Below are 72,089 nucleotides of genomic sequence, written 5' to 3'. Positions count from 1 at the left end.
TTTAACATGGAAACTGTGAAAAGACCAATTCATTAGTCAATTCATAAACGCAAACATTATAAGAGGCAGGAAGATATCGCTCATGTCTGTGGATAACCTCCCTATTCACAAATCAATTTACACACCTCTGTATGAGATATCTGAAATAACTAGACTTTTACAGCGCTGCATTTATCATTTCATACTGTCTACCAGAGTTATACAGTATATTGTGAAACCAAGGTCAGTCAATCAGTCCTGGCATCTAAGCAATGTACTTTTGAAAAATTGTTTTATTCACAAATAATAACGGCAGATCATTTATACTTGAATGAAAAGTCAAAGAAAAAATAAGAACTAAAGCCTGGTGTCCACTGCATCATCTTTTCATCTTATAAGATTGTTGAATGTCACACTACACAGCATGAGGAATTTAAATACGTACAGCACACATGCACACAATATGATGGTGCGCACGATCAGTGGACTACGATGAAAGTTTATTGGAGCAAATATCAGACTCCAAATTCCTTGTGTTCACATCTCTGGAACGTGTACAGGTTTGCAGAGGATAGCGTTATATACTAGTGGTGTTTCCTTCACACATGTGCAGTGGACACCCGGCTTAAGGCAACCTACAAATAAGCCTATGTCGTTTGCTTTACAGGTCAATAAGATTCCTTCACTATATTTCTCATCTAATGTTTGTTTCACCAGCAGATATTGGATTTCATGGACCCCCTCGGGTACAAAGTTTTTCTTACAGATTTCCTACAGAGATTACATTGCTGTAGACTCTTTAATTGGGGCCATATAGTAGGGTCATTGAAATAAACAGGTCCAGATGGCATAAACAAGAGTATTCATTTTATAAGCAATTCTAAAAAGTTTAGGAAAAATATCAGTTAAATAACCCAATTATTTCATGACAAGCTAGAGTTTTATGTTGCAGGCCTTATTTAAATTCTTATATAAGCATTAAAGTGTATGACAGGTTAACACATAATTATATTTAAAGATCCTATATTCCACAAAATTGACTCTTTTGAGCTTTAACCAATGTTTTAATGCTGTTACCTCCTCAAAATCATACCTGGAATTGCATTTTGTTTCATTCACACATGTTTGAGTAATCCTTTATTATTCGTTTGTCCACATCTCCAAAGCTCAAACTGCTCTGTTCCAGCTTGTGATGTCATGAAGTGCTAGTTTTCAAGTTAACAGCTACCGTTTATTTTTAGTTCAGTAGAGATAGGCAATTCCAGATCTGAAATTATCCAAACGATTCTAGTGAAGGTGCATGGAGTTCAAAAACACAGTGGAGCACTTCCTGTATTACCACATGACATCACAAAGTGGATCAGAGTGTTTTCTGTTTGAGAGAAGAACTCAGGCTAAATATGCAGGGTTTGTGTGAATGAAACGCATGTTTTTGGTGAGGAAACAGCTTTAGAACATAGCAATGAGGTGATCCCAGGTGGGCAGATAAACTAACTTCCTTCTTTCCTTACTTGCTTACTTACCTGCTTTCTTACTACTTACTTACTTACGTACTTACTTAGCTACTTCCTTACTACTTACTTACTTACCTACTTACTTACTACTTACTTACATACTTACTTAGCTACTTCCTTACTACTTACTTACTTACTTACTTACTTAGCTACTTCCTTACTACTCACTTACTTACTTACTTACCTACTTACTTACTACTTACTTACCTACTTACTTACTATTTACTTACTTTTTTTGTTAAGGTTACTTTTTTGCGAAGATTTTATTATTTGACATAATAATATATATATATTTCTTTGTAAATTTTGTGGACGTATATAATTTTACCTCCTAGATGGACATGGGCCACTGACAGGACATATGTGATTCTAAAACTGTTACCTAGCGAGCATACAGTAAACATTTATTTTATGATAAGACTATACAAATAGATTATTATTTTGTAAAATGAAGGTTTAAACTGTCAGAAAAATACTCTACCTCCTTTGTGTGTACACTCACCTGAAGGATTATTAGGAACACCATACTAATACGGTGTTTGACCCCCTTTCGCCTTCAGAACGGCCTTAATTATACATGGCATTGATTCAACAAGGTGCTGAAAGCATTCTTTAGAAATGTTGGCCCATATTGATAGAATAGCATCGTGTTGAGATCTGGTGACTGTGGGGGCCATTGTAGTACAGTGAACTCATTGTCACGTTCAAGAAACCAATTTGAAATGACTGGAGCTTTATGACATGGTGCATTATCCTGCTGAAAGTAGTCATCAGAGGATGGGTACATGGTGGTCATGAAGGGATGGACATGGTCAGACACAATGTTCAGGTGGCCCATGGTATTTAAACGATGCCCAATTGGCACTAAGGGACCTAAAGTGTGCCAAGAAAACATCCCCTACACCATTACACTACCACCACCAGCCTGCACAGTGGTAACAAGGCATGATGGATCCATGTTCTCATTCTGTTTACACCAAATTCTTACTCTACCATTTGAATGTCTCAACAGAAATCAAGACTCATCAGACCAGGCAACATTTTTCCAGTCTTCAACTGTCCAATTTTGGTGAGCTCGTGCAAATTGTAGGCTCTTTTTCCTATTTGTAGTGGAGATGAGTGGTGCCCGGTGGGGTCTTCTTCTGTTGTAGCCCATCCGCCTCAAGGTTGTGCGTGTTGTGGCTTCACAAATGCTTTGCTGCATTCCTCGGTTGGATCACTCGGCTCATTCTCCTCTGACCTCTAGCATCAACAAGGCATTTTCGCCCACAGGATTGCTGCATACTGGATGTTTTTCCCTTTTCACACCATTCTTTGTAGACCCTAGAAATGGTTGTGCGTGAAAATCCCAGTAACTGAGCAGATTGTGAAATACTCAGACTGGCCCGTCTGGCACCAACAACCATGCCATGCTCAAAATAGCTTAAATCACCTTTCTTTCCCATTCTGACATTCAGTTTGGAGTTCAGGAGATTGTCTTGACCAGGACCACACCCTTAAATGCACTGAAGCAACTGCCATGTGATTGGTTGATTAGATAATTGCATTAAGGAGAAATTGAACAGGTGTTCCTAATAATCCTTTAGGTGTGTCGTGTATATATCGTATCTGCATTTTGTATGGAATATAAAAGGACATGGTATCAGTTTTATATAGCGCTTTTCCACTTTCAAGTCACTCAAAGCACTTTATATTAAGGAACCTCTCACCCGTTCACACACACATTCATACACCAGTGTACACAGACACTGGGGGCAGGGGGTGAAGTGTCTTGCCCAAGGACACCATGACAACATTGATAACAGTGAATAACAATAACATTTTTTAGACTTGGATCTTCCCTTCAGAGCTCCATATATTTTTCTCGTCAAACAGACAGGCAGTGTATTCAAACCACTACAACTGCGCTCTGGCCCCTGCCCTTGGATTTGACAAGGGCTCTATAAATCTTGTCAGAACTGGGTCAAGTACACTATACCTCTGAGAAACCCAAGTGGCTAACATTTTTCATGAATGCTGATACAAAGAGAGGAGTTTGAGAAGAGGAAGTTAGTTTTTATTACTATTATTATTTGTTTTTATTACTCTTTAGGCATGAAAAAAAAAATATTCATCTTATTTTTTTTTCAAACATGCATTCTTCAAGGAGTTGATGACATGTCCACTAGGGTGGACAACGCGCATTTGAACAATGAATGAAATATGTGTTTGAGAAAACAATTATTAAAAAAGAAATACTGAAAACACTATAAAACATGTTTTGTATGCTCCCTAACATTGTGTTCATATATTTGAGCCTGAATAAGTGGAATGGTGCAAAAGAAATTGTCAAAAAACACCTTGTGATTCTTTTGCTGTATGTCATCACAAAGGCGCATGATAACATCTGCAGCCATTCCCAACCCTCAGGCCACACCACGCCCAGCCAAAGCCTGATACACTTCAAATCTGTGCATGTATCCAGAGCTCCCTGCTCTAACCCACACTTTCACACCCCAGGGTTTGGGTTTCTTTGGGATGTACTGCTTCAGAGATAAACGTCCCTTGAATGGAATGATCTGTTCATCAATTGGTGAACAGAATTCTTTGGGATCCACAGCTGAACGGAAAGTTATTTTTAGTATATCCAACACCGGCCTGATTTTGAATAGCTTATCACTATTTCCCTGCTCCTGTGAGAAGTTATCAACAAAGTGAATGTATCTCAGAATCTGCTCAAATCGGTTCAGTGGCATGGCATTTGCAATCAAATCAAGACGCAACCCTTCCTCTGATGACCAGTACATTCTTGATCTTGGGTGTCTGAGGTATGACATGACCAAACTGACCCCTTAGAAACCGTTTCATTTCACCATTTGTAATGACCAGATTTTCTTTGCCTTTTTGCAATGCATAGGTTTGATCTGAGCACTATTTCATCTATCAGCTCCTCAGAAAATAGATGCATGAAGAAATCTATTGGTTCTGTTCCCTCAATATTCACCTTCCACTCTCCCAAAAAAAGAGGCAAGTCTCCCTCAAATTCATTATCTTTGGTTTTCTAGACATGTCTGCTTTTTTGTGTTCTTGAGCTCTGTCAGGTAGGACATCCTGAGCACCCTCAGCTTCTTCCTCAGCCTGAACTTCCTCAGTGTCCTCTGCTTCTTCCACATCCTCAACTTCACTCTCACCACTGCTGCCATTTGCCAATTCTCTTTTCTCTGGTAGCCATTCATCATCACTGCCACTAACATCATCTTCACTTGAGTCAGATGGCATTTGCTGGACTATCCTGTAGGTTTTGGACAAAGATAATTACTTATTAGAACTAATATCCACAAATTATTGCTATAATATAAATTAAATAGATTTTCAGCCAAAACATTACTGCAAAATGTGAATTAAAAAAAAGAAAAACAACAGTCACAGCAATACTATGAACTGTAGTCTAAAAATAGCTAGCGATGCATGATGTCCAGTTGAGTGGACACATGATTAATCACAATTTCCTCAAATCACAAAATCAAAACTTGGATATTTTAACAATTATACTGTTCCTTAGTTGTTGCTTGATGTCCTCATATTTTTTTCAAGTGCAAGGGTCTCCTAGAATAGAAGGAATTGACAGAAATTCCTCCCCTGCAAGGCACATCTGATCTTCTGTCGGCCATCTTGTTTTAGACATTTTTTTTTTTTTACTCTTGCAAAAGTTCACCAGTGGGTGGCAGTGTACTTTGTGACACATAAGCGTCCACTGTAGTGACTGATGTGCAACTGTGATATTCAGACTCACTTACAGTATATAGGAGAAAACAACAATTGAATAGCTGTCCACTGTAGTGACCACTATGCATGAAAGGGCTAGACTACACTCCGTACTGCCTTATGTAATCAAATCATAGCTTCAGAGCACATTAGGGTCGTGTATGTTTATTGTTAATGTGATCCGTGAGGCAGTGTCTGTCTCCTCAAGACCACAGTGCACTGACCTCATTAGAATCTTTACATTAGGCTAACAGCTTTATTGCTTTCCTCAGGTGGCAATTAAATATAAACAGCATTTTCATAAACAGCTATAGTTGAGTGGTAACTGCATTTGATAAAGATTTGTGTGACTTGTATGATTAAATAGCTTAAGATGCACGAAATTAGTCTTGCGTCAATACAGATAAATTGTATAAGCAGCTCTAAGGGTCAAAATAAGTGTACTGTCTGCATCAAATTAGAAATCATTCTATTGTACAGTAATCAGGAAGTGCTTGTTAGCTTTATCTTCACAGAAAACTCTGCTATGGCCTCTGAGAGTTGTGAAAAGCGCTTATAATAACTACAATGTTTGGAATGTTTAAGGTAAGTGAGGAGTAACTTTGGACCACTGCAAACTAGCTGTGTTTATCATGATTTTAAGACAGTAAAATCAGGTAAGTACTTTTAAATAGATTACATTTTTAAAGCAGACCTATTATGCAAAACTAATTTTTCAGAGCTTTCAATCATGTTATAGTTGTTTCCCTCTGCCATTTACACTCTCAAAGTTGTTTTTGGGCTGATTTGTGCAAATTTGAGCAAACTTTGATTGCTTATTTTCAAGACGCCAAATATTGCCGATCAATTCCCGTTTTCACCATCCCCAGTATACGCCCACTTCTCTGTACTTACTTTATTCTCTAATTTTATTTTCTTAATTGATGATACTTGTAGGATTCGGCAGCATTGCATAGTCATTTTGGTACAAATGAAAAACTAAAATAAAATCACTTGCCCATTTGCGTGACCTGTAGCTATCCTCGGAGGAGCAGACAACTTTGCGGCCCTTTGCTGTGATGACGTTTCCGTTTTCTAAGGCAGAAGTGAGCAGACTTGTTTCTTCTATTAGTTTGAGATCAATATTGTGATTTAAAATGTGCATTCTTCATTTGCTTGTAGATTACTGTTTTTAAACTTATGTAACCTATTCTGTTGACTTGAGAAAAACAAAATAAGTAGCCTATTAAAACTGACTCAGCCTTAATTATCTGGCAGTTAAAAAAAAACAAAAAAACAAAACAATATGGGTTATAGCAAAAGAAAAATTGGATTCTGTCAACAGGACAAATGTTTTAGAGTGAAGACGTTTTGCATCCGTTCATCGAAGACGCTTCTTCTGTTTTGGTTAGATTAATAGAGGACACTGCCTTATTTCTGTCTGAAGGGAGGAGCTAACTACACTGAAACTAACACACATATTTGTTTACATTTTTTGTTTGTTAGCTGAGTGTATGCGTGTATGTTAGAGTGAGAACTGCTCTGAGAATGCTGCAAATGAATTGCCCTCTGGGATCAATAAAGTTTTCTGAATCTGAATCTGTATTTAACTGTGAGCTGCGCCTGAGCCATACTTTGCACCATCGTTCAGGCTCCTAATGGGTGCCTATCGCTATTATTTTCCTTGTTTTGATTTACGGTCTGAGGATGGAGATATAAATGGGAGATAAATGATCTTCTTCCATTCCTGTTCAGAGATGGATTGTCTTTCCTAACAAAAAAATGCTTCTTTAACTCCCTTCTCAAACCATTTCTTTTCTTTGGCTAAGATCTGCACCTCACTGTCTTCAAAGCAGTGGTCAGTGGCTTTGAGATCACACGTTTAGATGTGTTATTGCTTTGCCTAGAATGTTGTACAGCAGGGCATTAAACACCTGCCTCCATGAAGACTGATCAGATCTGTGGAGAGGTGATCGCAGTAAGAATGCATGTTTTATTTAGCAATAGATATAGATCACTTTTATGCCATTCTGTGAAACATTCCAGTCAAAGCTATAACATCTCAATGGAGAAAAGAAGGTGACATACCCGCCACTAGTAATGTGACATAGTGCACCTTTAAATAAGCAACAATAGCACCAACATGAGAACTCCAAATATGTGATTTACTGATTGCTCTTCAGCTCTTTAGTTGACAGTGGAGAGAAGCAGGTTTAACTATTCCCCTCAATGGTCTATGAAAACATGTCTGTGTGGTTGTTTTGGCGATGTAGCTCCACATTTGCTTAGGTTTGACTCTACTCCAGCTCAAATACAGCCTCAACCCCATACAAGCGCACCTGGCAATGAAGTGCACTTTGGCTGCTTCGTGTTACTACATGTGTTTTTAAAAAAAGTTATCAGAGCGTTTATCTGTGTACAGTGTGATTGTCGCTGACATTATCCAGCCTTATTGGGAGTCACAGGTCCTTTTCGCTTAAGGTGCACTATGTAACTTTTCCCCATTGTCTCCATGGAGATGTGGTTGCTTGTCGGAAATGATCACCTTTGTGACGTTTAATTATCTACGAGTTTCAGGCCAATTATTTCTTTATGTTTTGAAGAATTGTGTTGTGTTTCTCCATTCAAAGGATATACCGCTAATATTTTGAGTGAATCGCCAATAACAACAGCAGACAACGGCATGAAAAGTCCTTCAAATGAGGAGAGACTCTTTATGCCTGAAACAACTGAATACCTTATTCAATGACATATAAACTGCTGAAATACATTTAACTGCTAAAACCTAGTATGTTAGAATGGTAGTACCTGCACTCCAACTGTGAGCTGGGTCACCTCTCCTCTCTATGGAGATATAATTAATGCCATACTGTGGAATAACAAGCAGATGATGTACACTCATTTCTCAATATTTTATAATAATAATTTGACTTTAAAAAAAAAAAAAAAAAGATTCCAAAGTGCTGTTTTGGCTGCATGGTAATAAAATAATAATAATAATAATAATAATAATAATAATAATAATAATAATAATAATAATAATAATAATAATAATGATAACAATAATAATAATAATGATAATAATAACAATAATAATAACAATAATAATAATAATAATAATAATAATAATAATAATAATAATAATAATAATAATACATTTTATTTATAGGGCGCCTTTCTGGGCACTCAAGGTCACCTTACAATACAATATATAAATAAATAAATCTACAATTCCAACTTTTCTTCTGCTGCACATTCAAATGGTCTTTGCTCCATTTGCCTTCACATTCACTTCAGATTGCATTTTCCACAGACATAATTTTGAAGTGGACATCTTATCTGGGCTTTCTTATGGCGTGTGGCATCTTTATGAACCAAGCAACGGAATCTCAAACAGCATTCACTCAGAACACAATATGTGCAAGACACTGAAAATCTGTCTATGTGCCTTTCTATAAATCAGTAAATCTCATTCTATAGACGCCTGAAACGTCCAGGCAAAGCAGGAAATGATCAAATTCTCTCCTTTGCCGAGGTGTACCTAATGGTTTTCACGCAAATAGAATCTCTGAGAAAGTTAAAGTAAACAGTTTGCAGTCATTCCTTATTTCACTGGATAAATCAGCATAGTATCACATAGTCTCTGTTACCTATGTCTCACCTGCTGATGTTTTAATAATAATAATAATAAATAAAATATGTAGCCTACTTCATATTGCTCACTGCTACAGTCAGCATTTGATCAATGGTTTAACCAAAGACAATGCACGACATACAAGCAATATAAAAATAAATAATAAATAAAGTTAGTTAGAACATTGGTTACATTTAGACTTGATCTGGTCTGGTCATTGTCTATTGACAAATATGAATCGCTCGATATTTCTTTGAAATAACAATATTCTATCAATCCAAAAAAAAAAAAAAAAACCTAAAACTGAAACATCCTTTTAGTAAAAAGAAAAAACATAAAGAAAAACATTTGTAACTAACAATACATAATTAATACCCAATCCAACATAGATAATTAAACATTTATTTCCAACTTTACCTGTAACATATACACTATAAGTGACTGCCCAATAAAATCATAAGAACAGCCCATATTTTGTGGTACTGGGTTTCGCTGCTACTGCATGTGTCTTATTAACTACTGAGACTAGGTTTGACTTTCTCTGTCCAGGTCATTGAAAAGCTTCCAGAACCAAATGTGTAGCTAATCATCTGATCTTTATATCAAATTCAGACGTCATAACAGCACAGATGATTTTGAAAAAAAAAGAAAAAGAGAGTGGACAGTGGTTTTCATAATTGTAGATTTCATGAAAAGAGTCAGACGAGAGGTCATGATTTACAATAATGATCTTATATAATCCTGGGCTCTCATACTTTTTCAAAAACAAGTACGTCTGCTTTCGAAGAAAAACGAAGAGAAAAAAATATCACAGGGGACTGAAAAACATTGCAAATTTCTGCAAAATCAAAAAGTGAAGCACTAAACTGTAAATTTGAGGTGAGAGAAATTTCATTTTGTTCAAAATGATGGATGACCAATGAGCTCTACTGTTTACACATGTTACTGGAAAAATGAGGTAACTACTGATATGTGCATTCTCTTTGAATCAGATCATCAGGTAACATGATATTGCTCCTCTTTTCTGCTGGTTTCATTTCTCTGTCTGTCTAATAGACACCGTTGTTGTCTTTTATATTTGATGAATAAAATAAATGTAAAATGAGTTTTTGTTAAACCTATAGATGCTCATGTAACTAACGTAGCTTACAACACTAGTCTATTTTCGTTACTTTAAGTGTGATTTAGCTACAAGCACCTCACATGTGCACTGTGACGTCTGCTGTGCTCTTGTTATGTCTTCACATGGGATGTGAGATGTAAACTGCATTCACAAATTTCAGTGCTAAACATCTGGACTGTTGCCATGAAATAAAAGACCCCTTTCACCCTGTGGATATATCTTCCAGACAATATTTTCCCCAGCTGTTCGTGGTTTGCCAAGACAAACTATTGAGTTAAAGTTATAACTACTGAAAAAAAAAAACTTTGACTAACTGCCCGCCTTCCTTGTACTTTAGTCCAGTCTGGAAATGAGTCTCTAGATTAGATTATTATTATCTATTTACTTTACATTTTATTGCAGATTCTCCAATTACGAGATTCAGAAAATATTATTGCAATCCCAAATCCACTCAAATATACCAGGGATGTTTGAACCTCAAATATAACACAAAATGTGAATAACATGCAAAAATATCACTTGATACCCAAACATTACACAGCAAAGCTCAGATGATTTGTCACTGTGTTTTAGCACTCAGCCAGTGACTCAATGCAAGGTGGTGCTATTTGCAGGGCAAGTTTCTGGGACAGCATCCTTTTGTTTACAGATGAAGAAGTGCAATTATTCCCAACAAAGCAGGATATGAGTGCAAGTGAACACCCAGCACAAACACACACATTTTACAAACCTACAACATGATTCTCAGAGAAGCTATAGCCAGAAGCAGTGGATTTTCCTCCACAAGCAACAAATCAACGTGAACACATGCTCTGCTGATCAAATTCAAACATCATTTAGGTTTGAGCACAAAAAGATATATGAAGTAGGGCCCCAGTTGTCAGACAAACTTATCATGCCATGTCATCAAGTCCATTATTTTCTGTTCAAAGCTACAGAACTGCTCCTCATAGTGGCATTTAACCAAAGCCAGCTACATTTGCATGTTTTTATCATCAAAAAATAGCTGACATTTCAAAACCTTCACACAGCTGTTGCCTGGTATAAGGGGAACGTGAAATCAGGAACACCTCAAATGTGGGATAATGCAGGATTTCTCAAACATGTATGAATCAATCAAAATATACATACGTTTGAGGCCAGAGAAAACCATACAAACATATAGAAAAGTCCAGTTTGCAAATGTCTCCTTTAACTCTTAATAACTGAATCACACATTGTTATTGTTTGGCTCCTAAATAGCTGATCTGATCAGACAGATTCAGGCCAGACAGAGCCTCAGCCCAGTGTCACCTGAGAGACCAGAGCATTATAATTAGTCACACTTGCCCTGATTGTGGCTTTGGCGATCCTGAATGTACAAAGGTGAACGTAGACATAGTGTTTCAGATCTGTTACATTTGTTTATTATACTTGTCTCATGTTATAATGATGTTTCCTTATGTTTTAGATATTCTTTTTTTACTTTAATTTACAGTGCCTAGTTCCATAGACCAGAAACTATCTCCACCTTTTCCACATCTTGAGCCTTGGGACTTTATTAAGACTATTAACTGACTTATACGGTCAATTACCAGTAATTTCATTTAGTTAAACATCATTGAAGACTGGGTATCACTTTATTTGACTCTATCCTATTACAGTGCCTATACCTCGTTAATTATGTAATAAACAGCCCGCAGTAACATTTGATCTGAACCCTCTAACCCTAAATACAATGTAACTACATGTTACTTCATGTAAAATTGGAGAAAGTGTGATATTATCAGATTATATTGAAAATGAGCAGTTTAAGATTGCTCAAACATGCATGAATCACTCCAAATACAACTTTGAGAAGGTAAATAAGAAGGGGAAACTAGAAACTGGTTAAAAACTTTGCATGATAGGTCTGCCTTAACCATATTTGGAAACACACACTTGGACTTTGCAACTAAGTAATCCAAAATGATTCCACATTTACCTGAGCCATTCCGAGCATCCTAATTATCCACCACGATGACTTTATAAGCAAATTTAACAACTTTCAGAGGCCAGAGTGGAGTTTTGCTGTCACAGTAATGCTAACAACTAGCATGCTAACCACACACTTCCTGATTATCATACAATATTTATAATTAAATGCAGACAGCACACAGCAGACGTTTTTTTTTTTTTTGTTTTTTTTTACCTCAAGACCTGCTTATATAGTATATTGGTACAGGGGCAAGACAAAGGTAAAGGTACAGGTTCTTAAAGGAACAGGTCCTTAAAAGGTACAAGTCCTTAAAGGTACAGGTCCTTAAAGGTATAGGTCCTTAAAGGTGCAGGTCTTTAAAGGTACAAGTCTTTAAAGGTATAGGTCCTTAAAAGGTACAAGTCCTTAAAGGTACAGGTCCTTACAGGTATAGGTCCTTAAAGGTACAGGTCTTTAAAGGTACAGGCCCTTAAAGGTATAGGTTCTTAAAGGTGCAGGTCCTTAAAGGTACAGGTCCTTTAAGCCTAAATGGTAAAGAAATAAAAAAAACAAAAAACAAAAAACAAATAGAGGATGCGACTAAAACACCAGATAGAAAAAAAAAAAAAAAAATTAAAAATGTCCCACTTTAAGCCTGAAATATATAAACATGAGGTCAATGCAAAGAGGTGTTGACAGCTTGTCCCCTCTACCGTCAGCTATATCTTACATCTTTTATGAGATTGAACAGCTTTAAACTCACATGTTAGACCTTTATATATAGACATAGGTACGCACTGAGGCAGAAAAGCCATTCAGTCAGGCGCCATTCAAAATGACATTGACATTTAGTGAGATCTATCCAACTCCACAAACTTTCTATTTGCACAGGGAAATTTAATTTGTTATCTCAGTCTCGCAACGTGTTATTATTATTTTTGTGTCTAGTCTTTTTAGTTTAGTTTTGCAATGGTAATTTATGCATTACTGAAACTTTTTTGAATAGTGTTGTCATAATTGTAAAACTTCAAACTCAATTTCAACACAAAGGAATAGGCTTGATCCTCAATACCGATTCTGATACCACAATGATAATAAAAACACTGTTTAGACAATAGAATGTGATTTTCAACATTAAACCATAAACCGTACTTTTTTACCATTACCATGCGGCTTTACAGCTATGTAATCCTTCAGTCGTCTACGTAATGGTCCATAGGTGTATACTAGTCCATGTGCTGTGTGTATCGATTAGTATCTGACTTTCGATACTTTTGACAATCCTAGTTTTGAAGTATCCTACGTAAATTCATCACATTGTCCAAAGTGCAGTTTACAGTCTGCAAACCATATGCTAAATTTGTATAATATACTTAAACATATGTGTAAGTGAAACGTGCGTATCTATAGAGATAACACTTGGTTAGCTGAGCAGGTAGCACTTCCCTGATGAAAACGCTGCTTTGTAGAATCTCATTTAGACTTAACAGCATGTGGTGATCGTTAATGGTGATTTTTCAGTTCGATATGAGCATTTTGATTGAAAATAGCTTTTGTGTTGAAGCAGGGAGGCTAACCACTCCGTTTCTCATCTATTGTAAGGATCTTGGTCGTTACATAGCTTTTCCCCAAGCTTTTGTCTGGCTCTCTCATTATTGTCCTTGCAGGGGATTGTTTGTATCGAAGTGGTACATAGAGGAAGTAGCTGTGTGGTATTGTACACAGCAATAGTCTCATACATAAGTGAATGAACCCAGAGAACAAGCTACACATTTCAATATATTTCAGCTGGATCCCATATGGTGAATTAGATACACCTTATCAACTTGGGTGAATTAGGGCCATGATCAATATGCTACAGATAAGGCGCTGTCAGATCTGAAGTAACAACAAATGAAATAGATGTACTGTACAATGCAGGCAATATGGAGTGAGATGCTAAACCCTTTATCTTGTGACTAATTCATGTTTTGCTAGCCTGGTGAGCCTGTCCTTCTGGCTGAGATTTAAATCATTCTGTCCTCAAAGCAAAAGAAAGAAATCAAGGTTGTCAACTGGACAAAAGTTTTAGAGTGAAGATGTTTTGCAGCTTGTCCCAGCGGCTTCTTCAGTTTTGGTCACATTGCTGTTAGACGCTGCCTTATATCTGTCTGAGGGGAGGAGCTAACTACACTGAATCTAACAGCCCTGTTTGTTTACAGTTTATGTTTGTTAGCTAGGTCTTTTAAACTACATTAAGTGTGAACTGTGCCTGAGTCATATTTTGCGTTATGGTTCAGGCCATTACCAAACCTTTTAGCATACTGGCTATCACTATTGTTTTGATTTATGATCTGAGGGTGGAGCTATAAATAGGAGATGGACTGTCTTTCCTAACAAAAAATGCCTCTCTTACCATTCCTTTGGCTAAGATCTGCACGTCACTATCTTCAAAGGAGTGGTTAGTGGTTTTGAGATGGAGATGTACATCGGATTGAGGTCCTGAGCTGTTCTTGTGATGGTGGTACATTCTTTTATGGAGTAACTGTTTTGTTTCCAATGTAAAGCTCACTGCAGCCTTCACTACACTGAATGGAATACACCAAATTACTTTGTTTGTGGCTCCAGGTTCTGTCAACTAGACAAAAGTTGAATTGGTTTTCCCTTTTGCTATGGATCATACGTGGACATCTCTGAGGGATTACAAAGACATACTAGCTTCAAGTTTGCTGACTGCCAGTCTAATGTGTCCAATGTGCGATACAGTGGATGAACTCATATCATTCAGTTTAGTTCATTTCACAAGGTAACAAAGTTTGCTCTCTGTATTTTACCCACTCTTCACTTGCTAAACCTGTCACAAATAGCTAATTTCCCAAAGTCCATGTATGGTTTCCTGGAGTGATGAGACCAAAGGTAGAAAAGTGTAAATGACTTGAGCTCTGTTTGCACACAGCTGTAGTGCACAGCATCCAAAACAGACATGAGCTGTGGCTAAAGGTCAGAGCAGGGTCATCTCTAGGTTATTTATGAACTTTACTGCTGACATGAACATGCTTCTCTTGATTTATTTAGACTGTTTACTCAGTATACTTCAGAACAGGCTCATTTTTGCCACAGAACACAGGAAACTAGAAACCGTTCTTATACGTGGGTCAAGATGCAGTAAAGCATCTGGGACCAGGTGAGCATTGCAGGATATGGGCTACAGGCTACAGGCTACAGGCTATCTGGCCAATATGATAGTGTACAAACATTCTACACTACCATATTTTTTGTTTCTGGTCTGACACAAATGAGTAAAAGTTAAATATTAGGTACCATTTAACAACACATTATTTAGCCCTAATAAACCATGAAGAAAGGTTTGATTCTGTTGTAAAGACTGTGGGAGGACCAAAGATTCAGATTTGGGGTAAAATGTTTGAACAAAGTTTATTTACAGACACAGAAATGTAATTATAGGTTGACGAAGCAGACAGTTGAGAGTGTTGTTGTATGCTGTAGTCTTCAAGCAGGTTGTGGGTAGCGGGTCAGAAGCTGAGGTGTTCGTACTGGTCGTGGAGAGCTGGGTCGGAGCCGGAGGGGCAGAGTTGTTCTAAGGAGCAGGATCTGCTGAAGAATGAAAAATAACCAGCTGAGCATTGAGATCATAAATGCAAAAACTAGCAGAACAGTACCATGGGGGATACATGGACGATCTGGCAATGAGTGTCGGATCCTCAGTCACTTTGTGCTCCAGAAGAGAAGGTTTGATTGCTTGATGGGTTACAGGTGTGCAGTGGGAGGTACCAGAGTCTCCGCCCAGCTCCAGACTCAGACACAGAAGGGAGGGGAAAACAACATGAAAACACAAGGGAGACTGGGACCGTTCTTAATAAATGTGTTCATTGTTCATTATGGATTAAGTTCATGCTTTATTAAGGTTAATTAAAGTTTGATATGACAACATTTTATCAATGAAGTTTCAAGACAAACTGGACAACCTCCCTGTTTTTTTCCAAAAAAAAGTTCAGCGAGGGGAGAGATTCCAATGAGGTATGAGTTTTCAGGTAAATAAAACACATGGTTGATTGAAGTATAAAAGTGACACATGACTTTGACGTCAGTCTTAGACATTCAGACAGACAGAAGGAGATCTAGCTGTGAGCTAACAGGACCAGGGGACAGAAATGGATGTGAGTTTGCTGAAACTCATTATAATAAATAGGTTTAAGTTTTCAATTAAATGTTAGTTTAACGTTTCAACAACATTGTGAAAAAGAAATCAGTACTCTGCTGAAGCAATAATTTAAACATTTTGACTGTGGACTGAAGGATTAGTGGCGAACAGGATCAGATCAAAGCAGCCAGCAACTCATGTTTCCATAGACCTGTGTTGTCAATGGCTAGATCATTTGTAAATATTAGGCCTGATATCCAAGCACATGACCGAGGATCTGCTGTCCTGCACCTGAACCTGCGTAAAGAGCCATCTGAGGTGCTAACAAAGTGCTAATGACATGTTAACACGGTGCTAACACTAACACAACAGCACAGCTGACACAGGGTGGGGGTGACCAGCAGTGTCCGTACAGCCCGAGTCTATTGTCTGTTACTCTGTTTGTCATGTGATTTTGGGCCTTTGAACTGCCCCTAAAGTGTTACTGAACACAAGTGAATGCACCAATGTCAGCTGTGACTTAATAATACTAGGCTAATCTTGTTGCTTGATACTTCTGACCAGGACCCAGGTGAGGTCTGGTTCCCATGAAGGTGGCACATGTGCTGGTCACAGTGCCAATGGAAGAAGGGCAGAATGGAAGAAATGCAAAGGAACAAAGTTGACCTAAATCTGAAACATGTTTTTTTCAATTATTGTCATGGTCATGTAAAGTAAACACTGTTGTTACTATTGTTTTTTATACTTGATTTAACAAAAAACACATTATCACAACATATTTTAGTAGGTCATGGCAGCATTATTTAATATACAACAGTCGGTAATAAAGAAAGTTTCTTGTGCCTCTGGGACAACCTGTCAGGAGCAGTGGTGCAAAGGGACTTCCCTTTAAATCCACTGAGCAACAATTGTTGTTTTGTTCTTGTAATTACTCATGTCACAATCTTCCCTTATCTCCATGTGTTCAGAAAGCATGAAATCAAAGAGTCTAGATTTAACCACAGGGTACACAAACTCAACCCCACTAAATGAATACTTGCACTAATTTAACCCAACAGAACATAAAACCACACAAATGTTATTGTTTTTTTGTTGTTTTTTTACTTTGAAGCATTTGCCTCAAACTGTCTCCTTGTCATCTCAAACTGTCAGACTCCAAACCAATAGAGGCATGATGTTTTTGCCTTAAGAAAAAAGTTTTTGTTATATATTTTAGCAGTAAATCCAGCACCTGATGCCTCCCAAACTGACAACTTCTTTACTTTTTGTAGACTTGATTTGACAGAAATAGAGTCTGTATGGTTTATACTTTAAGCCATGTCAGAATGTTGTTACTTCCTCAAAAATATTCCTGGAATTGTGTTTTGCTTCATTGACACATGTTTGAGTAATCCTGCATCATCAGTCTGTTTACATCTCCAAAGCTCAATGAAGAAGGAATATGGGCCATTTAATCAATACCCTAACAATAACTCATAACCCTAACCATTTAAATAAGTAGTTACTAAGCCTTGTTTACCATGAATTAATCATCCGTTCATGCTTTATTAAGGTTAATTGAGGTGTATTTATTATCAAGTGATACTAATGGTTGGAAAAAAAAAAATTGGGGGAAAAACTAGTTGGTAAAAATGATGGTCAGCTGCAACTAAGGACTAGCCAAACATGAATGCATCCATCTCATTAAAAGTTACAAAAATATATATTCAACTGATCACTTTTGACCATAATCCATTGAGATATTGTGTGGGCAGAGATCCTATCATCACATTGTTTTCTTGAATACTGTATATCGAATATGAAAAAGATTAGAGCTTACTGCCTCTAGCTGACCACTAGCTGAGAGTGTTTACATGTTCCACATTCACCGGATAGCCGGATTGATCTCTGACTAACCTGTGTGAATACTAACTATATATTTATACTGGGACACATGAAGGCACTCGGGGTTTTATGTTGTGGTTCTTTCTGGCTTTTATTCATATGTATTAGGGCTTTTATCACTGTGAGGGTCTCCAATGTTTCCTCTGTTTTGTGGATTCCTCGGGGACGTGTGGTGAAGGTCACTCTCCCCTGGGATCTGGCTGTGTTGGGGTCCTATGTCTGCAGATGGTTTACTGATGGATTATTGAGAATAGTCGAGGTGCAGGAGGGCAGATCTAATACAGACTGTCGTAGTTTCCACAAGCAACCGTTTTGGTTGTTTTAGAATTTAAAGAGGAGGCAGTGCACTTCTATGGGATATTAGCTGTTAACACATAATATATTTAGAGTTCCATGTTATCTGGTATTGTTTTGGAAATGCCATATTCGCTGAAAACAACATATTGACATGTTTAATTAGTGTCGCTGTCACTCCCCCTTCAGAGTAGCATCATAACACAGTGTACATCCCGCTAATGAAACTACTGCACATCGCATTACAGAGCTGCAGAGAGCTTTCTGGTTACAGTTTGTGAATAGAGCCTTGTGCAAAAGGCGTGGGCTCGTACTACCAACAGTAAGGACGCTCTGGAGAGATCTCAAGATTACTCAAACATGCGTGGATGACATAAACAAACTTCAGGGATGTTTTGAACGTTAACATCGTAGCTTTAATAAGGGCGTTGAAAATGGCGCAGCTTATTATCAATATTAAAACATATTCATTTTATTTCCATAACGTAACGGGAGAGTGCTGAGTGCTCATTACACTGAAATCATTGGTTATGTAATCTTTCGTCAAACGTTCAGAGCTTTTCTCATTTACATTTGTACAGCCAGTCGTGCTTAGTGTGTTCACTCCACTCCCAAAAATACACACATTTGTTTTCACTAGTTTATTAACCGCTTTAACCTCTGTGCTGTGGTAGGATTTAAAAGGAGGATTTTGGTACAGGACATGCCAGACTAAATCCTGTTCAGGGTCAAACTCACATTTATACAGACAACAAAAAGAGGCATTTTTAAATGTCAGCTCAGAGAGTAACAGAGTTGTATTTTGTATTGTGTTGCCAACATGTGAATCAAAGACCAACAATATGCAAATAACCCTGTGACCGCTGATTTGGAAGAGATTTGTTTTTCCACATTCAGTTTTGCTTCTGGTTAGACATCATTTCTAAGCAGTTGCTATGATCCCTCACCCACTTGACAATAACTAAATACGTGTTCAGCTCATTCAGTTGTATTGATGTTTGTTTTGCTCTTTTGCCATTTTATACCAAGCTTTAAAGGGGCATGATGTAACTTTTCTGGTGAACAGTCCATCACCTCTGCATGGAGATAGTTCCATGCTAGTTATTTGCTTAGAATGTTCCACAATATCGACATCAGAAGACAACCAGGTGATGCCTCCAGACCAAGTTACAAGTCAGATCTGTGGAGAGGCAACCCTGCTGACAGTAAGAATGCATTTTTTTCAAGGTATTTCTGAGCCATAAATATTATATCCACAATGAAATAAATAAAAGTTAGAAAAGTTTCATACTGTATTTTAGATCAAATTAAAACACATATTAGACGTTATTTTGTCAACCAAAAAAAAAAAACAAAAAAAAAAACAACAGCATCTTTTTCACAGGCTTTGCAAGTTCACGCTAGTTATTTGAAAAGAGGAACATCTGAGTGTTTGAGAGGGGATCTGGGTGGTCTGTCATCCTGCATTAGCACCTAACCGATATACCCTGTGATCCAAGAAGACACGCACAGCTCTGCACAGCAGCAGGCAGGGAGCAGACGGAGCAGTGTCACTAAGAATCTGTCAGAGTTATATAAAAACAAGGAACAAGTGTGAAGAGTTAGTTACGATGGGGAAAGGAGGATTCTGCCTGTTCACTTCCTGACAAACAAACACATGTGTAACAGGCTTTTGATGTGACTGTGAGCAATACACTCGTACAGATAATTTTAATGTGAATATGAAATAATTAGTGAGATATAATCGACTCGTATGACCATTTAACCACATTATAATGATCCTCAACTTAGTCCTGGCAATGTGACTGTTAGAGCATCTCAGGGGAACACAAGATCTGATCTTTGTGGTTTCAGGATCTTGTTCATAAGTGAGGGAAGGATGGAGTGTGCAGCGTCTGCAGTGAGGCAGTCGCTGTATCGGACTGTTATGGCAAAGAAGGAGCTGAGTCGAAAGGTGAAGCTCTTGATTTACAGGTCAATCTATGATGCTACCTTCACCTATGTAATGACCAAAAGAACAAGCTCAAGGGGTACAAGTGGCCGAAAGGACTTTCCCCCACAGGCTGGCCTGGCGCTCCCTTAGAGATAAGGTGAGGTGCTCAATCACATGGGAGAAGCTCAAAGTAGAGCCACTGCTCCTCCAGTTTAAGTTGAGGTAAGGCCTTTCCATTTGACCAGGAAGACAATGGACCTATGGTTTCTATCATTGAGTGGTTTTAGGGTCAATACTGCAGTTTATAATGAACCTCATATCTATGTATGTTAATTTATTACTAAGTGCAATAAAAAAAAACATATTTCTTCTTTAAAGAGAGTTGTATGGCACTCAGATGTGACAGCAAGGTAATTTAAACTTCAATTTAAATTTATAAGGACCATAATTAGTTTACTTCATTTTTAGATCCATGACTAAACCCATTAAATAGAGTTCAGCTCACGTAGACAGATCAGAGCCTTCATGTACTTGTATTATATACGGCCCATTGGAAAAGGTCTTGTGATGAGCATCTTCAAGGGCAGATAACATCTAAGGAATTCTCTCTTGAAGAAATTTCCTTTAAATCTCAGGACCTTAACAACAAAATACCCTCTCTCCGTACTATTCTAAATAAAACCAAAGCTAATACCAAGCCCTCACAGATGTGTTTGATCAGATGCCAGAGGTCCACAGTCCCACTCCACTGCCTCATCCCACAAAACTGCAATACATTTTCTAATCTGTGTTTGTACGGCCATCACGTTATAATAAAATTCACCTGAAAAATTAAACAAAAATAAAAGATACATGGTCACATTTTTATACACTGATTTTTCCACTTTCAAGGTGCTCAACACGCTTTACATCAAGGAACCACTCACCCAGTACATACACATACACATACACATACACATACACATACACATACACATACACATACACATACACATACACATACACATACACATACACATACACATACACATACACATACACACACACATACACATACACATACACACACACATACACATACACTAGTGTACGCAGACACCAACCTTCAGATCAGTGGACAGACACACTCACAACTGAGCTACCTCTTGCCGGTGTAGGTAGTAACTTGTGTGCAGTGGCTACAATTTCTCAAAACTGGTCCACAGCGGGACAGGAGGAGCGGTGGTGAATGGGCGACAGATGACACATGAAGAGTGAAAAAGTGGCCTGTGTATTCTGGTTCTGAAGTCAGCAAGCTTTGAAATTCTACCTTCATTCATATTATTTGTACCGACCTGAGCGTTGTGCGTCATTCATCCTTTTAAAAATACTTAAAAACACCTCAGCACGTCATGTTTTATAACTTTAAATATACGGAACATGCTGAAGTGATGCATTGAAGTGCGTCTATATCATTTAAGGAGCTGGTGAACGTGTTTGAGGAACTCTTCCTGGAGAAAGAAGGAACCTGGTGCCATCGACTGGATTTGAACTGGCGTATTGACAGATCATGAAAGGAGTGGTGATGGAAAACGTAGGATTATTCAAGCCCCCCCCCGTCCTCTGTCTCTGCCTAATCACCTGATCACTTTCATAATGATAATTGCTGGTCATTTCAGACGTGCTCAGATCAAAGGGGGGGTAGCATAATTGCTTGCATGCGTAATAGTGTTGGGTAAGCGACTTTTGCAACACCAATAACAAAGCTTCCTAGATTACTAAACAGTTTGAGATATGCATTATGAAATACTAAATTGTGAGACAGATATATCAATAATCCCTAGAGAATTTTATATGTAAAAATGTGCAGCTAAATCTAGTGCAAATGCGATGCCATATTTGTCCAGAATGGGATATTCATTTCAGTTTATTCTATTGTATTTATATGGCACATTTAAAGGCAACTTCAGCTGCCCTAAGTGCTTCATATAACATAAAAAACAACCAAATATACAGATAACACAAAAAAATATCAGTCCGGTCATCACTCCCTTTGTCGTGCCTATGGAGCTCAATATTGGCATGAAATTTCCCATTTATTTTTCTAATATGCATTCAGGGAAAAAAAAAAAAAAAGTTTGAAAGCTTGCTGGGGCATAATTAGCTATGTGGTAACTAACAACCACAAGGCCTATAATTGTACTTAAAATCTGTTTCTGAAATGTTATAAACCGCAAAGTTATTAAAACATTTAACAGAGTCTTGCATTTTAAATGGCCTTTTTGGACTTAATGGATATTAGTTAGCACGTACCTGGTTAGCCTCAGCGATGCCTTTGAATTTTTTGAAAAGTCTATAGGAAAATTGACTTCCTGAACTGGAGCAGGTGGTCGCTGTTGAGCTCCATAGCTGAGATCCAAACACAAAGATGCAGTTAAAATTGTTTATTTCAATGACACACATGAAATGAAGGAGCTCATCATTTACAAATCACATTTCATTACAGCTAATTGGCCTGTCTCAGAGTGCTTTTAAGGCTTTTCAATGTTTTACAGAAGCAGTGACTTTCCTGAAAACTACACCAAGATAATGATTTCTTTATGATTGCATTCAAGCAGCACTGGGGTGGGAAAAAAGGAAAATAAGGCTGCAGATTCCAAGAAGGGCATCTCGATCGAAATGCCAAGGATTTTTAATTTTTATTTTTTTTGGAGGAAAATAGTTGTTGTGGAGCAGAAGAAAAATGTCAAGCAACCAAGATTAAAATCCAATTCATGCAAACCCATTCCCCATATGCCACTAGCAGCTGATTGGGTTGTACTTTGGAACGCCCACCCGGATGCGCATGTGTTGAGTGCGCCTGTTTTGATACGAGTCTGTATAAAGTAACAGAGGAGCGGACCAAAGCTGTGGCTCCTCTGCGCAAAGCGACCAGACACAACAGCGCAGGACACGGGTTCACATAGGACTATTACTCAACTTCACCAGCTTCTTTTTATCGCACTAGACTGCATTTTATTGAGCTGTTCCTTCTACTGACAGAGCGTCTTCTTCCAGCGCAGCACGTGGACTGGAGCTACAAGATTTTACAATGACTGTAGCCCGATGATCAGGTGAGTTTAGTTGCGTATTTGGATGCCTTGTTGATATTTTAACTAGCCTACTTTTACGGAAGTGGGACGATTAGAATTATAAATTTACATTAAAGCAATTGGGTTACACTTGGTTTCTTTTTACGCACATTTTTACGCACAAAGTATTTTTTTATTAGATCTTGGTTGTAATCTTTCCTTAGTTTACACAATTTATTTCCAATATTACATATGTGCATTTTAAGTTGATGTATATTAAAAAATCTCTAGTAATAAGTGGAAATATAAAAAATATTTTTAGACAAAACGTGGCTGAGTGTTTTTAAATTCACTTAAGGTTGCATATGAGCGTGCGTCCTGGCATGACGTTATTTGAATAGTAAAGTAACGCGATGATATGGCGTTTCTTTTGAGGATTTAACTGTCAAATGAAGTTAACTCAAATGTATACAGCAGCAGGTGAACCCCAGGGACAATGCATGTTTATGGAACTTTCATTATATGTTTATCTGATTTAAAATTGACTTCTTTATTGCTCAGTGCGCACGAGAAGTGCAGACGTGATTTCTGGGGTTAGGGCCAGATCAGATGTAGATGGATTGGTGAATGCTGAAGGTTATCATGTTTTCATATGTGTCACTGGATCTTGTATTAATTCCATGTATGAGGATATGACCCAGGATGTTGCTGTAAAATGCATGATTGGAACTTCCTATTCTAGCCTCCTACATTTTTGTTTTGATTTAACTAAAGAGTCTTTAGAGTTGGTAGAATTGAAATGTGGCTATATAGTTTGATTGGGACATTAGTTATAGCTATTAAATTTCATCTTTTCCCAATATTGTGCCCTAGTGCTTAACTGAAGATTTTCCAAGTCTTGATGTCTTGATTTCACCAAATGAAGAGCTGGATATTCCTGTTTTCATTTGGCTGCTGAGTGAGGAGTTTCCATTTTGTTCAATCCATTTTTAGTGCTTGTTCAGTCTTGATTTAGGTTTGGTTTTGAGTTGTTGTTTTTTTTTTTGTGTTTTTTTTCCTTTTTAGGATAGACTAGGCTACAAGATTCAGTGTACAGTTTTCTTTATTTTTAAATAAATAAAAAACAAACACATATGTATTTTAATGTTAACTAATCAACATAAAAAACAAGCTTTTAATCAGTGTCATTTAACTTAAAAAAAATAAAATAAAAATTCTTCTCCCAAAGTATAAATTCCAAACCTCATGCTTATATTGACAGTGACTTGACTGTGAACTTGTCAGTTAAAAAGCCATATACTTATCAATAGCTGCGGTTACAAGCTCAACAAAATCAGATTAATATCTGATTTGTACATTAAGGACATGCAAACTGCATAACTTGATGTGAGGAGTCAGATGGTCCGTGATCCGAAAGAAATTAGATGATTTTGTGGTTTACATTTCATTTTAATAGACTTTTAGCTCCAAAAATCTGATAATAATCAGATTTTGAGTGTGCATGTGACTGCAGCATTTGACAATTTGAAATTAATAGATCTCGATTTGATTAAAATTGAAAACATTGAAAAAATTTAAATTGATTTGTTTAAAAATTAAAATATAAATTGCAAACCCCTAGGCTTAAATATCATGCTCTTAGAAGAGTTTAAAATGCACATTGTGAACTAAATCCTGCTTTTAAAACACACATCACAAATCTTAATTACTATTCTTATGAAAAATGACATGTTCGTCCCAAATGGTTGAGCCCTCGATGCTTCGTTTGTTGCCAGCGTAAGGTGGGACTTTCAAAGAGACATATTTTCTGTTCTGTTTGCTTTGGGTCATGTTGATGTTGAATGTAATGATGGTCATTGTTCCAGTGTTCCAGAGCCCAAGAGTCACTTTCAGTGCACTCTCAGTCTTCTCCAGATCTACTGCAGCATAACAATGTGACATCTTAAAGACAGAGCAGTTACAATGTGTCATGGTATTGGAAATGGGTACCATCTGAAGCAGTTTTAGTTCCTTAGCAATGATGGATTTTATTTTATTCTGTAAAATATTTCCCTTGATTTGTCAGAACATAAGTGAAGTCAACTTTTAAAGCAAATTGTTTCAGTGAGCTGTGTTACTTTTCCGGTGGAAGGTATGCCACATGATGGCTGTCCATGGAGATGTTATTGCATTGCCGGGGGTGTTCCACAGTATGGCATTAATGTTATCTCTCTCCATTGAGGCGGTAACATCAGGTAATGTGACCGGACTATGTCACAGGTCAGATCTGTTGAGTGGCGACCCTGCTCACAGCAAGAATGCATGTTTATTTTTTCAATTAACCACCTGTAATAAAATAAATGCTTGTTGGTTTAATATGGAACAGTGCAACAATAAGCAGGAGGTGTAAACTCTACCAGAAAAGTTACATAGTGCATCTTTGACTGAAAGGTTAAGACTCACACTGTCTCACTCTTGGGTCACTTTTATTAACTTAGGTATGAGGGCAGCCCCTTCTGCTCCTCTTATATGAGGAAGGTCAGAGGGACTGAAACATTGTGTTAAGTTTATAAAGTAAAAATCTATTAGGCTTCGAGCCTTTTTACCACACGGTCGTGGTGGCCCCCCTCTTGGTGGAGCAGACACCTGTTCGATCCCACAGAAACAAAGTGAAGACACGTCATGTTTAAGCTGATTAAAATGAACAGCAACAGGAGAGTCTGGGTCTTAGCATCTCACTTACGCACTTTTGAGTTTTCGTGTCGTCTTTCCAACATACACAAGACCGGATGGGCAGTGCAACAGGTAAACTACATGGGTTGATGCACATGTAATGACTCTCCTAATGGGGAATAGTGCATTTTTAAAATGTTTTATTAGTCGCCCTCAAATGACCTGTTTGTTTAGGAGCCACAGAGACAAAAATTAAGCAAATGAAATAAACATAACAACTACTCAAGATGTAGACTACTCAAGACTACTCAGATTCAACTTGCCTGATATTTTAAAGCAGCTGTAAAGATGACATTTTCTGGCAACACACACATACCAGCCAGACAGATTACATGTTTTATCATACTTAAAAGTGTAGGATTACCACATATTGATTTAGTCCACACTAATAAGTATGTAAATGTATATTAAAATACCACAGGATGCACAGACCTTCAAACATCCTGCTCTATAGCACATATTACAGTTCTACAGCCTAAAGTTTTCCCAGAGGCTTCTTTTATCCTTCCGCAGTCCTCTCCATCTGTTCTTAATGCTTATGTTCTGAGATTTCATTTGCCCCCCTGTTGTCCACAGAGCACCCCCTGCTGGTGTATTTTGTTGCCCCCTCTGGAGTTGTGTGGTTGGAGCAGTGTCCTCACAGCTGGTGTTAACATATCAGAGGATCGGGAATATAGGCTACAGTATGGAATATGTTACTAGGGAGCTTTGATGCTGCAGTTTTTGTAGTCCATATTTGTAGTCTTTTTGAAGCGCTCCTGCTCAGATGTCCCTCTCGATGCTTCTGGCAGCTGATTAGATGTCAGTATAATGAAGAGATCCATAAAGATGAATACTTTAACTACCCGTTATCCAATGGCACTGTTTCTTTCAGAGGCCATGGACCTCCACCAAACCTGTGGGCGCTAAGTAACCCAGTTTTGGTCATCTCTGAAGTTGTATTGTTAATTCTGTGTGTGACAGAGAACCTGTGAATATTTTACACACAGTACTACTTAATATACACTATTGAATGTTTTTAACTGTAATCTTGATGCACTGAAGAACTGCAGTTTTCATGGAACCTTCTGGAGCAAAGCTAGACCTGGTTTCTCTAGAGTTACATCATGATAACCCTTTGGACTTCCAGCTAAACAAATTAAATCTTGTTGTTTCTGTGATCTATCTCAGATTATAACACAAACATATTGACATGATATTGTAATATTGTTTCTTTTGATAACCATAGCCACAACTATGGAAAAATCTATTAATCTTTACTTAAACTAGTATCGAAACTAGATACTCTTTTGAAGTATCAATTCTACAGAAGTCACATTCACAGGACAGGAAGCCTTAAAATGATCTTGAGTTGTATCAGAACAAGTATAAAACTACATAGACTAGTAGCAAAAGATGAAGTTTAAATCTGTCAGCTGGACAAATCGTTGCAGGAGTGAAGACGTTTCACTGCTCATTCAAGATGCTTCTTCAGTTCTGGTCAGATTGCTGGTGGACACTGTCTTATATGTATCTGAAGGGAGGGGCTAACTACACTGAAACTGTAAACAGCTATTGTCTCCAGTTTCAGCTGAAGCTATCCTATTCAACCTGTAGTGGCCATCTATTGTTCTCTTTGTTCCTGTTTGTTTTGAGTCCAAGGATAGAGTTGTAGATCGGTGAAAGTTTATGTCTCAGGCCCCCATTCCTGTTTAAGGAAGGTTTTTTTCCTAACAAACAAACAAAAAAAAAAAAACCCTGCTTCTTTAACTCCCCTCTTAAACCATTTCTTTTCTCCGGTTAAGATTTGAACCTAAGTATCTTCAAAGGACTGGTTAGTGGCTTCAATTAGTATCCGCCCAATATGAAACCTACCTCGATGACTGAGGGATTACACAGATGTAATATAAAAGAAAGTACTATTGTTTAAGGTTGAAAATCTCGTTCTGTTGTCTGAAGAAAGAGTGTTTTTTATTATCATTGTGCTCTTGGAATTGGTGTTGAAATTTGAGTATTATGACAACACTTTTATTTTTATGGTTACTTGGCACAGCTTCACCAGTGAGTGCTAAAACCAGATCAAACTTAGATTATGAATTAGGATTTGCTTTCATCAAAATAAAGATTACCCAGACAAATATTCAGAAAGGCAACAACAGACCATAACAGCTTTAGATCACATGGAGACTGCCGACTGTGTTACCCTGGAAACATAAAAAACACGGAGTAGGGCTGATATGTATTATATTGTATTTATCAAACCAAGATGTGAAACTTGATACTTGGGGATTTCTAATCGACAAATCCACACCGAATCCTCTGGAAGTAAAACATGTGCTTTGGAAAGTTCAGATTTTGGATGAAGAAATATGGCTATTTTCCATTCACTGGCACTGACATGTTTATGAAATTAATATTGAGCAAGTTTTTTTTGTTTTTGAAAATCAAATCAAATTATCAAAATGTGACTCATTCTTTTTTTTGCCATTTTGCCCAAAGTGCAATTTATTTTTCATATATTTTTTTTTTTTTTATTTCTCCAGTTATGGCATCAGAAAATGGCATCCTATAAACCCTCTAATATTTTTGGAATGCAAAAGTGTCATGGTGCGATTGGAGTGAATGGTCCGACGGTCACATTTCTGAGCTCTATTTCACACTCCTCTGAACTCCCCAGACTATTTCAGGTCACATGTTCTAAGTGGGTGACTGCAATCGTACTGCAGTCAAATTGGTATGAATGCTCCCTGAACTAGGCCTGTCAGGATAACACATTTATAATACATTGCTGAAGTAAATGTAGATGATAAATTATAATAATGAAACAACTTTATGCCACTGACACAAAAACACAAAAACAGATTTAAACCACATAAGTGAAGCTTTTAGGGCTCAAATCGTATCATTTAGCCAAAAAATAACCCAAAAAACTCCCAGTAGTGCAAACAAGGCAAGGCAACAGCTTGTTCATGTGGCACTAAGATGTCAGAGATGTTGCCTGCAAGTCCAAACTCTGCAGTGCCACATATGGAGGTTTTCTTCTGTGATGTAGCAAAGCAGACAAGCTGCTCACCCAGAAGAAACCAGAACCCAGAAATATATTGCATTAAATATAAAAAATAAAATCAAATATTAAATGAAGAAGCATAGGGACTCTTAGAAAGATATGTAGATTGAATGATGATATTGACTTGCACTGGCTATTGCATTTTTGCAGTTTATATCTTCTTTATAATGTGGTTGAAAAGGGTTTACTATTCTGCTTAAAATGGTTGTTACTATGATCTTTATTTCCACTATATTTTCTGTAGCAATATATCACACTTTTTATTGTGATGGTGCGATCCTTGGGGAAAAAGCTTATGAACTACTATGACTACTACTATACTACAACAACTACTACTACTACTACTACATAACTTTGCTTTAGCTTCTTGATATACTCACCTGCTAACTTTGCTAATAATGATGAAATGATCAAACCAAGAAGCCTTTAGATTCACTGAGGCAGTTGTGGGCTTTGTTAAAAGTAAATGCTAGTTGAATCAATAGTGCACTCATTAAAGAAAACCCAGGGGAAGCTTTGGTTGTCATCAGGTCAGTAAAATGTCACTTCTTTGTGGTCCAGCTAATCTTATTATCGATGTTTCTTGTGCACTGGTGCAACAGGGCCTTGAATGCAGTGGACATTTGTATAGTTCTTTCACTCAAAGAACACAGAGGGTATTCTTTACTTCTTTCTGAGAGATACAATACAAGTATTATGTGATATTTTTACTTCAAAAACTGTATTAAATAAACAATGCATTTAAAAGAATCACCTTGCCACTAAACTGTCATTTTAACGAGAATAGGAATGTCAGGATGATAAGGTTAATGGTAAACGCAGTTGATCAGGATCTCTTCTATTTGAAGTCACTGCATTTCAGCATAAAACATTCACATGCATTTAAATATAATGTTTAATTAAATTAAAGTTGTCCCTTGTACCTTTTGTGGATGTATGAGTTTTCGATAACAAAACTACAGCCCGTAGTTAATTGACGCAGCGCGGCAGATGGAGCATTATTCAGTATCTCGGGGCTGGTCGTCTTTAGTTATATTGTATTGTTGTGACTTTATAATTGAATTGGACATGAGGACCGAAGAGAACAGAAACTCATTACAACTTTAAGTTTATTGTTCTAAACTTTATGCAGTCTGTCCCCAGGTGGGTTTCCTTAGTTCTTTCCATTCCTCCATTTAACTGACATGATCTCTTTGTGGGTTGGGATTAGTGGGCTGCAAATATATTGGAGTTATCACAATAATATTACCATATTGCCCACCCATGTACAAATCTCTCCATGGCCTAGCACCAAAGTACATCTTTGACATGTTAGTGCCATATGAAACATCTCACACTCTGAGGACTTCAGGGACCGGCCTCCTGCTGGTGCCCAGAGTCTGGACTAAATATGGAGAATCAATGTTTCAGTTTTATGCAGCTAAAATCCAGATGTGAGACAGGCCTCTATTCTAACAAAAACACAATTTATTTCCTCTCTTTTAAAATAAATTGAATACTCATTATGTTTTTATTCACTTTTGTTTTATACCAAAGCACTTTTAATTACAAATGGTGCTCTACAAACAAACTTGCCTTGCCTTCTGCCAATGTCTGATCTATATAATTGTTATCTCCCTTTGCTGAAATCCACCTGCCTCGTAATCCTCTGCACTCAGATGCAGTTTCCATTGTCAGGCGTCTCTCTAGAGTCTGCCTCATTAACTCTCCACGTCTCATAAAACACGATCACCCCCCTCCCTCCTCTATTATCATCCAAACTTGTTTCTATTGTTCAGTCCACAGCCTTGTTGTTGTCACCTGTTGTCCGTTTAGTAAGGGTTCCATGTTGGCTCATATCAGAGAAGCTATTCAGTTGGCTGGACATTTTTGTATGTAAATAAAGAAAAAAAACTAATTAATAAACCTCACCATCTGCAAACATGTACCTGTTTTTTGAATCTATTGGGGGAATTGTTATACTACAATACAGCAGTACCAAATGAAGCATATTTACAAAACAGTGCTCAGGTTGACCAATCACCTCATAGTATTTAAGCCTAAATCCTAGTTCTACCTTTGTCAAGAAAGAAAACATGTCTGTGGGTTGAAGACCAGCACTTTATTATTAAACTATAGTGCGAGGCAAGGGTGACGGAGGGCTCGTGTTGAATGGATGTGAAATACCGGCTTGACTATTATGTGGAAGAAAAGAATTACAGAGAAAGGCAGAGGCTGTTAAAAGCAGCACAACAACCTACAACCCTAACCTTACGCAACACTTGAGACTCTCACAAATACATGAAGTCTGTCAGAACATAACTTTGGGGTTTGTAGGTTATTGTTAATACGTCGCATGTCAGTAGTGCAAGTGTTATTTAAGTTCAAATATTGTGCAATAATAATGATTTTGACGGAAGCAAGGCTGACAATCTGTGCCATCGGCCCCTCTGACCACCACCATCCACCAGACACGTAACACATTCATACATTGGTAAGTGTCCTACCTGAGGACACACCGACATTACTCTGTCATCACATAATTTGTAGCTCCAAACAAAGTGATTTCGAATTGGACGAGAAGGTGTGTTTTGGCTACTTGCTGAAGGGTTTAAATTAGAAGGTGGAGTGAACATTTCAGACAAGCTACCGTCGCTTGTCCGAATACACCCCTAGTTCAATACCACATAAAATTGAGGGTGATGATCGCGATACCCATTATGTGTGCATTATGTTCCAATGTTAAAGTCGGCTTATATAAGGTGAAAATATGGCCTACATTTTGCTACCCCTGTATGGCACCACGGCATGTTTATGTCATCTCTTGAATCAACAACTCTATATTATGAACAGTGAATAATGCATACAGTTTACTTTCATGTGTATGCATTTTATCACACATTATTTTTGCTCTTTAGTCTTATATCAACTTGACCCCGTTTACCCCATTTATGTACCAGCACAGGTTAACCCAGTTTTTATAATCACACATTAAATTCAAAACATTAACAGTAAAAATACACTATGTAACTTCCCAGTGGTGGGAGGGGGTCTGCCACTATTGTGACTTTAATTGCTTTGCCTAGAATTTTCCACAGTATAGCATTAAACTTATCTGATATGCAATTGCACGTGTTTTTATTGCTCAAAGATACCTTGAAAAACATGAATTCTTACAGTGAGCGGGGTCGCCTTTCCACAGATCTGGCTTAAAACATGACCTGCTGGTACCAACTGCTTTTCTCCTTGAAGATGGATAAGGTGAATGTCATACTGTTACCTGAGACCCAGAATACACACTTCTTCAATACTTAAGAAGATGTGAGTATGGACACTGGTGAATATCCCTGTTTTCAAATGGGTGTGATTGACAGGTGGATTAGCCAATCAGGAACACGCATGGTCTGTTGTACTGAAATTTTTTAAAAAATGGAACAATATCACAGAGGGCTGAAAAACATATCGGATTTCTGAAGAATCAATGAGCCAAGCACTAAACTCTGTTAATCTGAGATGAGGTCAATTTAATTTTATTTGTTAGTGACCAGTGAGCTCCTTCATTTCACAAGCGTCACTGAAAAAAAATGAATCTGGTTGCACAATCACGTCTGGCCGGGCTGCAGCAGAGAGCGTGGGGGACCAGACTGATATCAATCTGTATAAAAAAGTACAGAGAGATATTCTGAATTTCCCAGACAAGTCACACTGTGGAACACTCCAGGCAAAGCAATACAATCTCCATGGAGACAAGCAAGTTACACGTAAAATGACTCTCCCTGTTAGTAAAGTAAATTTGATAAAGCAATAATGTGTTTTGTGTGTGTAGGTCTCACGCTGATGGAGAACGACACGTGGCACCAAGCGTACGTCCCTCACTACCTGCTCAGAGGAGACCCCTTCGCTTCCAAACTCTCCCCAGAGGCCGATATCGTTGCAGCCTTCTATGTTTGTATTATAGGTGAGTGTCTGCTGTCATTACACTCATGTCATCTGTGCATCTGCAGTGTCGAACGGTCCATTTGATTCACTTTACACAGAAAAGCTTTTCACATTTACTCCTGTGCACTGCCAACTCAATATTTGAAATTTGACACGCTATAATTATCCAGTACATTTAGTATTCTGTCATTCTCTCAGCATAGGTCTGTCTTGAGATTCTAGAGCACTTTTGTACTGAATGCCATATGGGGAATTGTGGTATCAGATTAGCAGGTACGTCTTGGAAAAACATGTAAGCGGTTGCATAATTCAACTTCAGATATGATAAATACAGTAGTCTACCATTTCCATGTGCCTCTGATCCTTATAATCCCCTAAAGGCCTATTATAAAAAGCCACACAGCCCTGTCTGATGATGGAGTGAACTCAGCACAGCAGTATCTTCTTTTTAAATAGGAGATTAATACTTAATACTTATGTGCAGCACTAAGTTTATCCTTTAAACTTCAGCCTTCAGCAGGGTCATAGCTCTTAATACTCCGTCTACATTGGGTCTTTTGATGTACAAACCCTGAGAGCCATATAGTTTAACCTCTACAGACACCGATTTCAGTAGTTTATCTAAAAAAAAAAGAAAAGAAAAACGTGGTCAGATATATTGTAATTAGACATTTCTCTTCCCAAATTTCTCCCTAAGCAAAAAAAAAGCTAGCATAACTAGCTCCTTCATATCTACGTGACCTCCTTAATGCCACATCCACCTGCTACTCCAGCCTGTGCTGACAGATTACAAGCTTTGAGGTGATTCTAAAAAAGGTCAGTGCATCACTAACACTGAGGTGACACTGGAAAACCTGCGCCAATTAACATTACGCCTCCACAATTAAGTGAGCAACACGGAGTTTGTTTTATAATAGACAATAGGATGTGCTATGGGAACACATGTGTACATAAACCCAACATCATGCTTTACATTGAACACACGATGGAAAAAAACTCAATATTTTTCATTAATAATACTATAAAGGTGCACTATGTAACTTTTGTGGTAGAGGGTCCGCCACCATGGAGACGTTATTGTTTTGCCGTGTCTATGTTGCAGTTATTCATTGACATGTTTTTCCTATTTCTCAAAAATATATTGAAAAACATGCATTTTTACAGTGAGCATGATCGTCTCTCCACAGACCTGACCGGTAACTTGGGCTGGTGGTAATTTCTTGCCTCCATGACGATAAATTTAATGCCATACAGTGGAACATTTCAGACAAAGCTTGTAACTTCTATTGAAAGACAAGCAGACCCTTGGAATTTCACTCTAATAGAATGTCCAATCTCATTTTATACAAACGTCAATTCAGATTTACGTTCTGTTTGTGAGACTATAAAGATTTACTCAAACCCCTGCTGTAACTTCCCATGGGTCTCCCCCTGGGAACATAGAGGACATTCCAGGGAGCAATGAACTATTTTAGATTCCCCTGGAGCGAACTTTCTCCATGCTGTTTGTCAAAAATCACAATTTTCTTCTTTAACTTGTTGCAAATTCCAGTTTCTGAATTACACTGGCACTTGGGATAGCAAATAGTTTGGCTGTTTGAACACTTGAGCTACAGGGCATTCCAGAGTTCTGTGGTACAATTAGCTTTTTAACAGTTTTGACCTAATTTACGGCTATGATCTGTCTCCGTATGCAGAAATAAACATGTTAAATATATACAGGTTGGCTTTATATATAAACCAGTGGGCTACACTATGGGTGACGTCACACTCACTTAGTCCACTTCTTTTATACAGACTATGGTTAAATGGCAATAACAATTTTCCACAATAAGAAGATCAAAGTATCTGGGTAATTTTTTGTGTTTCCAAATTGGCTTGGCTTTTATGTCAACCTTGTTCTAACAGAGCATACAAAAGCATGTCCATATTTTGTATTAAGTGAATTATGCATTATTTTTGCTCCCATCCCGTATGTTAATCAGTGATACATTCGATAAGCTCATTCATCTGCTTCACATATTCCCAACTGTTTAAATTAGACTACTACAGCTTCTGACAGTGGGCAGTATCAGTACTGTCAGAAAAGAACTAATAAATCATGCTTGACCAATTTACATTTACATAAAAGACAGGTGCATTGTGGGTACTCATGAATATAATATGTCCCATTATTGGGAATCGTTCTGATTTCTGATGTATCCCTCTAATTGCTATTGTCAAGGTGTAAAGGACCAGTGGGCAAATCATGTTCCCAGGACAATCTCCACAGCTAAATGGTCATACTGAGCAGGTCCGTATGGGTTTCAAAATCAGTCAATAGAAGTGCATCATCGCATTGCACAGGACGCAATTATTTATATGTCATAGAATCTCTAGCCCTGTAGAATGGAATGTCTTGGTAACCCTGTAGCTCAGACCTCTAAACATGTTCTAAAATATACAAGACTTTTGTATTTATTAAGTGAAGTGTCGGTGAGTGACCAGGGACCCTTACCATGACATAGGAATGTGCAAGTGCTTGTATTGTTTATTATATTAAAAATGGGAATCGGAATATACTTTTTTCTTTCTTCTTGTTATTTTTCTCAGAACCACCCATTCTAGGTATTTACAATTTTTTAAAAGGCGTCAGCACCCCCCTACACACACAAAAAATTGTATTAAGAGATGAGAACCCACCAAAAAAATGCCCCTAGAATCCCGAAATTTGACACAGAAGTAGATAATGACAAGATAAGTAAATGTATTATGATGGTAACGCCTTCTGCTCAACCAGATGTCAGCCAGGTGTTGTCATGTTTTTAACAGATGATACTTTGATGAACTCCTCCTTGGCCATTTGTCGGAATAGTCTTAAATTGAATGAAATGTTCTAGAGTAGTGGGCATCAAACATTATCCAAATTGCTTGTATACATTCGGTCTTTTTGCACCATAACTGCAGAATTTGCCCAAATTGTTAAAATTTCCAGTTCACATAATTTGCTCCCCATTTGCACATACAAATCTGAATCAGTTAAATCAGTTAAACCTCCTGCCCTAAACCTACTCAACACAAAAGAATGGAATTTGGTGTATTAGCGCCCCCTACAGAGTGAAACAAACTTTCATATGCGTTGGCACGGACGAGGCCTGATCATTGCCACTTGTGGCTATATTTAAGCTGTTAATCTTTTAGTTTAGGTATTGCGTTTAATAGGAACCCAAAAATAAAAACAAAAATCACAAATCTAATTCCAGTTGCAAGACTATGAAATTACAATACAGATCTTAACTTCACAGTATGGATGGATCTCCTGCAATAAAGTGAAATAGATAAATAGAGTTGTAAGAAGAGACAAGAGGTTGGGGTTCTAATGCAGGGGAAGTTTATTTAACATCACCACTGGAGACATAAACCCTCAACCCTCAAGACATTGTCATTATTGTCCAGCATTGCTCATTCCAGTCTAGTCCAGTCCAGTCTGGCAATGGTGTTATAAGGAGTTATTATTGCCTACCCCTGATATGGAGTGTAAGGTTCCCACTGGAATATGCACAGCGACCATCCACTGATAATAACTTCACCCCAGTAGCATTGAGCCCATTAATGTTTGAGACCACTTGAATTGATCTGGTAGTTAATCGCTGCTGTCTATAAATACCATAATGACAGCTTTAAACAGCCACATTAGTCACAGACACGTTGCTTAATTGTGTTGTGGAGTTAGAGTATAGACCCCTTGCTAGTCCTTTCTCTCCTCACCTCTCTGATTGCCAACTGGTCCAGAACACTGCACGGTAAACACAACAACAATGTTTCAAGTCAATTATCCTTAAACCTGAAAGATGTTGTGTCTCTTGTTGGTACTTACGGATGAGGCAGCAGCTATGTCTGAAAATACAAGCCTGCTAGATTCATCTTCACTGGAGTATAAGTTGATTGATTGATTTTTCGGTTAATTTGAATTTATTATTGTGTCTTGCATAGAAAGAATGCCATGCCATTAACAAAATACAATAGTCCAGACGTGTGTTACAGAAAAACAATAGACTCATTTAAACAAACTCATCTGTCGCTTCTTCCAGACTTTACATAGAAATGATGCCAACTTATAAACGTTAGAATTAAACAACCATTTCATCTTGTTGTCGTCATTGTTGTCAGTGATTACACCAGAACATTGGGTGAACATTTCATTAAATAAAGGATTTCTAAATTCATCATAAAATGGACAATACAACAAAAAATGAGCTTCACATTCCACTTCTCCCAACTCACATAAACCGCAAAGTGTTTCTTCTTCAGGGGCTTGAGAAAACCTTCCAGTTTCTAAAGCCAGAGGAAGGAGTAGTGATGATGTAAGTAATAAGAAAGTAGTGATGGTCTATTTGGTGAATTTAAAAAAAAAAAGGTGAATTAAATTGTTCCTTGATGTAAATTCCTTTGAGTTGTCATTAACTCATAAAATGACTATGGCTGACCAAAATTGCTTTTCTTAGGCCTGAGTACCACAAACTGATAGGGCCTATGGATAATTCTGACAAGAGGAGGGGTCTTGGTACGGTATTGAGGCGTATATATTGAAATTTAAACTGATAATCTGCATGTAGTTACGACAAAATGGGACAGTGATGGGTTAAATGTGTTTTTATCATTCATGTGTGGAGACTCTGCAATTCTAAATCGATGTATTTTATTACAATCATTATATTGTTTGGAAACTGGGTCCACTTTGCAAACCCTGCCAGTAGCTCGTCACTCCTCATATCCACCCTTAGCAAATACCACGTAGTTCATTATTTGTATGTCCATGGGTGTGGTTCACTAATGAGATATCTGTGGTGTTCTGAATTCAAATATAACAAAATCAATACAGAGAAAGCATCAGAGGTTGAAGTCCTTGACCCAGTTTTTATGGGTTGTGTAGCTTTTACTCGCCCTGACATTTATCTATCCTTGTGAGGACTTTTCCTTTTGACCGCTTGATCATATAAAAGTTTCATACGTTGGATAGTGCATAGTAACTGCAGTTGGAAATAGTCTTTGTAATACTGTTGTCATTATGGCTTCATAGTATTGGAAGCAACTGCAACACATCTGCTGTTGTGTTAATTGCAGTTGCGCAAAACATTCCATGCATTCATTAAAATTCAATCTGACATGGCTGGATGCTCCACTGGATTCTTGTGAAGCTGGTGCTATCACACTCCTGATTGGATATCTGCTCTGGTTGGTTGGAGACATGGAGGTCAACTACATATGTAAGAAAAACTTTAGTGTCTGGATTTTGACACATTTGGATTCACATTTACTGATTTTTGTGGGATTTTCTTTTTTGTTTCAACCTTTTCAGATCTCGATTTTGGTCGTTAAGTTGGACCTTTTTTTGGTGGAATTTTCTAACAGTAATTTAATTTGTCATTTAGACAAACTGTGGGAAGTAAACATTCAGTGAGCATCTTTGACTAAAACACCCCAGGAGCTGAAGATGAGACCTATATCTTCACACACATACACACACACACGTGCCCCTATCATACTTGTGTAGGCTCTGCTGGCCTCATCACATGATCAAACACCCAGAGAACATGTGGTTGAAGTCCACAGTAATCTCATCAGCCCCTCCTGAGCTCGGCCTCCTGGGGTGAGAAATGCTTCCTCACATGAACATTCTGAATGAACAGCACAACAGGAAGTGCACTGTACCTCTCTCTGTTCTATTTTAATACTCACATCACATGACTTCAGCTTCAAACACAAAGTCCTTTTTAAGCTGTTCAATACAACCCCCCGCCTGAAGAAACTGAACATGGTAATGAAGCTGAAGGACTTTGGGGAAATATCGACACAGCAATTTTCTGACTGATATTTTGCAATTATTATTTTTTTTCTCCATTTTTATGTCCAAGGGCCTTATTAACTCTGGATGTGATTGAACCATGAAAATGAATCACCCCACTTACATAGTTTAAGCCTTTCCTTTGTCAGTTTATTATTATTTGTTTATTTGGCGGAGAATAGTTTTGCTAATGAACTTGCATCATAAGATACATGCATGTAAACACAACTGATTGTAGTCAGGGGCAATTTTCCATCCACTGTTCTGCATTTGATCTCACAAACATGCTCCCATTCCATACTGGAGACAAGGCAAATGAAGTGTCTTGGTAGGTAGTATAGCCATTTGAATTTTTTGTTCAATTATTTGTCTAGCCCAATAGTATTTCATGATTGTGTGGGAGTTACAGCAGCAGGAGTCATTTATTCCATTCAATTACCAGAGATGGAATGTCGACCTTGCCCTTCTATAATGGGAGTATGTCAATACACGATAAGACTTCTGCTCACTTCTAGACAACTCAGCCATTTTGCCAAGAGCAGAGCTACCAGGACAGAGCAGCCTTTAATCCCCCCACATCAGCATCAAATGGGTCTGGTACCACATGTCCTCTGGCACATACAGCAGTCACATTTTGTTACAATTTAGATTTAGCAGTAACTGGCTGTACTGCTACTGTCATTTCCTTATAGTAAGTGATATGTAACCCTCTGACGAAACATATTTTGAGTATTTCAATAATCTATACTTTGTCACCATTAGGGATGGGACAGTATTAAAATTTAGACCAAAATAATCGTAATTAACAATATTATCACAATAATGGACCAAGGCAGTATAATGTCCTCGTATGTGCACACCAGGACCTTGTAGAGAAAATAAATGTATTTATAGGTAGGTTATAGGTATTCAGATTAATTCATGGTTGTTGCAAAGCCATGTGCCACTGCTAGCAAGCTGTGCAAAATTCTTCATTTCAGCTAGTGCTAACTGAGTGATAGCAAAGTCGACACAAACACACATTCATACACATCCAAACTAACACAAACTACATTCAATAGTTCATTTTACATGGTATGTTACTCAGGTTTGTCAAACCATGCAGGATGGTTGTCTTGTAAATGTGCATGTAAGTTGCTGGCGTTTGCCCTCGGACCTGTATTTTTTTTCAGCAGGCTCTGCTGTTTGAAACAAAAGACCAACAAGATAAGCCACCAAAGCCATAATAATTCCACGCATCAGACTTCACCTTGTTGAGTGGAGGATATAAATGTCACTGGGCTCCGGAGCCACTGCCTGCCCACGAGCCATGACAGTGACTGAGGTGCAAAACCATCCCCAAATCAGAATAAGCATAGAAGCTACCACGTTTCATTGCTATGACAGAGGCCCCTTTGTGGAGAAACACCAGAACTAACATCTAAACATTGTATTGAAACCAGAACCATGAGGCAGTCTGGTGCCGCAGAGGCGTTTATAATTGTGTGCAATGATCGCGATTATTAAAAAAATGCCACAAACGATTAATTGTGGACGTTTTTATCGCGATTATCGTATATTGTCCCATCCCTAGTCACCATTACTGTTGTCATGACACATATGCAAGTTTAATTTCAATGCTAATGATCAAGCTCGATACCAATTTTCTATGTGAAGATGTGAATTGTAATAAAAAAGTTACAGTATGTAATTTTCAACTAAATGTGTTTATTGTGTGTAACTACATGGACATACTAGTACTGGAAAGAACAAGATAGTTAAAAGTATCAGTACCTGCTCAAATGAGTATTTGATTATAGATTTAGTATTGCTTAGTATTTGGGTATTGATTTTTTTATTTTAATTTTAAATTTTTTTTGCATCTGTCATAATAACTATATCAGTCAAACACTAAAACTACGCTCTTAATACATCTTTTGTAGATCATATGAGTAAGTTCGCCGCCTGTGTTAGACATACATTTGAAAAGCATTTACTATTGAAAGTCACGATTGAAAAAATACACCATGCAAAACCTTGTGTTGCTTCATTTTTTATTGATTTGCAACACAACAGCATAGTTTACCTCCTCCAAGTCTGTTACAATGGCCCTTTGTTTGGATCATATTAAGTGACTGGGCATGACTTGGATTGTAAAGAAACTTCCACAAATTGAATCACGGTTCATTCTATTTGAAGCAGTTATGTCTGAAATGTCTTGCGTTCTGGCTGTAGTCGCTCTGTGTGCATACTCATTGGGTTTTTGGACTTGTGGGAAATGCTGACTGATTGAACCTGAACTGCTGCTTTAGTTGGCTTCAGTAATGAGTCACGTTGTTGACCAAATAAATAGTCACATTTTTACATAGCGCTTTTCCACCTTCATGGCACTAAAAGCGCTTTACATCAAGGAACCTCTCACCCATTCACACACGCATTCATACAGCAGTGTATGCAGACACGGGGGCACGGAGGAATTGCACCTCCAACGTGTGAGTCTGGTCACTGAACCAATGATGTTTATGTCGAGAGCAAGATTTGAATAGCCAACCTTTGGATCAATGAGCAAACACTAGCCACTGTATGCCATATGGCTAGGGCTGTAGACCTTTAGTTGTTTAGTCAATGAATCTGTGTATGAATCGACTACTCATTTTATTTCGATTATAAGGACTTCTAAGTGAGTGAGTTAACTGAAGATTTGATATTTATATGTAAAAAGGCAGATTAAACATGAGCCACAAGTTTTAGTCTTTATATTTCCTAATACTTTCTTTCTGCATAAATAGTTGTTTTTGCATGAACTCCTGTACAGTTGTTGAGAGAACATTTGGATCAGATACATGGATATGTGTAATAGTTTGGAGAGGTTTTGCCACGTCCCCTTATTTGATTATCAAGGCATGTCTTTAAACCAAAAACATCATACTCCCCAAATTTTGGATTTGTCTCACATTTTGGATTTGTAAAAACAATTTGCCAAAACTAAAACTTTTGTCCATTTGACAGAATAGAATTTTGAGTGAAGATGTTTCACTGCTCCAAGTGGCTGCTGATTGCACATTGCTGGTGGACACTGCCTTATACCTGTCTGAACACTGAAAGTAACACACCGGTTTATGTACAGTTTGTATTTGTTAGCTAGGTCTATTGAACTACATTAAGTGTGAACTGTGCCTGAGTCATATTTTGCATAATCACTCAGACACCCTAATGGGTGCTCTCACGCCTGTAGAATACTGGCTATCACTATTGTTTTCCTTGTTTTGATTTATGGTCTGAGGGTTGAGTTATAAATGGGAGATAAATGATGTCTAAGGCCCCATTTGTGTTCAAAAATTGATTGTTTTTCCTAGCAAAAAATGCTTCTTTAACTCTGCTCTCAAACCATTTCTTTTCTTTGGCTATGATCTTAGCCTGTATTCTAATAGGGGTGAGAGAACTCATTAGGGGCTTGAACAATGCAAAATATGATTCAGGCACAGTTCACACTTTGTGTAGTTCAATAGATCTAGCCAACAAACAGAAACTGAAAAGAAAAAAGTTAGTTTCAGTGTAGTTAGCTCCTCTTTTCAGACAGATATAAGGTAGTGTCGACCTTCAAATCTGACCAGAACTGAAGAAGCCGCTTGGATGAACAGGGAAACGTCTTCCATCTAAAACCTTTGTCCCGTTGACAGAACTGAATTTTCTTTTGAATATGGATCATACTTCGACGACTGAGGGATTACATACACAACAATTTGCCAACCATAAAAGTCAAATTAATGTAACCCTACTTATTGTATAGGTTGTGGAAGTTGGTGGTGTCTTGGTGTAGGTTTAGGAGTATTTCCATTATAAGACGTAGCTGTTTGTTTGTGTCGGTTATTATTTACTGCCAGCATTCCATTTTGTATGCCTCCACAAAAGCATAAAGATAATGGATTTAATCTGCGTGTTTAAGCAATGGTTATCTCGAGCCCACAGTGTATAAGGAAGTGACTAATCCTGAAGAGGCAACGCTCAATCAAAAACAGAGGCTTGAATGAGTGTAAACATGGCTCTCAAACACAAGCTGTGGATTCACTCAGAGATCTGTGTGTGTGGTCTGCCTCACTGCAGGAGGAGGAGAACTTTATATTATATTTATCCTTTAGTGTAAGCAGCACAACAAGCAGCTTCTACTGCAGTGTAACCAAAGGTATGGCCCTAGATAAACATGCATCTGGTCAAAGAATGAACAATAGTAATAATAATTAAAAAAAGCAAAATGGTTGAAAGGTTTATACAACATTTATTTTTTTGTATGAAAATTGCAATTGTCATTAGATTTGCTATTTGCTGTTTCAATCAAGATTCTTATTAATTCTATTGGGGCTTAATAAACAGCAGGTAGAGTCTAAAAAATGACAAAAGAGCAGTTTTCTTTGCAACACTGTTAAATATTTTGTTTAACAATATGGAATCGACTGCGTATTATAATTGTTTGATAGTATTGAAATGGCAGACTGAATGGTCATAAAATTGCAAAGGCTATGAATATCTGAATAACATATTTCCTGTTATTCAGATATTTTACACCAGTCAAGCTGTAGTTTGTTGTGAGTTTTTATCTTAATTATTTCCTTGTTCCATTCTGCAGCAGCCATAGAAACAGTTTTATTAGGTCACTGTCATTCAAATGAACAGAGGCTCTGCACAAAATTATGTGGGCTTATGCACAGCTTAACCATCAGGGCTGGACATTATGCTCTTTATTGCCCACATGTTCCTGCACAGATTGTACAGGGGCATGTAAAGAGACTAGTTGCTTCCACACAACGCTGCTATGTACAACTCATTTTAGAGGCATAGAGAAACACTATAGATATAGACTGGTCTCCTCAGGAGTATTGCTGCACAGGCTGCTGTCAGATAAACTCTGCTATGAGTTGTAATGAATACACAGCCAGATTGAACTGTCAGATAGAACTGTCAATATTGCTTTGCCTGAAATTTTCCACATGGGTCAGTGGTTAGAGCACTGCCTCCCCCAAGCTGAAGGAGGAAGGATCGATTCCCGCTCTGACCAAGTTGTCATGTCTCTTTGCCCACTTTGTTTTATTATTATTATTATTATTATTATTATTATTGTTATTATTATTGTTATTATTATTGTTATTATTATTGTTATTATTATTGTTATTATTATTATTATTATTGTTGTTGTTGTTATTATTGTTATCATATTGGCATTAAACTTATCTATCAAAATTACAGGTCATATCTGTGGAAAGGCAGTCCTTCCCTGTAGCAGAAAAGTTCCATATTGCACTTATAAGCTACAAGATAAATGGGACTGGAACAACATTTTGTGTGTTTACAATGAGAATGTGAATGACTTGAGGCTATGCTACACATGTGGCCCATTTTCTACAGTGCAGTGATCTACAACAAGCAAGAGTTTTGCAAAGCAATTCAATACAGTTTCTTATTATATTCTGCAGGTGTAAATCTGGGTCCTATTGATGTCTGATAGTGGCTAATGTCTCACATCTCACAGGCAAAAGCTGATGGACTCATCAAAAGAATATTTGTGGGGTACTTTGACCTTAATAGTGCCACTGGTAAAGGATTCATAATAAAGAGCATGTATTATTACTAAGTGCATTTTGAAAGGCACAATTGAATTAACAGTGCAATCCAACAAGGTAAGAAACAGTAATTATCGCTCATGGAATGGAATATTCATGAAAAGATGTGCAGATTATTATGTATTTTTTGTGATAACATAATTTGAGGAGTAAATACATATTGTATAGGCCACTCCCCATAAATGTTGTAAGAATTTGCAGTCAGTCATGTTGTCAGTCTAAATATGTGTTTGTTAGTATGCACAGTATCTTAAAGGATCTGAAGAGCTACCATGGCGGGGCTCAAATGCGGAGGTCCACTGTTGGTCCACTGTTGGTCCACTGTTGGTCCACTGTTGGTCCACTGTTGGTCCACTAGATGATCATTTCAGGCAGAGATTGTCCCTGTGACTGGAGGCTGTGTTTACACTGCACTCACTTCTGTAGTGTGGAGGTGGGACAGGTACCGGGCACCAGCATTAGCTCATTTTCAGACTAGCATAACATTTTTTCTGCAGTAATAAAATGCCTATTTATATCTGCTGTTCTATTCTGTGAAATAACAAACATAAATTTCCCACAGCTCATGTTTAAGTGTGGGATTTCACAGCTGATTCTCACTGTTGGCGTCTGCACAACAAAGTGTCACCGTTATTGTAAAGAACAGTAAAAATACATAACTCATAGCTGGTTAGCCATGTTTTGTATTTTTGTATTACTTTGCATTTCTGTGTGTGTGCTACTTGTGTTTCTTAGTTGTTAGCATTTTTTTCCCTGATTGTTGAATCATTAGCATTTGTGCAGTGTTTTGTTTAAACTCCAAGTCCATGGTGAATGTGCTATGCTGCCTGTCTACAAAAACTAACTATATATCTATACATCTATATTGAATTCCACACTGAACATTGCTCTTGTTTTGTTTTCAATTCTCTCTGTAGCCCGGCGCTTGTGAGAAACGTAACGCAATTATTTATGAAATAGTTATCGCAAGTGGTATTCTGAATAAGACATAAATTGCTTCCCCAGTGGTGAGAGAATTGCTTGAGCTGATTCATGAGTTACAGGGAGAATGATAAATATATTTGCAATGACTTTCACATCTTCATATCCACGGTTCATAGGTTTGGTTTGGGGAATGGAAAATTGGGTCCATTCTCAGCCATGGCACTGGAACTGTATACAGAATACTTTACTACAGTTTTGTAATGATACTAAAATTTCAAACCCGATTTCAATACTAAGGAATATAATTGATACTGATTTGTTGTTACTGAATTGATACTGATTTGGAAAAAAAAAAAAAGACACTTTCTTTAGGGATTTCATTGGTTTAAGAGAAACAGTTCCTTTCTGATTTGAGAGACTTTGTGAGGACCCATAGAGATCCTTTCCCCATTCAAAAAACATAATATTTTGATTGTTTAATTGCTATGACCACCAAGGGCAATCTTGAAACATATGAAAAGAATGTGATTTTCAACATAAAAAAAAATGTACTTTCTTTTATATTATCATGTGGAGTCATACCTATGTTATGCCTATGTCATGCAGATAGGGCCCATAGTGGTCCATGCTCTTTTGACAACCCTACTATACTATTATAATTATGTGTACTTATATATAGTGAAAGAACTGTACAATTTTCAAGGGCTTCACATAGACTGATGTAAAAGCATTGGAATATTCCTCCACTCTAGTCCACATATGGATTAACTGATATTCAGGAGCAGGACCATGCCTCAACCTCCTCCTGCTCCTCTCCAATGAACCACAGCTCACCTCAACCACACCTTTAATTACCCAGAATCCCTATTTATACAAGCCTATCCCAGCAACACCATATGTCTCTGCTCACGCGACTCCTCATATACATCATATACATTTGTTGTGGTGTCGTCCTTGCTAGTGAATAAAATAATAATATAAAACAGTAAAAGCAATACAAGAATTACACTACAAAACGCTAAATGCTAAATAAAGCAAAATAAATAAATAAATAATAAAATGAATAAATAAAATAAAGATGAAATAAATAAAAATGTATATGATTAATAAACAATAAAAAGCACCACCATTCTACATGCTTGTTTCCATGGACATGTTATTGCTTTGCCTAGAATATCCCACAGTTTGGTTTAATTTTAACAAGTTCTTCTCTCTCTGAAAATATGCTCCCCTGATGATTACAGATCTTTGCACTTGACTAAAAAGTCACAAATATATTATTAAACTACGCTGTATATAGAATCTGTTAAAGTTTGAGATGGAACATCGCTGGAGTCCTACTGAGAAACCAATGAGATTAGAGGCAATGGAGAGATCATGTGGCCCGCCTTTGAACTTTTAAATCCGATTAAATTAAACATGAAAATTAAGTATTCACTTTTTTTTTTTTTTTTTTTTTTGCAGATTATTAAAAGTAACTGTTATCTTAGGACAGTTGCAAGACAAAGTGAATGAACCCTGTTACCCCCACATCATGTTTTATACTCTCTCTCTGCCATTTGAAGTTGAAATATAAAGAAGAAAACCAGGGCCTTATGCATTATTTGAGAATAAGGCTGTGCAACAAATCCATTTTTAATAGTGATTACAATTATTGATCAAACCAATGATAAAAACAATTCGATTAGAAACGGATTTATAGCAGTTGTTGATTCCTTCTCTCCTGCCCTGCTTTGAATCTACAATGGCTGTTAAAACATGTGTGAAAAAAATATTCAAAAGATAGAAAGTCTTGACTATACATAATAATTAATTGTTCAGAGGCCACTGTGTTATTTTTCTGGTGCCATGGAGACAATTGGGTGATGCCACTGGGCCAAGATCTGTGGAGAGATGAACCCACTCACAGTAGAAATGCATGCTTTTCTAGGTAACTTTGAGCAATAAAAACACCTCAAATTAAAAAAAAAGCTAGATATGTTTAATGTCATATTTTGGAACATTAGGCAACACAATAGCATCCTTAGAGAGACAGGTGGACACCACACTAGAAAAGTTAAATAGTGTCCATATGAAATTCCAGCTTGCACACTATTTACTTTAGAATCTAATGCAAATGACCTCATGCTCTAACACCCATATAGCAGACTGCAACCTGCAGAGGAGCCAATTCTAATGCAGGTCTGATGTGTGCAGTGCATGGATAAGTGGGATTGTGCAAGTCTATAGGCAGCATCAGTGTTTCTAAGATGAATGAATTCCAGCACAGTAGAAGATCTATTGCTGGGTTTCAGATGACATCACAGCTGTCTATATGACAATAATATTTAATAAAGGTGGAGGCAGCCAAAATTAATAATGTAATGTAATAGTGTTTAGGTTTAGTCCCTAATAAAAAAGGTTCAATTCATCATCATCACTTTATAGAATCTGAAAACCACCAACAGGAGAAGCAAGCTTCACCAGAGCTGAATAAAACATACGAGCACAGCTTTGGTCAAAATAATGACAGGTAACAGACTGAGAAACTCCCCACTACTTCAGAGTTTGTGAGGATTCACAGGAGCAGAAGTACTGTGGTAAGCTGTGGTTTAATGAAAAGAGGTCAGCAAAGAAGTAGGTGGTGTGAAATCTGTGTGGGGTCTGCAGCTTCCAGCTTGTGAAGTTGAAACTTTTTAGTCCAGAAAATCACACACTTTTCAGGCCTTTATCCACAAAATAACGTGAGCAAAACACCAACCAAAGAAATCTAGTGCAAAAAGAAATTGATTCCACTCCTTTTCCTTGAAACCTCTCAAACCGCTCTTGTCCAAGTCTACAAAGAACTGAATTAGCGTGAATGGAGAGGCTACAAAATGTTCAGGGGCGTCTAGTGATTTAGTATAAGTGCAAAAACTAAAGCATTACTCACATCCTCGCTGCACAAATAAACACATTGACTTTCTGGTAGATTTTGCTTTCACTTTAATGTAGTGGGCCGAAACAAAACAAAAAAACTTGTGCTAGTCTGCGGTGGAGAAACTAATTAATCATTGCTGTTGATCTAAAACTAGTGAGTAAACATCCAAACATCTGCCTGGCTGTTTCTTACCCCGCGCAGTTGAATGCTTCTCCTAGTCTGGTCCTATATGTGATCGGAAGTGTTACCTACGAGTACATACAGACTCCTCCCATTACTGCATTCTCTTTGGAGAAGTGAGCAGCATTTATAAGAGACTACCTCAAAAACTGCCAGTATTTTAATCATTGATACCAGAACATTTAGCACCAGATCACATAACTGCGTAAGGCTGAGCACTAGTTGCACCAGAACTGTGATCGGAAAGAGGGTTTTTAGCTGTTTTACTTCACAAAAATGGAATACACTTCAAGCAAAAGCAAAACTGGATACTTTAGTGACAGAATTGTAAATGAATAATCTAGTGACAAACTTTTATACACACATCTGCACCTGTTTTTAATGTTTTATATGGACTTGTATACTTATTTGCTGTTTGTTTTTGTTTGTATTTGTATATTAAAAAGGGCACCCACGAAAAAGAGAGCCCTAATGTTCTCATTGAGTCCCACTGTATAAATAAAGATGGTATAAACTGACTAGGCTATCCGGTTTTCCAGGTGTGCATGTTAATGTTGTGAGTGATAACTGAATAATTGTTGTAATAAGTTGTCATCATCTTCTGTGTTACCAAGGGCAACAGATGAAAATGAGTACTTTTGTTCTAATGGCATATTTGCACTGTAACTGTTATGTTGCTTAATATGCACTTTCCCTTTTTAATAACAATGCATATTTGAAAACTGCAGGTCAAAGGAGGTCAATTACGTAATTTTTAAATTATCTTGTGCAATCGTCTCACGACCTCCATCTCTTTGGTAATTCCCCAATTATATTTCATTATAATGTAGTTTGTCACACAGTATAATGATGATTAGTGTTAGCCTTAAGCTCTTGTTATTGTTGGTTTAATTATTTTTACAACACTTGAGAGGCCAGCATTTGTTTGCACATAGACATAAAACATAAAATAGCATCAAAAATAAACAGCAAAGTCCAATAAAATGTATCGATGTAAAAATACACCACCACTGTGTTCTGCAGTATGTCCTGCCCTATAGTGTACATATGTGTGTAACCTATTGATCTGAAAGTAACACCTACATTTTATTGGAGAATGTGCAATGATCCAGCCGACAGTATACAACACGCTACTTTTGTCTCTAACAAGAAAAAATCGGCTTCACAGACATTATGGGACTTGTATAAACCCTTTGTATTGAGTTCTCTGGGAACTGGAACCTATGGCAAGGAATAACATAGCCCGTCTCTGCCCATCACTCACCTTCTCTGCCGCTGAAACTCTCATCCACGCATTCATCACATCCAGAATCAACTACTGCAATAGCATCCTCTACGGTACACCATCCAAAACCCTCAACAGACTACAGTACATTCAGAACTCCACTGCCTGGCTCCTCACCCACACCCGCTCACATGAACACATCACTCCTGTCCTCCACAAGCTTCACTGGCTCCCCGTCCCTCAGCGCATCCACTTCAAAATCCTTCTCATCACATTCAAAGCTCTCCACAACCTGGCCCCTCCTTACCTCACAGACCTGCTCCACCACCACACTCCATCTCGCTCCCTCCTTCCTCCAACTCCAACATCCTGTCCCTGCCCTGTAGGACCAAGCTCCGAACTGGGGAGAGAGTTCCACCCTCTGGAACTCACTGCCCAAACCCCTCCGTGACTGCTCAGACCTCCCCACCTTCAAAAAAGAACTCAAAACTCACCTGTTCAAAATTGCTTTTAATGTTTGATTTTATGTTGTAAATTTTGTGATATTTTATTCTTGTATGTATTGTGAAGCAGCTTTGAGTATCTTGAAAAGCGCTATATAAATAAAATGCAATTTATTCATTAGAGAAAACTACCTCTTAATGCCCGTCTGGCATCATGGCATCACCACAGCTGAGAATCTAAAAGCCACCAATTTAATGGGCCCAAATATAAACCAGGACAGCTGGTTCATAAAGGTGCCGAGAAAAGGTAAACTAATTTAAATTCCTGTGCATGAAGTACTGCCTTATAAAACACAAGCACTTCATCATATGAGTCCTTATATATTGACTTTTGGTCACGCTCTGTGGTGTTAACTTACTCTATAAAGCTGAAAGACACAAGCCTGTGCCTTATTCTAGGTATTCCAACTACCATCAACTCCATGTCTTGGGGAGCAAGACACTTCATCCTCAATAAAAAGTATCATAGCAAAGGCTGCCTATCACGGGTTTCAGAATGATGAAAAACGGGGACCATTGCCATAGCGATTAGCAATTTAAAACTAACTATTATATATTTTAATGGGAAAAGTACTCAAAATGTTGCATATAATAGGAAGCTGAAACCCATGAATACACCATACGAATTTTGTATTTTTATCTCACACAGCACAAATTGGAAAAGAAAAAAAAAAACAAAACTCGTTAAACACACTGTTTCTTAATGTTTTCGTATGTTAAGATGAATTACCTACACATGAATACTGTATTAAAATGCAAAGTGACCTAATATTTGTTCCCCATTTCTGATTGCTCTGCAGGGGTCATGTCTGCCACAGGAAATGGATATGTGATTTACATGAGCATCAAGCGTAAGACCAAACTGAAGCCTCCTGAACTGATGACTGTAAACCTGGCCATATTCGACTTTGGAATATCAGGTAAGACTCAGGTTTAATATGTGTAACTATAGATGGACTTTATGATATCTGTTGGCATTAAAATGGTTAAATACAACTTTATTTATTTGTATTGTTCATTTTGATATATTTGCTTGTTATAAAATCTAATAATCTAATAATTTGGCAGTGCAAGTGCAACATGTAATCTGATGGAGGGTCAGCCATTTTATGTCCATGGAGATGTAATCATTTACCTGAAATATTTCACATTATGGTATTGAACATATCTACCTCCAATGAGATGCCAAAGGACAAAGTTACATATCAGAGAGGAGAGGGGACTCCTTATCAGAAAAAAATTGCATAATGTACCTTTACATTAATGTAGACAAATAGAGGCAGTGTCAGTACATTATCAATATAGTCATTGTAGTTTTCAAGTTAACACCAAACGTTTACCTTTAGTTCAGTAGAGATGGGGAATTTCCATGGAGCACTTCCTGTTTTTCCACATGACATCACAAGGAGGAACAAAGTGTTTTCTGTTTGTGAAAAGAGCTCAGCCTAAATATGCAGGGTTTGTGCGTTAAACTCGTGAATGAAACAAAAACACAACTCCAGGTGTGTTTGTGATGAAGAAACAACATTACAGCGAGATCAGAGAATAGAGTAATATGGGACCTTTTAGAGATTGCCATATTGTAGAATTGACAGGTTCATTTAAATAAATCTAGCTATTTTGTGGCGCGTGACAAATGGTGCTGGGACCTTATGCTTCCTCACCCAGGGAATCCTGTACCATTTGTTAGAACAAATAGAACATCTGCAAGTCAATGACAGACCACAAGGACATGTCACATTTTGCCATAAAAAACTCAGATATTGGCACCATGTTGTTCAATAACCACTTGCCCTAAATCTGCCAAGAATGATGTATGCTCCAGGTGTGCAACAACACAAGCGCCAGTGCTAGGTTCTCACCATATTTTCACTCCTTATCTGTAGCTATTGAATTTTACATGTAATTTGAAAGTTGCAGGGGCGTACCATTGCAGAGTGGTTGCTGGTATTCTTGTTGATTAGTGTGGTATAGTTGACATTTGCGTGCTTACCCACTGCTAGGTGTCTAATCTATATGTTAATCCAGGACGTTTGGTAGGACAGGAGTTAACGCTGCTAGATACATGTCAGAGGTGATCTTTCTAAAGCACATGTGTCAAACTCAAGCCAAATGTGGCCCTTCACATCATTTTATGTGGCCCTTGACAGGGTAAATTAAAAGGTATGATGGTCTTAAAATGCCATTTTAACTGGAGATATGCACTTACACAGCCATATTTTTTTTTACATCTATGCAAATACATATGCAATATTTGTGAATAAGTAATAAATACAGAAACAGTTAATTAACAAGTTTAAAAAGTAGTTACATTAATTACATCTGGCCCTCTGATGGCAGCCATTTTGTTGATTTGGCCCTCGGTGAAAATGTGTTTGACACCCCTGTTCTAAAGCATTCGGTTTCCTCATTAAAGCAATGCATGCACAATACTTTAGTTAAGTTCTTTTAAATTCGCCACAGCCTGTTTTATTTGAGCTTTGAAATTCCTCTCTATTAATATAACCTCAGTGCCATCTCCACCAACCTTACTTTATATTGTTTTCTATTCATAAAAAAATGTCACCCCTCTCTCCGTAACTGCTGCAGTGAGCCTTGTCATTTTGGTCTGAAAATATTGGTATTGACCCACTCTACATGATCCTGGTGTTTTTATTTCGCCATTTTGTCCGTAAATCAAGACATGAACATTAATAACAGACAAATCAGGCGCCTCCTTTCCCCGGGGTTGCTCTTGCTAGTGTTGTCAACAGGTTTGACTGACAGGCTTGCCTTTGATTGATATGAAGCGCCTGGTCCCTGATAAACCAGCGATGCAGGTGAAAAGGCTGCGGATTGGCTCTTCGGTTGCCGTTATGCTCGTGGTTGGAAATGTGCCCCATATTCACCCCTACAACTGCTAACCTCGATGAGCTTCATTTCACTGGAGCTGAACGCTGTCGGTGACGTCGCACTCAAGTCCACAGAATCATATGTATAAAGTCTATGATTCTATTTCATGGCACCTTGAATCAAAAGTCCGCATTTTGCAACTTGTCAAATACAGAATCCCATGGTATTGGGTATAGGTATAGGTATTGGTGGTTTTCAGATTATATAATATAATGGTGTCATACAAACAGATGGGAGGCAAGAGCCAGTTTTCTCTATTGATTACATTGTATTTTGTCATGAAATAACCAAAAAGTAAATGCACAAATTTTGAACCAGATCATTTCTTTCACCTTGCTCTATTACAACAAAAATCAGCTTTTTAAATAATATACATTTTAGCTGCTTGCATGTGTATTAAATAATATCGCACTATAGAATGTTCTGATGTCATTTGTAACGCAGCAATGGCATATTATAAAATGAAGACACACATAATTGTTGTCTTTGAGTCTCACTAAGAACCTGCTCATTGGACTGGACATATTACATTTCTTCAGCCACCTCTTAACGTGACTTGACCGCTCTGACGCACACTCCTGTTCACTATGGTCTCTGTCTGGAACATTTTCAATTGATTTTTTGAAAGAATCAGCATCCAACGCAAGTAGATGCCACACAGTTATAGAGGTTACATTTACTTGAATAATACTAGTTACACTTTATAATAACTACACTTGAATTAGCTTCAGTATATCATGAAGAAAGACTTAATTCATAACGGACAAATGGTTTATTAATAGTTTGTTAGGAATGATCCAGACTTAGTAATGACTTAATTAAGAGGTTATGGCAGGTGTTAATGTTTGACAATGTTTAAATCCAGGCTCAAAACAGTTCTGTTAAACTGTGCAGATGACTGAAAAGTTTGTATACTGAACTTCTCTTTTTAATGTAAACTTTATTATGATTTATATTTTGATTTGTTGTATTGTGATTTTTAATGTCTTTTTTTGTTCTGTAAACTTGCTTGCCTTAAGGTTAGGAGTGTGCGAGATGCCCCAAAAAAAATGAATATCAAAGTTTTCTTAGAGTTATATCACAGTTTTCATTATATCACAATTCATGCACACTTAGTATTTTTTACATGGCCTGGAAGAAGTAAATAAAGTATATAAACCACAAAAACTATTCTAAATGTACAATATAAAAAAAAAAAAAAAAAAAAACCAAAACCGAACTGCAATAAATAAACAGCAGAATGAAACACTTTAGTTCTTAGTTTGTATCTGTAATGAGTCTTGTTGTATAAGTTGTTAATTCAACATTTTATGTCTTAAATCTTATCACATAGCCAAAGCATAACTTAAAATATTAAAGTAGTTCAAAGACAATGTACACACAATAAATACTGATCCCCCTCTATATTATTACTTGTGCACAGTTGAACTGCATTTGACCCGGGCATGTGTGGGTTGTACTTGGGGTAACATACACCATGTGTGCCCCCTCCGCTCCTCCTGACTCCACAAAGCCCTCTCATAAAGTCATTTCCCCTTCTCTCCAACTAAACCTTGTGACCAGACAACACAGTCATTCTATCAGTGTGGAAAATAATTGTGTGTTTTATTCATAGCGTGAAATTGTAAAAGACTGAAGTACGATATGCTATTAGGATTTACTGTTCAATGCTTCAAATACAGGGAGCATGTCCTCGTCCCCACAAACTGGAGACTGGAACATTCAAAAAAGAGCAAGTGATTACAAATTGTTGCTTTAAATGAATAGTTTTGCAAGCACTAAGAGTAACTTTCTGGAAAAACGTACGTATTTTGTCATATTGTGGAATATTACAGCCAAAGGAACAACATTTCAAACAGCAGGAGGCCCTACTCCAGGCCAGATGAGCAGGTTTGAGGAGATGGAAAGTAAGGACTTGAGTGCATTTTTCAGAGCAATAAAAACATGCTTTTATTTGATTCTACTTTTGCCTATCAAAGTTACAATAGTAAAACCAAAACATATTTTCAACAAATACTAGTGTGAGATGTGGTACTTTTTTTTTTTTTTTTCCATCAGCTGATTGTCTCACTTGATCTTTTTCCATGTTTGTTTATTGTTGCCATGAGAACAAGCAATGCTCAGTCCACAAGCCCACGTCATCCACGCTTCCACAAGGCAATTTTTTTTTTTTTTTAGAGATATACAAAAAGCATGATGAAAACAAAACATTACAACTTCACAAACCTGATGTAATGTGCAATAGCTAAGTTTCATTAGCGGGATGCGTGGTGATTGTGCTGAAATGGTGCTCTGGAGGGGGGCTCAGTGCGTCAAGACTTAACAGCAGGACAGGTGCTCATAAGTCACGACTGCGCTTCACAAACAAATGGAGCAAACAGAACTCAGGATTTAACTGCTGCAACTCAACACATCGCATCGTGAAAGAGTTGATCCAGCTGATGAAATAGTAAAAACATTTCTTGGAACGTTTTGATTTCTAAGAGATTTGAAGAGCAATGACGTCCGATGGTACATTTACACAGGCCCATTGAACTGTCCAATTACCTTGAAGTGTGGTATTCAAACTTGTCTACCACAAATCTGAGGACACAGATTACAAGTTTATGTAATTTAAAATCAAAATCTTACATCCAGTTTCCAGGAAAATTTGACAAGATGGTATAGCCATGCAGAAGGATCAGTGCTCAGGTGGAAGAGTGTTTGTCCTCTGATCCAAAGGTTAAAGGTTCAAATCCAACTCTTGGTATAAACAATGAATACGATTGTTGTGGGCAAGACACTTAAACCTTCTCAGTCTCAGCGTCTGTGTACACTGTCTTTGTGAATGTACGGCGGTAAATAGGTGACTGGTTCTTTTATGTATGACTCTACACAGCTGTTTACTCCAAACATGATGGAGAAGTTCATACCTTTACTGCTAAATTCACAGGGAGCACACTAACAAACCACTCTGACACCTTTTGAAATAAATGAGAAATATAAATGCAAAATAAGTATGTAAATCCACTTAAAACATTAAAAACAGGTGCAGGTGTGAGTATAAATGTTTGCCACCAGATTATTAAATTGTATTTGTGGCACCAAAGTAACCAATTTTGCTTGTCTTTGAAATATATTCAATTTTTGTGACGCAAAACAGCCCAAAACTATTTTTTCAGATCTCAGTTCTGGTGCAGCTTGTCCTTAGACTTACTGTATACAGCCATGTGATTTTGTGTTAAATGTTCCTGTATCAATGTTCAATAACCAAGTGAGATATTCAGGCAGTTTATGAAGTAGTCCCTTATAAATACATTGTATACAGTGTTGTTCTCTTCTAACACATAGCAAAGGCCAACCTACTATTTCATAGAGGGGACTTCATGATTTAAACTCCCATGACACCTCTTTAGGTCTAAGCCTTTAGTTTCTCTGTACAATTTACCGGGCTGTAAAAACGCTGCTTCAGGCTGTGAAGTAAATTTACTATTTCTGAGAATTAATTCTTCTGAGTAAAAAAAAAAAAAAATTCCTCAAAAGCTGCTCACGTTAGCCCAAGGGCTAATACAGTGTCAGCAGTGATAAATCTGTATTATATAAATTAAGTAGATTTTTCACAATCATAGGTTTATAGTTTACAGGCTGCCATAAATATCAGTACACTGTAAACCTTACACATATTTTATTTCTTACAAATGTAGAACAGGTGTCGTCTTATCGAACTGTTAGCTGGAGCAGACAGGGGAAAGTGGACTTTCTTTTATACTCAGTTACAGAATAAAATTTCCAGACCAAAAGTGCCAATATTTTGATACGCAGATTGTCCCGTCATGTTTAGTTTATTTGGACAGATTTACATGATAATGTTTGGGTTTTTTTTTTTTTTTTACAGAAATACTTAAATTGGTCTCTAACCCAAGACCCAACCTTTAGTTGTAGTTGTTGTAAGATGTTATGAGACAACAGGCTGACTGGTGCACTGCAATTCAATCTTTCACCTTATGAAAACTCAATTTCCTATATGGCCCTGTGTATAAGCCTGTGAAAGTAATCGTTAATAAAAAGCCTCTTTGTCCAAATGAGGTCTGGATTGAGCAGCAAGGATGAAGGATAATATGAAACATATGGTGCATAAGGAGATGAGGTTTCACTAAAGATGATTACAGATGCTCAGGTTTTAAGGATTAAAACAGCATTTCATTAATACCTGTCGCACAACCACATTCAAGCAAATGAAATTTTATTCCCTTTAATATTGCCGTCTTTTATTTTTAAGATCGATCTAAAGTCATTTGTGGAGTTTGAAATTAGCCTAATTACATGCATTCAATTAACAAAACTGTTGGGTTGACATCATTTATTCACAAAACTGTTGTGAATAAATTACATTCACAAGTCACTAATGCCCCATTAAACAAATCACAACCAACCATCACAGAAACACTCTAGCATTAATGGCAAATGGTCACATTTTTATATAGCACTTTTCCACCTTCAAGGCACTCAAAGTGCCGTACATCAAGGAACCACTCACTCGTTCACACACACATTCATACACTAGTGTACGCAGACACTGGGGGTGAGGGATACCAGATTAAACAAATGAGTTTGTAATACTGATTCCAAGTGCTGTAATGAGTCCGAGTTCCTGATGGGTTGTGGGAGTGAGTTCCTGAGGGAGGGGGCGGGGGCAGCTGCAGCGATGGCTTGGTCTCCCAAAGTCTGCTGCTTTGTCCTGATGACGAGAGTGAGGAGGTTGATGTCGGCTGATTTGAGGTGATGGGTGGGACAGTACTGATGGAGGAGGTCGGTGAGAGAGCAAGGGGCCAGGTTATGGAGGGAGGATGAGGAGGACCTTGTATTGGATGGAGTGTTGTACAGGACGCCAGTGGAGTTGTTTGAGGACAGGCATGCTGCATCGTCTGGAGTGGGTGTGGGTGAGGAGGTGGGCAGCAGAGTTTAGGATATGTTGCAGTTTTTGGAGGTGGGTGGAAGGAAGACAGTAGACGTAAGACAGAAGGCTATTGCGGTAGTCAAGACTGGAGGTGATGAATGAGGATTTATTCAGTGGGCTGAGAGAGAGAGGGGCGGAGTTGGGCGATGTCTTGTTGATGTGGCTGATGTGAGCTCTGAAAGGGTAGGGTCCATGATGGGTGAGGTTGCGTAGGAGACCATTGACGACGAGGCAGAGGTTCTGAGCAGAGGCGAGGAGAGTTTTGTGTTTTGTTTTATTGCTGTTGGGTTTGAGGAAGTTGTGGTTGATCCAGGTTTCGATGTCAGACAGTCAGGTTCGGTTTAAAAGCTGTTTGCTGGAGGTACAAAACGGCGGGAGTTATGTGATCGCAGTCATTTTGATGAAGTTACCACCAATACAGATACAGATCGGTGGAGATTTTTAATAGGGATAACAGCAGTGACATAAATCATATTGGCGCATACATTTACATACTCATACTGCCACCATGAACAGGAAGACATAACGTAACAGAGACACCTTCTGCTGGTGTGGAGGGTAACTACAGTTAATCCATGAACACTGTATGTCTTTACTGTGTGCTCTCCACCTTCTGACAGTTCCTCTTTGTGCATATGATAAAAAGAAAGCGGGATTAAGTCTGTTCTGAGAATCAGAGTTCAGATCCTTATCTATATTGTGCCTCTGAGGCTTCGGTAGGTCACATGGGTACCCTCCACCCAGTCTTCTAGAAGCAGCAACACACAACAAAGAGGGCTTCACTGCAGTCCTGAGTATTTGAACTCAATAAGTCTAATCAATATGATATTGACCAACAACAGAAACTTTTCATACACTTATATGAATCAGTTTGTGTTATTTATGAACTATAACATCAGCGTACCTCTGTGGAAACTTGTGCTACAACCTGGCGCAATGCATCTCTCCTGTAAAGATTCATGTATATTGTGCACTGTCCTTGTCTCGTTAAATAAATAAATAAACTAAAACATTCACCTTTAGGGCTGTCACAATATAAACTTTTTATGTGTGAAAAAAACATCACAGTTTTAAGATTTGTTAGAAGCCTTAATTCACCGTTATTCACATTGTTAAACAGATGATTGCTCCTTTATTATGCCACCAGCTTTAGGAAAATGTGTCAAACATGGGTATAAGATTCAACTGAAATAACACATTTTTGCTTCTAAAATTCTCACAATTATAAGAATACTGTCTGCATATATGTCAATGGTATCAATAAAAGCTAAAATATAATAACAAATTACTATGCATTTTCATATTTCATTCTACAGCCAGTCCCCAAACACATATGTACCTCACACAGTGGTTGTTGATATATGTTGTGTTTAACTTATATCCCCACTATCTACTTACTCCAGTGGTTTTCTCTCCCTGCTCTGTCTTCACCCCCTCTCTTCTCCTATTTTCTGTCTCATCCCATGTTCTCTCCTGCTCTCCCCTTTGCCCCGTCCCGTCCTCCTCTCCTTCTCTCCTCCTCTGTCCACTCCTTCCTGTCCCCACAGTGACAGGAAAGCCCTTTTTCGTTGTGTCCAGTTTCTCGCACCGCTGGTTGTTTGGATGGGAGGGCTGCTCCTTCTACGGCTTTGCGGGCTTCTTCTTTGGCTGTGGGAGTCTAATCACCATGACGATGGTTAGCTTGGACCGCTACCTGAAGATCTGCCATCTCAGCTACGGTATGTACAAGTACAACCCTTAATTAGGGCTGTAGGAAATATATGAACTTCTTGGTCAACCTAATAAATATGCCTGTGCTTTGATTTATTGACTAAAAGAAGACGAAGAAAGGTGTACAAAATTAGTATCTAGCGACTAGTAAACTCTCTAAAGGTCGTATATTACACAAAATTGACTCTTGTGAGCTTTAAGCCATGTAATAATGCTGTTACCTCTTCAAAAACATACCTGGAGTGTTTTGTTTTATTCACACATTTGAGAAATCCTGCATTATTAGTCTCTGTTCCACTTTGTGATGTCATATGATGGTAGTTTTCAAGTTAACAGCTACGTTTTACCTTTAGTTCAGTAGAGATTGACAATTCCAGGTCTAAAATTATCCAAATGAGTGAATTGAGTTTAAAAACACAGTGGAGGACTTCCTGTATTACCACATGACATCATAAGGTGGAACAAAGCGTTATCCGTTTGAGAGAAGAACTCAGCCTAAATATGTAGGAATTGTGTGTTAAACTTGAGTTACTGAAACAAAGCGAAACTCCAGGTATGTTTTTGATGAAGAAACAACATTATAACCGATCAGAAAATGGCGTAATATGTGCCCTTTAAAGATAAAAAGCTTCCAATATTAATGGCCTGAACATACTGTAAATGATACCGACAATTAATAAATCCATTTGCAACATAATTAATTGTCATATTTCTTTAACCAGTCTAAACTCTGCTCCAGACCACATGCTTTTACAGACAGAGGATTTGCTGTGGACCTAAGACCCAAGATGGTCATGGACAATTAGAGATGACCTGCCATGACCTGACCATGTATCTAACCCAAACTGCACTCACAGGATCACAACAGTTCACACATTTTCAACTCTACTCAAAGACAAGTACTAGAATTGTGCATTTATTTGAAAAAAATAGTAGTAATTAAGTAGAGCAGCCACTAAAGACCTCTCCTTTCATCTGTGGTTGGTATATAACCTTTTAAACCCAATACAATATTCACTTGACTAATAAAACCTGTGTTGAGTATAAGAACCAGTTGACTGTTTGACCTCTTTTTGTTGACTGAATAACTATAGGCCTATTACCACATTAGATCTAGCTCGTGCAACTAACATTTTGCTATGTTTTCAAGTATGTTTTCATCATTAGTAACCCCACTGCTGAGTAGCTTGAAATGATGTATATGGTACTATTGCTGATACCAGAAATATCTTAGAATAAGAAGAGTAAGTGCAGACTACCAACATTTTTAAGTATGTTCCTTAAGTGTCAATTATTAATATTAGAGTACTTACCAAAAACTTACCCTGACAAAGTTATTAAGGGGCAAACTGAGCTCAGTTGTAGAGCGTCAAATCCACTGATCTGAAGGTTGGCACTTTGAATCCCGCTCTCTACGTAAGTAATAATCATGATGGAAAAGCGCTATATAAAAACGTGATGAACTTTTAGTCAGTTTTTAAGACCATAATTGTTACAGAGACATTGACTGTTTCATTTGCTGGTTTCTCGAAGTGGCAGCAATTCTGTGAAATATAAAACTCTCTTCCTAAAAGTTATAATGCCATCCATCTTCCTTATCAGTATTCAGATGAGTCTACTCTGTGACTGGTTGCCCACATCTTATCTGACAGATGTGATTTATGGCATGGCACTAATGCAGTGTACGTCACATGGATCTAATGAGGTACTATTAACTGTAACATGATTTAAGTACTCTTGAAGTGTAGTTAATGGATTGATATACTTCTTCTGAAGATTGTCTACGGTAGAATAATGGCAAAACAATTAGTAGGCTCTTTAATTTTTCTCAGAATGCTATCTCTTTTTTGTTCCGTGTAAGTTATGGGCTCTTGTAGACTTATAACTACGACCAAGATCATGCGTCAGATTTGGATAAGGGTCTGAGGTGCTGTGCTGTCACCCACTGGGTCAAATGCAGAGGACATATTTGGACTTGTTGATTGATCCATGATTGGCACAGTTGGCACTTCCAGCTAAACAGAAATCCTTTTAATCTCAATGGAGAACGAGAGGAAAGTCATGCTACTAAAATATAATATAAAGTAAGTTGATTTGTGTAAAATGTTCAGTGTTCACGTGCACAATAAGTATAATAAGTCAACAATACACTGTCTTTGTAGTCTGTATACAACTTACTTCATGCAACCGGAATATTACACCATATTGCCCATACTACAGAATAATAATAATAATAATAATAATAATAATAATAATAATAATAATAATAATAATAATAATAGAAAAATGTAAAATCGGTTTAACTAAACTTAAATAAAAAAATATACTAACTGCTAACTCTTGCCCCAACAGGCACCTGGCTGAAGCGGCACCACGCCTTCCTGGTGCTGGCGTTTATCTGGCTATATGCTGCGTTTTGGGCGACGATGCCCCTGCTGGGCTGGGGTAACTATGCGCCCGAGCCCTTCGGGACATCCTGCACTCTGGACTGGTGGCTGGCTCAGGCCTCTGTATCGGGCCAGAGCTTTGTTCTGTCCATCCTCTTCTTCTGCCTCATCCTCCCCACCATCGTCATCGTCTTCTCTTACGTTAAGATCATCTTCAAGGTCAAGTCTTCTGCAAAGGAGATCTCCAACCTGGATGCACGTGTCAACAAAAGTCAGAACCTGGAGATGAAGCTCACTAAGGTATCTAGATATTTTGGGGAGTGATTCCGATGTCGATATTCAGATTATTTAATGGCAACCAACATCAAAAGTGCACTTGTAAATGAACTTAAATGGACTATAAAACAAACCACAAAAAGTAAAAATCTCCCTTTTTACCTTGAAAATTGTTTTACTTTTAATAAGCGCTTTTTACAGCCTTTTAATTCATCTGTTATTATTTTCATTTATCAACTAAATACTTTATATTCCAGTTTTGCACATTTCCAAAACAATTGTGATATTATCTTCATTATCTACTTCATTATAATGCATTTCCCACTTCATGTCTGGTCAGATTTTTGGCAGCAAAATATGTAAAATTATACCCTGGTGCAACACATAGTCATCCCAATCCATCATTCATAAATATCAAGGCCAAATATTCAGTGGTAGTGCTGCTCTCATACAAAAACTTCTGTTTCATTTTGCCCAATCTATTTCTCTTTTGTCCTGTTTTAAAGGCAAGGACAAAAGGAGCAGATAAGGTTCATCTGTTATAAATTGACCTTTTACAATTGAGTGCCATGAGTAATTTAAAATATAAGTGAAGTTGTATCAAGGTTGTTTTAATTGAGTATGCACAAGATCAACTTTCCACTGACAGCATGCAAGGATAATATATATTTTTCTGCAATACTGTGTTGGTCTTATAAAGTTGTTTTTGTTGCAGGTGGCCATGCTGATCTGTGCAGGCTTCCTAATAGCTTGGATCCCTTATGCCGTGGTGTCCGTGGTTTCGGCTTTCGGAGAGCCAGACTCTGTACCCATCCCTGTGTCCGTCGTTCCCACACTGCTGGCCAAGTCGTCAGCCATGTACAACCCCATGATATACCAGCTGGTGGACCTCAAGAAGTCCTGCGCCAAGTCCTCCTGCTTCAAAGTCCTGGAGAAACGCAGCAACTTACGGGAGCCCAGGTATTACACGTGAGCTGGATTCTGCGGATTCTCTGATTTAAGATAACAGAAGAGGGAAATTGTGTGTCTGAGAGGAGGAGGTCCACACAGGAATATTCTGGCTTCTTTCCCGTTCAGTAGGAGCATAAACTTAAAACAGCGTTAAAAATGCTTAATATATAGATAAAAATACATACAAATAAATACTTAAAATAGGGGATACATAGAAGCATGGTCTGGGCTAATTTAAATCTTTGACACTCATGGATAATTATATAATGTTTTGGATATTTCAAACCCAGTTCATATTATGTCTGTGTAATTATGTCTGAATCATACTTTTTTTTTTTCAGAGCAATGGTGTCTTGATTTCAGGAGAATAAAAATTACTCAAACATGCATGAATCATTCTAAGAAACAACTTTGAGTGGATAAATGAGAAGAGAAACCAATTTTAACATGGCTGAAAGCTTAAATAGCAATTTAGCATCTTTCTCCTTTAAATTAATTTTCTGTGGTCTGTGGTTGTTAAGGTCATAATTGACTGGACCATATCCAAAACAACAATTCAGTCTCATGTTCATTCTGAGGTAAAAGTGAATATTGATTGATTTCTTGAGTAAAAAAGTATGCCTGGATCCACCAGAGTGGCATTATGTCAAATAATGTCTTTCTGAAAATCTTTTGTGTGCATCATCAGTGGTGTGTTCTGCAGATGTTAAATACTAAATTTCATACGTTTCAAGTCACTGACCAGACCATGATCATTATTATATTGATTCGTTAAGATGGAGAAACTTTATTTCAGTTACTAAATTAAAATTCCAAAACTGGCCCAATGACATTTATTTCAACATAAATTGTTTGAATTGCTTTATCATGTGAACAGACGTTTATATTATCTGCCTTGATTAACTTGACAATGTAAAGCAATAAAGTACTAGTCTATATTTAGAGGTATTTCTTATAAAAACTGTATTTTATAGAGTAGTTCCCAAAAATTTTTACAAGCAGTTCTCTTGAGTAAACATTTTGATCATTCTTCCCTCTGTGATAACAAGCTTTATGTTAACAGTATTTATATTTTTCTCTTTTTTTTTTTTATTTTTCCTCTGAAAATACCGTATTTTCTTGACTATAAGTCGCACTTTTTTCACACTTTGGCCGGGGGTGCGACTTATACTTGGATGGGACTTATACCTGAAATTATTAAAATATGTAATTTCACATCTTCGTTATTGTCAAACTGACAGCCACATGAGGGCTCTCTGGACTTATGACATGATAGTATGACAGCCACACGGAAGCGGCACTTGATCTACTTTCGAGGCAGAGGGAGTTGTTCAGTAGCGACACCGAGGATGAAGAATTCAATGGATTTAGTAATTTGCAATGAGATCGAGAGTAAACTTGTTTGCTTGTTTTTTATGCTTTAGTTATCTGATTAACTTATCTGACCTTACATTAAAATACCAGACACATATTCAGTTCATTGTCTATGCTTCATGTGGCTGGATAAATATAAATGTGTTATGTTAACGTGCTGTACTGCTGTTCAGCCTGTTGTTCTCTAGTTTATTGTTATTATTATAACTTGCTTTTAAAGACAAAATATCTGTTCTTGGTTGTGGCTTTTGTAAAATAAATTTCCCCAAAAAATGTGACTTATCGTCCAGTGTATCTTATATATGTTTTTTTCTTCATTATTATGCATTTTTTTTTGACTGGTGCAACTTATAGTCAGGAAAATACTGAACTAAATATTATCCATTATTTAACGTTTTATCCTTTCAAATACATTCACCTGAAAGTTGGAACAGAGTTATATCCAGAGAGTTACTCTTACTGTACATGTAATTACTGAAACATGAATAGTAGTTTCTCAGAATACTTTTACCATTGCTTTGTACTTCTACTTGAGGAATATTTTGAAGCAATGGTACTCTTACGTCTCATTCACATTCAACAGAGGGCGATTTGGCATGCATTTTGACTTGTTTACTTGCAGATTGCCTGTGACACTATGGTGTGCTGAGATGCGTACCTCCCCCATACACAAATTGGTTTGAATCACTTTATGAACCACATTGACTTGTATTAGACTTAGAAATGACTACACACAGAGGTGGTGGTAGTTATAGTTATGCTGCATTTACAAGTGTGGGATGTGAGTTTTCATCACATTATCAAGGTCTTCCAATTGTAATGACTTCGAAAGCACTCTCCTTGGAGGTCCACACTTAATTTTAAACCCATTTCTTGTGAAATCATAACCGTCCCGGCATTGTTAACACAATCCTCAGATAGTCTAGAATAGGGCAGCGGGCTAGACTTGTATGAATAGCTATGCCACTTCTGTGCTTTCCATCTGTGGGTATATTAAAAGTTTAAAGTCAGTTACAAATTCCATCTTAATTTACATAAATCTCGAGGATTTTTTTTTTTTTTTTTTTTTTTGTCAGACTGAAAGAGTCCACCAACGTATCAAATCCAATCCAACTTTATTTCTAATGCACTTTAAAAACAACAGAGTTGACCAGAGTGCAGTACACAACAGACATTTTAAAAACACAGATAGATGACAGACATAAAAATAAATAACTACAAACTGTACACTATAAAAGTCAACATATCAATGAAAAGCTAAAGAGAAAAGGTGAGTTTTAAGAGCTGATTTAAAAGTAGAAAGTGACTTAGCCTGTCTAAGGTGGAGGGGCAAGGCGTTCCACAGTTTGGGACCAGCCACAGAGAAGGCACGGCCCCCTCGAACTTTCCTCCTCATTTTGGGGACCACTAACAGTGAATGATCTGCAGACCTGAGTGAGCGAGCAGGAGCATAGGGTTGAAGCAGGTCAGACAGATATTGTGGAGCGAGGCCGTGGAGGCATTTAAAGACAAACAAAAGGATTTTAAAGTCAATTTGATAAGAGACAGGGAGCCAATGTAGGGACATCAAGACAGGTGTAATATGTTCCTGTTTTTTTGTACCAGTTAAAAGGAGAGCAGCTGCGTTTTGAACAAGTTGAAGCCGTGCAAGAGAAGTTTGGTTCAGACCAATATAAAGAGCATTACAATAATCCAAACGACTAGTGATAAAAGCATGAATTGAAATCTCAAAATGATGCTGTGAAAGGACAGGTTTGACTTTCGCGAGTTGACAAATTTGAAATAAGATAGTTTTGACAACAGCGCTAATCTGGACATCAAGTTTAAAATCTTAAGTTTAAATATCATCAGATTTTAATCAATTAATGGCTTTCAACTTCCTTTTTATAGACAACAACATTTTAGGAACACTTCACCATGCAAAAGATACTAATTTTTGATGTAGTTATCTTAAAAGTATGGCTATGTAAGTTTTCTGGTGTTCAACTGTTTAAAGGTGCTGCATTTGAGTTCGACTGTTTGCAGTGGTCCAGAGTTATTCCTCACTTACCTTAAGTTACCTTATGCATTCTGAGAACCCTAATTATTCACTGTGATGATAAGTCTATAAGTGTTTTTCACAGCTCAGAGACAAGTGCAGAGTTTTGCCGGACAATAAAATGCCTTCTAATTAGCTGCAGACAGCGCACAATTGGTTTATTTTTTTACCTCAAGAGCTGCTTATACAATATATATGTGCTGCGGCGTGACAAATTTTCCTTAAATGCATGGGAAAAAGTAATTTATTGCGTCTGTCTCCATGGAGATAAGCAGGTGACACCACCAGGCCAAGTGACGGGCCATTATGTACTGAGAGTGGTGAGAATGAGTGGCAGTATTGACAGGCATGAGTCCTTATTAGCGGCTAACAGCAGGACTTCTGATTGGGCACTGACACACTACTGTCACTGTATCGGTCCTGAAAAGGCTTTTTTATTGAAGTTATAGATTCAATAGATTTATTTCACTCATGTCCTACAAAGGGAGTATAATTGCTGTCATTCAAAGCATACCTAGAGAGTCGTGCTACACAGTGTACACTCACTACCTTCTTTTCATCCCCTAAATAACAATACCAAAATAATGAAATAAATAATAAAATGTCATACCAAAAAAAAAAAAAAAAAAAAAAAAAATGCACTTAATGCCTGAATTTAGACCATTTAATCTAATAATCTATCTCAGTGTTTCCCAAACTGTGGCACATGTACAATGATGATGCATGAGGCCCTCTGCAATTTGTGTATTGATTTTATTTAGAGAAATGTATACTGTTTTTGTTAGACCTGTGTTTAGTCAAATTTTAGACCATGTTTAGTTCTAATTTAGTCTTGGTAAAGTTTAGATCTACCAGTACTTGTGAGAATTTTGACAAACACATATAGGTTACCAAGCAAAGAGCAATGACTTTTTGGGACTTTTTCTGCGTCTCCTGTCTCCTAATCCCTATGTTTTTTCTTGTACAGATTTTACAGCATTGCGGGTTCACTAAAGAACGCCCCCCCAGCCAAAGACTCTCTTGTGGAGATGTGAAGACGTGAAGACTGACTCTCTCCTGCAGCCTGTGGACCTGGCTTGCTTTGCCTTGCCTCCGTGCCCCCTCTGCCCCTTCACATGCTGCTTACATATGAAGCCTCACCCTGGGGTCCTGCACCATCTGCCTTCCTGCTCACCACCACTACACAGACTCTAGTGTACCAGCCACCTTGTGATTTGTGAGCTTTCTAGATGTTTCTCAGCACACTGCCGTACAAGAAAGACTCTGACCATACTCAGGCTGAAAATGCGAAATTATTTTTCTATTTTTTATTGAATTTGTAAGTAAAGACAGAGATTCCTTCTACAAAGGGTTTCAGGAGTATTTTAGTTGCATGTGCAGGTCGCCATGTTGTGTTTTCTGTGGCTGAGGATATAAGCGTCACTGATCTGAACACATGTTTACAATAACAAACGCATAAAGCTGCCCTCCACCTCAGGTTTAAACTAAACTCTTTAAAATAAAGTAACCTATTCCAATGGGGAGATGTATCCACCTCTTCTTATTAAAATGAAGATGGCATAAGCCAAACCTGGCTATAACATGAAAACTGATTTGTATGGCCCACAATCTGAATCAGACTTGTGTTGATATGTTTGTGGTCTGTCAGTCAGTGGAGCTCTGAGTAAACATTCCACATGAAGCCCTCTTTGTTCTCAGTGTTTGAACATGTCCAAAGCACCTGCTTGACCTTGCACTCCTGCTACAGCAGCGCCCCCTGTGGTCCAAGTGTGTCTTGTAGACATGTGCACTCACAAATGAATGTGTTTCATTCATGTATTTGTAAGGAACACTTAAGTCACATGACATAGAGGACCAATCAGAACAAAGCATGAGACACTTCACATGTGTGACCTGTACTGACTGGCAAGAGAATCACTTTATTTCCACTTTCTTGAACACTTTCACTCAATATGCAAACCCTGATTGTTTTTTTCATATAATGATCCACATGATTATAATGTCTCGTCTATGTAATTCAGCCCTTGGTCATCCATCCTTGTTTAACAGCAGTTAACTCTCAGAGAGTTGTTTCCAAACAAAGTGAAACCCCAGGCTGTATCACAGGTGTCCAGTGCATCATACAGATGCTTATGTTCACTGAGGATTCTGCTGAAGGTCATGTTGTTGTTTAGTTATGGTTTTATTTCTAATCTCTAGATTCTCTAATGAGTTATTCCATCTATTTTTACACTGGAAAGCAAACTCGGACCAAGCAAGACCAGACTAATTCTATTTGAGAGGAAAAGAAAAGGTCTAGAAAAGCAAGAGCATAGTTTGAAATTATAAGTATTTTGAACAAAAACATAAAAAGTGTGTTTATGATGTATTTATAAATGGTACCAAGGTCATACACACACATACAGCTAATTGTACGCTTTTGCAGTATGGGATTGCAGTATCGTCATGTGCTAACCCTAAATTGACAGTACTATTAAACATCTATATATGCCATTTTAAATTGCACTATTTGTACTTTGTGAAGATGAACTCATTAAATTGTGCAATAACTGATGTAATACTTGTATTGTGTGATGTATTTATATTATAATAGTCACCTCTGCTGTCCCACAATGGCAGTTTTTTGTTTGGTTTTTTTTAATGTTATGTTTCCTCAAATTGAATTAGTGTTATTTCATTCCTTTGTCATAATGGGTCTGATCAAATATGTTTTCATTTGAATATCCATGCACTCAACCACAATTATCATCTTTCTGTGACAATCACAAAGTGTGAGTTACACTGCACATGTATGTGTATCATGTTAATGCATTTGGGTCGTTTGACTCCATTGCTCTCACTGATGATTGTGGAGGAGATGTGGATGAGCTGGTCTTATGTGGACATACTGACTCAGGACTTCAGTCGGTCGTTCAGTGAAATCTGGAGGATATTTGCACACACATGTAATGTAGTCTATATTGATCCTTTTTTATCCATTGGTTCAGAATGTATTTTTGTGCTTTGTATACCACTGGTTTGTACCTCATGTGTAACCACTGTTATTTCTGTGAGCATTTCATATATATGGCTGTTATCATTATAAAGATAAATCAGCACCAATGAATCAAAAATAAACTATTTCACTACATTTCTGCAGTGCCTCTTTTCTTCTGTATTTAAAGTTTTGTGCAGGGGCTCATAGATGTAGAGCAGTACAGCAGTTAGATAAGATACATAAGCAAAACAAGGTAAAGTCCAGAGACAAATATCATCGTATTACACACAGTACATGTTCTTAAGATATTCAGATTTTCCCAGAAGCCTTCCCTTGCGGACGCAGATTACAGATTATCATGAATAATTACCCTGCAATTTGATGTCACATAAGGGCCACTGTTACATACAAGGGCAGCTTTGTAGCCATTTACCTCTGGTTTTACATCATCGTACATCACACCTCTATGTAATACTCACAGGCAGAGGTACCAATTTGATTCTGTGTGGTTTAGTCACAAGGAATCAAGATATTCCATTCAATTATACATTCTATACACAGCTATGTCACAAGACCTTTTCAGTTACTGATCACAGAAGAATGTCTGCCAGTTTGCAGAGGGATGGAAATAGGCAGGTACATTTTGAAATAGTGCCTGTGTCAAATATTTAATAACTATCCCATTCACATGAAATGTGTACAGGCTTGTCATAGCCTCTCAAAGCACTGCATTGTAGTGATTATTAATTCACTCCAGACTCAGTGGTGGTGAGGTGCTTTCGCCCCATCTCATGCTGCCACATATTATAGTTTTATGTCAGTTTTAAGTGTAAGTTTGTGATGGAAAGTTGCCAAAAAGTATAAAGAGGAATTCCATTTTTTTTTTTTTTTTGTTTTTTGTTTCTCTATGGAAAAAACAGGAGAGGCAGCAAGACAAGTAACAGGTCAGATCTGTGAAGAGGTGTCCCTGATCAGTGTAAGAATGCATGTTTGTCATCACATTCTTGTTAGTGACAGCATACTACTGTTTTGAAATCTCTGCACAAACTGTTTGTTCCCTTTCCTGTGTATTCATTACTGAACTTTTTCAAAAGAGTACGCACTTTTGTATTTCTTGCACTTGGTTTCTTCAATGTAGCTCATCTGTGACTTACCACAGCAGGAGGTTCAATCCGCTTACCCAAGAGTGCGCCTCACCTTGCACTGCCCGGAGCTAAATACCAGGATGTGGTCTAGTTTAATGTGAGTGTGAAATGAGCTATCTCAAAAGTTGCAGTTGCGTACTTTTGATTCCAACCCTGAGGCTCCATAAGTCTGAATCATCACTGAAGGAGTCCAAATTTAGAGAAAGAAAACATAAGTCCTATCTCTGTGTCACTTCAAAAACGTTTGGCATCATTTTCACAGGATAGATGTTACGTGTGAAATGGGTTAAAGAGTGGGGAACAATGACAAAAGTGGCAGAGTCGTGTGTGGTAAATCCAGACTGAAATCCTCTGTATGGGATTTACAGTTCCGTTGCTACTCACTCTGCCGTCTCTTGGACAAGTTAAGATAAGGCTAGTAGGTATGACAAATTACTTTTTTAAAATTACTTCTGCTAACCCAAAACATGTTCCTAACCATAGCCATTTTCCTCACCTTAACATAAACTTAACAAACTGTCATTTTAACCATTTCTCCAACCATAACCCACTTCCTAACAGTTTCTAAACCAATCACCAATCATAGCAGACGATCTCTCCCAACCCAACATTCTGCATTAACCTTTCAAAAACCAGCTGTTTCTGATTGCAGCCTCGTCTCCACAGTCACCCGTGCTGTACTGGGGTGATGCATTTCGCCCATGCTACACCAACGTCCATCATCCATCAAGTGACCTCCAGCAATGGTTCATCCATCTGCAGTTTGCATTTGTCACTGTCAATATTTATTTGTGGCTCACGAACCAGTGCTCTGACTGAGGAGCAGCTGGTGCCACAAATGTTGTCCGCAGCAAGAACAGACCCCAGTCCAAACACCAGATTAGAGGAGGTCAGGAAGGGATTTGCTAAGACAAATTTCAGCCACGTTTTAAATAATATATAAGTGGAGTTTATAGATTTCCCGAAGGTATTAGTCTGCAATGTTGAGATCCAAAGAGAATACTGCATTCATAGCATAACAAAATGAGAAGGATTGATTGGAAACTAAAAGTGGATTGATTTTAAGAAATGTCAGAATGGGTAGATGGAGTAGAGTTGAAAGATAAGGGGTGGGTGTGAGGCTAGAATCACAAGTCTTGGGGTGACTCAGGGACTATCTGGTTGGTCTTAATGATGCAGGTTTTTGAGAACACTGCTGTTGAACACTGCCTCCTCAGACAACTGGGACAGAATAGATAGAGGTTTGGGATTTAAAGTCTAGACAATGCCAACATGTGAGTGCAATTGAAAAAGAAAATACATACATAATGGGTAATCATTTTAAAAGTGATATTTCAATACATTTTTCAGTCCTGTTGCAATTCTGT

General features: G+C 37.6%; 1 protein-coding gene across 2 annotated transcripts; it reads left to right on the top strand.

Annotated features, from left to right (window-relative positions):
• Positions 1–23,045: 23,045 nt before the first annotated feature.
• opn5 (opsin 5) lies at positions 23,046–69,729 on the top strand. 2 transcript variants are annotated; one of them, XM_055232326.1, is made up of 7 exons: positions 23,046–23,253; positions 32,775–32,906; positions 50,837–50,956; positions 59,412–59,582; positions 61,927–62,261; positions 62,953–63,197; positions 67,568–69,729. In XM_055232326.1, exons 2-7 carry the CDS (start codon positions 32,786–32,788, stop codon positions 67,632–67,634), a joined length of 1,059 nt encoding a protein of 352 aa, XP_055088301.1. In that variant the 5' UTR covers positions 23,046–23,253; positions 32,775–32,785; the 3' UTR covers positions 67,635–69,729. The 2 variants fall into 2 exon arrangements, with proteins under 2 accessions (XP_055088301.1, XP_055088302.1); XM_055232327.1 differs by lacking the exon at positions 23,046–23,253 and adding an exon at positions 32,185–32,269.
• Positions 69,730–72,089: the final 2,360 nt, after the last annotated feature.

This window comes from Periophthalmus magnuspinnatus, chromosome 24, assembly GCF_009829125.3.
Source record: "Periophthalmus magnuspinnatus isolate fPerMag1 chromosome 24, fPerMag1.2.pri, whole genome shotgun sequence".
In the NCBI taxonomy this organism is placed as follows: Eukaryota; Metazoa; Chordata; class Actinopteri; order Gobiiformes; family Gobiidae; genus Periophthalmus; species Periophthalmus magnuspinnatus.
Note: the sequence above shows the minus strand (reverse complement) of the source record. Positions and strands in the feature narration are given on the sequence as shown.

Excerpts from the sequence above, each read along its gene's own strand:
- opn5 (XM_055232326.1), top strand. The coding sequence starts at position 32,786 with ATGGAGAACGACACGTGGCACCAAGCGTACGTCCCTCACTACCTGCTC. Across the intron at positions 32,907-50,836 it reads CTTCTATGTTTGTATTATAG|GGGTCATGTCTGCCACAGGA; the intron begins GTGAGTGTCTGC and ends ATTGCTCTGCAG. Across the intron at positions 63,198-67,567 it reads AGCAACTTACGGGAGCCCAG|ATTTTACAGCATTGCGGGTT; the intron begins GTATTACACGTG and ends TTTCTTGTACAG.